This window comes from Quercus lobata, chromosome 6, assembly GCF_001633185.2.
Source record: "Quercus lobata isolate SW786 chromosome 6, ValleyOak3.0 Primary Assembly, whole genome shotgun sequence".
NCBI lineage: Eukaryota > Viridiplantae > Streptophyta > Magnoliopsida > Fagales > Fagaceae > Quercus > Quercus lobata.
In genome coordinates this window covers 2,492,758-2,563,798 of record NC_044909.1, presented here as the reverse complement: position 1 = coordinate 2,563,798, position 71,041 = coordinate 2,492,758, and the positions used below count along the sequence as shown (strand labels likewise).

General features: G+C 36.0%; 5 protein-coding genes across 11 annotated transcripts; 4 read left to right on the top strand and 1 right to left on the bottom strand.

Annotated features, from left to right (window-relative positions):
* The first annotated feature begins 22,625 nt into the window (after positions 1-22,625).
* On the top strand, positions 22,626-27,498 carry LOC115950392 (40S ribosomal protein S24-1-like). The gene is made up of 6 exons (XM_031067597.1): positions 22,626-22,790; positions 22,918-22,996; positions 23,267-23,308; positions 25,047-25,217; positions 27,057-27,143; positions 27,250-27,498. The coding sequence occupies exons 2-6, from the start codon at positions 22,922-22,924 to the stop codon at positions 27,286-27,288; spliced, it is 414 nt and encodes a 137-aa protein (XP_030923457.1). The 5' UTR covers positions 22,626-22,790; positions 22,918-22,921; the 3' UTR covers positions 27,289-27,498.
* Positions 27,499-38,400: 10,902 nt separating this feature from the next.
* Positions 38,401-50,872, top strand: LOC115995077. 3 transcript variants are annotated; one of them, XM_031119500.1, is made up of 9 exons: positions 38,401-41,058; positions 42,077-42,209; positions 42,325-42,413; positions 43,166-43,404; positions 45,456-45,542; positions 47,445-47,544; positions 47,693-47,906; positions 47,998-49,152; positions 49,573-50,872. In XM_031119500.1, exons 1-9 carry the CDS (start codon positions 38,788-38,790, stop codon positions 49,593-49,595), a joined length of 4,311 nt encoding a protein of 1,436 aa, XP_030975360.1. In that variant the 5' UTR covers positions 38,401-38,787; the 3' UTR covers positions 49,596-50,872. The 3 variants fall into 3 exon arrangements, with proteins under 3 accessions (XP_030975360.1, XP_030975359.1, XP_030975358.1); XM_031119499.1 differs by having other exon boundaries at positions 49,304-50,872; XM_031119498.1 differs by having other exon boundaries at positions 38,635-41,058; positions 47,998-50,872.
* A 1,660-nt stretch (positions 50,873-52,532) lies between these two features.
* LOC115994836 (imidazoleglycerol-phosphate dehydratase 1, chloroplastic) lies at positions 52,533-57,468 on the top strand. The gene is made up of 8 exons (XM_031119116.1): positions 52,533-52,830; positions 52,946-53,070; positions 53,718-53,822; positions 54,211-54,303; positions 54,571-54,645; positions 54,823-54,885; positions 55,453-55,562; positions 57,058-57,468. The coding sequence occupies exons 1-8, from the start codon at positions 52,605-52,607 to the stop codon at positions 57,083-57,085; spliced, it is 825 nt and encodes a 274-aa protein (XP_030974976.1). The 5' UTR covers positions 52,533-52,604; the 3' UTR covers positions 57,086-57,468.
* Positions 57,469-57,962: 494 nt separating this feature from the next.
* On the bottom strand, positions 57,963-60,503 carry LOC115994837 (photosystem II D1 precursor processing protein PSB27-H2, chloroplastic). Of its 5 annotated transcripts, none has more exons than XM_031119119.1 (5): positions 60,403-60,470; positions 59,696-59,766; positions 59,458-59,625; positions 58,490-58,902; positions 57,980-58,388 (listed from the first exon to the last, which is right to left on the bottom strand). In XM_031119119.1, exons 3-5 carry the CDS (start codon positions 59,537-59,539, stop codon positions 58,251-58,253), a joined length of 633 nt encoding a protein of 210 aa, XP_030974979.1. In that variant the 5' UTR covers positions 59,540-59,625; positions 59,696-59,766; positions 60,403-60,470; the 3' UTR covers positions 57,980-58,250. The 5 variants fall into 5 exon arrangements, with proteins under 5 accessions (XP_030974977.1, XP_030974979.1, XP_030974978.1 ...); XM_031119118.1 differs by having other exon boundaries at positions 59,725-59,766; XM_031119117.1 differs by lacking the exon at positions 59,696-59,766 and having other exon boundaries at positions 57,963-58,388; positions 60,403-60,503.
* A 1,502-nt stretch (positions 60,504-62,005) lies between these two features.
* LOC115949619 (40S ribosomal protein S18-like) lies at positions 62,006-64,364 on the top strand. Its single transcript, XM_031066895.1, has 4 exons — positions 62,006-62,128; positions 62,249-62,409; positions 63,154-63,342; positions 64,023-64,364. Exons 1-4 carry the CDS (start codon positions 62,126-62,128, stop codon positions 64,126-64,128), a joined length of 459 nt encoding a protein of 152 aa, XP_030922755.1. The 5' UTR covers positions 62,006-62,125; the 3' UTR covers positions 64,129-64,364.
* The last annotated feature ends 6,677 nt before the right edge of the window (positions 64,365-71,041 follow it).

The window sequence follows — 71,041 nt, the reverse complement described above, 5'->3', positions numbered from 1 at the left end:
GTAAAGACGAATGAACTAGGACATGTCTTTCTCGGAAGAAGATGCTAGGGGAGTGAAGCAGCCTCATGACGACCCCTTGGTCATAATGCTCACGATAGAAGGATTCAATACCAAGAGAATCCTCGTGGACAATGGCAACTCCGTAGACAACATCTACCTTCCCGCTTTTCAACAATTGAAGTTAGATCCAGGAAGGCTGCGTCCATTTGACTCCCCCCTCATCATCTTTAGTGGAGACAGAGTATATCCCAAGGGCATAGTAACACTGGCGATAACAGTGGGGACCTCCCCAAGGCAATTGACCCGTCAATTAGACTTCTTGGTGGTAAACTGCCTCTCATCTTACAATGTGATTATCGAGAGGCCCACACTCAACTGTTGGAAACCACGTCCACCTATTGCCTAAAGGTAAAGTTTCCAACGGAGAACGGTGTTGGCGAGGTAAAAGGAGATCAAGTCCTAGCCAGGGAATGCTACCAAGCCGTGTTAGTTGCAAAAGAGAACCATACATGGATGATCAAGGAGAAGGAAGAAGATAAAGTGGAAGCCCTGAAAACAGTGGAGCTGGTCGAAGGAGAGATAGCAAAGACAACCAGAATAGGGACAACCCTAAGTCCTGAGATGAGGACTAGACTTAAGGATGGCAATAAAAGTCCGACCCGCAGATACCCGGTCCGACCTGACCCTAATGGGTCGGATTTTACCCGACCCAATAAATAATAGGGTCGGGTCTGGGTCTTTTAAAAAAAAAAACCCGAAACGGGTCCGGGTCGGGTTCGGGTTTTTGTTATTCCCGACCCGTTTAAGTATAAAATTACCAAAAAACCCCTTATATATATAAACTAAAAAAACCCTACTTCCTCTCATATTCCACACTCAGCCGTTCCACTCTCCATCCATTTCCCTCACAGCCTCAGTCTCCTCTCCCTTTCTCACTCTCTTCTTCCTCTCACTCACGGACTCAACCTCAAAGCTCTAACCTCTGTCACCACCACGATCTCACCGTCGGCCTCAAGCTCTGTCATCGTCAGTCTCAAGCTCCGTCACCCCCGGTCTCAAGATCGTCACAAGTTTGTTTCTCTCTTTCTTTGTCTTCTCTGAGCTCCGATCTGTCTTCTCCAAGTGTAGCTCAGCCAAGATCTGCCACCACCAAGATCTCTTTTTTTTTTTTTTTTTTTGGTTCATTACTTGGTGCCTGAAAGGGGTATTATCGTGTATATTCATTTGTGGGATTTATTTTGTAGATTTTTGAACTTGATGTAATGGTCCCGGATTTGGATTTGGGGGATTTATTTTGTCTATATTTGAACTTGTGGCAAATCTTGTTGTAAGGAAGAAATTTTTTTTTATGTATTTGGGTTATGTATATAGGATTTATGTATGGGTTTGTGATTTTTATGTATTATTTCTTGTGATTTCTGTATTTGGGGTTGTGTTTTGAAAGGGAAAATGAGAAATCTAAAAGTAAATTATTGTAGATTTATGTGAAATTTGAAATCTAAAATTATTGTAGAAATCTAAAATAATTATTATAAATTAAATTAGTGTAGAATCTGAGATTTATTAAATTAATTACAGATTTTTTTTTTTTTTTTTAAATTTGGCCACGGTTTAGGCCATTAGGACTTAGTATGGGCCCTAAAGTGGTCGGGGCCCAACGGGCCGGGTTTGGAGCCTAGGAAAAAAATCCGTTTATTAACCGGGCCAGGTTTGGGTAACAGATAAAGATCCGCGGGTCGAGTCTGGGTATAAAGAAACCCGGCCCGAACCCGACCCGTTGCCATCCCTAACGAGACTCATCCAGTTCCTTAAAGAGAACCCAGACGTCTTCACATGGAGTCACGAAGACATGCCAGGTATATCCCCAAAAGTCATCCAACATAAGTTGAATGTGGACCCGGAGAAGAAGCCCGTCCAGCAAAGACGACGAGTCTTCGATCCAAAACGGAACTAAGCAATTACGGACGAGGTTAACAAGTTGTTATCGCCAGGCTTTATTCAGGAAGTTTACTATTCAGAGTGACTCGCCAATGTCATCCTTGTGAAGAAAGCGAATGGGAAATGAAGAATGTGGGCGGACTTTATGGACCTGAACAAAACCTGCCCAAAAGATAGTTTCTCTCTGCCGAGGATAGACTAGCTGGTGGATTCTGCAATAGGGCATAAGTTACTGACGTTCATGGGTGCCTTCTCTAGATATAACCAGATAAAAATGGTTGAAAGGGATGAGGAGAAAATAGCCTTCATCACGAGTCAAGGGCTCTATTGCTATAAGGTAATATCTTTCAGATTGAAAAATATAGGAGCGACCTGCCAGAGGTTAGTGAACAAAATGTTCAACAAGCAGATCGAGAGGAATATGGAGGTATATGTGGATGACATGCTCGTTAAAAGTAAAGAAGAGCTTGCTCATTTGGACAACCTGAATGAGACAGTTGCCACCCTCAAACAATACCAGATGAAGTTGAACCCTAGCAAGTGTGCCTTTGGTGTGGCCCTATGGAAGTTCTTGAGATTCATGGTGTCCCAAAGGGGGATAGAAGCAAACCCAGAGAAGGTGCAAGCCATACTCAATATGGCATCGCCAAAGACCGTCAAAGAAGTCCAGAAACTCACGGGAAGGATTGCAGCACTCAACAGATTCGTCTTTAAAACGACGGACAAATGCTTGCCCTTCTTCAAGACATTGAAGCAGGCTTTCACCTAGACTGACGAATGCAAGACAGCGTTTCAAGAACTCAAGCGTTACCTGAGCAATCCACCCCTTTTTAGTCCGTCCAAGGAAGGGGAAAACTTATATTTGTATCTAGCAGTATCAGCCACGACCGTGAGCGCAACCTTGAATCGAGAAGAGGACAAGAAACAGCTCCCAGTTTACTACGTCAATCAAGCTTTTCAAGATGCAGAAGCCAAGTACCCAAGGATTAAGAAGATTGCATTTGCGTTAATAGTAGCTTTGCACAAACTGCGACCATACTTTCAAGCGAACCCCATCCTAGTAATGACGGATCAACCAATCAAGAAGTCCATGAACAAGCCTGAAGCAGCAGGGAGAATAGTCCAATGAGCAATCGAGCTTAGCCAGTTCATCATCGAGTACCACCCCAAGACAGCCATTAAGGCACAAGTTATGGCGGACTTCATCATCGAGTTCACTCTTCCAGACAAGGACAACATCACCAACAAGACAGAATGGTAGACAATACAGACCGATGGTTCGTCAGCCCAAATGAGGGGGGGAGTAGGGATCGTTATAACCACTCCAAACGAAGAAGTGCTTAAATACGAAGTTCAACTGAAATTCCTGGCCACCAATAATGAGGCCGAGTACGAAGGAATATTGATAGGGCTGAAAGTCGGGAAAGCACTTGGAGCTAAAAACCTGCTCATCCAGAGTGATTCTAAGCTGGTAATAGGGCGGATAAAGGAGGAATATGAAGCAAATGAGGAAGGAATGCAGAAATACCTCAGGCTGACGAAGCATCTAACCCAAGAGTTTGATAGGGTAGAATTTCTACAGATCCCCAAAAGCCAAAACATGGTAGCAGACGAAGTCGCAAAGCTAGCATCGTCAGAAAAAAGATCGACAATCATAGGCTTGGAGATGGAAGTCCAGAAACGCCTCAGCATCGAAGAAATCCCCACATTTGCAATCCAGAGCAGAAATAGCTGGATGACACCAATCATATTCTTTCTCCTTGATAGACACCTTCCATAAGATGTCGAGGAGGCCAGAAAGGTCAGGAAAAGAGCAGCCAGATTCATGATCCTAAATGACGCATTATACAAGAGAGGCTTTTCTATGCCCTACCTAAAGTGCGTGGATGAAGAAGAAGCCAAGCATATTCTAGAAAAGATCCATGAAGGGATTTGCAGAGACCATGGAGGCCCCAAATCCCTAGTAAGTAAAGTTGTCAAAAAGGGTTACTTCTGGCCTACTATGCAGGTAGACGCAAGGGAGCTCGTAAAGAAGTGTGACAAGCACCAGAGGTTTGGTAATGTCCAACGCCTTCTAGCCGAGAGATTGACAACAATAGCCTCCCCTTGGCCCTTTGCACAATCGGGAATCGACATCGTTGGCCCATTGCCTCAAGGTAAAGGACAGGTAAAGTTCCTACTAATCGCTATTGATTATTTTGCAAAATGGGTTGAAGCAGAGGCATTAGCAACCATCATTAAAGCAATAATCCAAGGCTTCGTGTGGAAGAACATAATCTGCAGGTTTGGGATTCCACAGACGATCATATCAGATAATGGGCGACAGTTTGACAGCCAAGGCTTCAGGGATTTCTGTTCAAGTCTAGGGATCAAGAACCAATTCTCATCCCCGAGGCATCCACAAGCAAACGGACAGACGGAGGTGACCAATCGCACGTTACTCAAGATCATCAAAGCCAGGTTGGACGATGCAAAGGGGGCCAGGCCAAAAGAATTACCCAATGTCTTGTGGGCTTATAGGACTACGGCAAGAACCCCAACAGGAGAAACCCCCTTCAGACTCACTTATGGCACCGAGGCAGTAATCCCGGTCGAGGTGGGAATAACCAACATCAGGCGAGAGATGTTCCACAAGGAGAGTAACGACGATTAGCTAAGAATCAACCTAGACTGTCTAGACGAGGTCAGAGAAAAAGTTTCTAACAAGATGACAAAGTAGCAGCAAAAGATGGTTGAGTATTACAACAAGAGGGTGAAGCTCAGACGACTTGACATAGGAGACCTTGTCCAGCGCAAAGTCACCCTAGCGACCAAAAACCCTACCCAAGGGAAACTCAGCCCCACATGGGAAGGACCCTACCGAGTCTTCTATTACTCCAGGCAAGATAGTTATCACTTGGAGACCATAGATGGACAGAGGCTTCCACGACCATGGAACAGTGAGCACTTGAAGAAGTACCACCAATAGATGTAACAGGCAATTGTATTCATTCTCGAAAGCAATAAAAGAACTATTCAGCCAATGTTTTAATACGAACGAACCCAGCAACTTAAAAGTCAAGAAAAAAAATTGCTAAGTAACAAGATTCCGCTTAGACGGATGTAAGTTATTAACAAAGCCAAAAGATGACAAAATCCCTTAAGAGGGTATAAGTCATAAAAAGAAAAAAATTAGTTAAGTAACAAGATTCCGCTTAGACGAATGTAAGTTACTGACGAAGCCAAAAGATGACAAAATCCCTTAAGAGGGTATAAGTCATAAAAAGAAGAAAAAAAAAGGCTAAGTAATAAGATTCTGCTTAGACGGATGTAAGTTACTGACGAAACCAAAAAAATGACAAAATCCCTTAAGAGGGTATAAGTCATAAAAAGAAAAAAAATGGTCAGTAACAAGATTCCGCTTAAATGGATGTAACTTACTGACGAAGCCAAAAAAATGACAAAATCCCTTAAGAGGGTATAAGTCATAAAAAAAAAAAATGGTCAGTAACAAGATTCCGCCTATACGGATGTAAATTACTGACGAATCCAAAGAAGGACAAAATCCCTTCAGAGGGTGTAAGTCATTAAACAGAAAAATGACTAAGTAACAAGAGTCCACCTAGACGGATGTAAGTTACTGACGAATCAAATGAATGACAAAATTCCTTAAGACGGTGTAAGTCACAAAAAGGAAAATTGGCCTAAGTAACAAGTCATTGATGAGGCTAACAAACTACAAAATCCCTTAAAAGGATGCAAGTCGCAGGAAATTGGCAAAGTGTCAAAATCCAGCCAAACAAAAAGAAAACACTAACGAGACCCCTTAAAGGCCACAACATAAAATTTAGCTAAGTATGAGGTACTGGCGTTGGCAGAGAACACACAGAAACAGGAATGCAGGCAAGTAAGTATGCAGTTATGAATATAATTAAAGGCCCAAAAACATTGGGCAATTACCATTGCTCTCACATTAAAGCTAAAAACCCATAAACGCTGGGTTAAAAACATTGTTCTTAAATTAGAAATATTGTTCTGAAAATAGAATCTAAAAGTCCAAAACACATTGGGTAACAAAAAATACAAAAGAAAAGCAAATAGACATGAGGCAAAGTTAGGCAACAGCAACATCGTCACCATCTGAAGGAGGCATAGAAGTATCCCCGAGAGCAACTTCAGTGGGAGCAGTGGATTGAGAAGCCTCGTCTGTCGCAATCTCCTAGTTGACCACCTCCATGTCAAGATTCTCGAGGTCTACTCCTGAAGGATGTTTGACCAGGTACTGACGAAGGAGCTCGAAGCCCTTGTCGTACCAACTGAAGAGCACAGTGTTGTACTCCTCAGTTTGCTGGAAAGCCTCGACAACCTTGGCAGCAATGGTCTTCAGCTTTTCTTTGGCAACCAAGAGTTGTTTGTCCTTCTCCTTCGTAGCGTTGGCCTCGTCCATAGCAGTAATTAAGTCTCTTTTCAGCTTGGAATTTTCTGCCTCCAGAGCCTTCACCCTGGATACTGTCGAAGTTATTTTTGCTTCTTGAGCGAGGTACTCAGAAGTGATGTGAAGACTCTCCCCTAGCACCAGAAAAGTGAAGCCCAACATTAATGACGACAAAAAAAAAGGGGGCAAAATCACACAAGTACAATACCTGGACGATCTTGTCAATATGACGACCCACTAGGGGTGTGCAAAAAACCCACCGACTTGCCAAACCCGACCCAAACCAACCTGAGCCAGCAGGTTGGGTCAGTTTTTAAGATTTGGTGGGTTGGGTTGGGTTACAAAAAAAAAAAAAAAAATTATAGCAGGTCGGGTTGGGTTTGGGTCATAAAATTACAAACCTGTCAAACCCGACATGACCCGACCCACTCATATTTAATATATATATATATAATATATTTTATATTTAATAATTTTTTTTTAAATCAATTGTAGGGCACTTATATATATATATATATATATTTTGAATATATATTATATATTTAATAATTTTAAAAAAAAAACAGATGTAGAGCAGCATTTTATCAGTTCCTCCTACTAATACTAATTTAATATATATATATATATATATAATATTATATAATTAATAAATTTTTTTAAATAACTAGTTCTTCCTATCCTATATAAAAGTCAATTAGTTAACACAAATCCTAATAAATTACTATTATTGTTTAATCATTAGTGTTGTGCCTTTAAGGAGTTACATTGATACAAATCTTTAGGTTTTTTTAATATATTAATATTTATATTTTTTTCTACTCAATTTAATAATAATAATAATAATAAAAATTTGTCAAACCCATGGGTTCAACTCGATCCATGTGGGTTGGGTTGGGTTGGACTTATGTGATGGGTTGGGTTGGCTTGAATTTTTTTTGACCCACCATGATGGGTTGGATTAAAAAATCCCCTCAACTCGACCCATGCACACCCCTACGACCCACAATCTTGTTAGAAGGCACCCCTATGAAGGTTCTCAGCTCCTCAGCAGAAAAGGACTCTTGCGCCCTCAACAATGCCAGGCTAGCATTGTCAAAGACAGAGGACGACTTAGAGTCGGCCTTGTCCTTTAATTTGTCTTCCACCCGAGGCCTTTTCCAAATGTGAGTGATTTCCTCTATCGAGGTAGCCAGTGAGGCCGTCCTCGAGGGCTTAGTGACTGGCGCAGGAGGGGTGAAGGAGACACCCTTCTCCACGGCCCGCACTGTCTTCTTCCTGATGCTGGAGAGGGGCTCGTTCCTTTTACCCCTCATATTCGCATACATACCCTGATTGAATTTAGTCGTCATTCTTGCAAGAGGGAAACACCTGTAAAAAGTTTTAAAAAAAGAGGTTATACAAGAGAATCAACACGGGCGAGACTGGCACTTACTTTTTTTTTTTTCCTCAATTTTGATGTTACACAGGACGAAGGCAAACGGTTCTAGACCAAAGCAATAGAAAGCAAGAGTCCACAGTTGACTAGATCATCCCAATCCTCGATCGTCCTCGCGCATTTAATTGCCTTCTCAACATGCTCCTTGTACCTACTTTTAAGCTTGGGCCGTCTCTTAACTACGCAAGACAATGAGCAAAAGAGTCATTGACGATAAAAATAAACACAACGAAAATCAATTGATGAGAAGAAATAATGAACCACCTAAGTTTGGGGCTCTCCACCGGTAGAGCAACCTTGGGAGATCACCCAAAACCTCGTCGGAGGAAGTCTCAAAGTTGTCCCCGAACACAAAAAAGAATTGGGACTTCCAGTACCTGAAGGACGAAGGTAGACCTCTGACAATCCTAGTCCTCCTCTCCCAGGGCACCAACTCATAATACCCGTGCTCCTTGGACTCCTTCAAACAGTATAAGTAGACGAGCTCATCTACTTTAATCATGTCTCCATTTGTAGCGACCAGCCATATCCTTATACAGCTGACCACTATCTTCCATGAATTGGGCATAAGTTGCCCGGGAGCAATACCGAAGCGATCTAATAGCTCCATAAGAAATGGATGGACAGGGAACCTCAACCCACACAGGAAGGAAGTGTCGTAAAAGTATACCTCCCCAGGAAAGAAGTGGCAAGCCCGTTCCTCCTTACTGGGTAGACGAACCCTAACCCTATCCAGGAACTGGAACCTTTCCCTAAACCTAGCAAATGTATTGCCATCCAGACCATACACCTCCTCGACGACGTGAAAAGCCCTAATCTCTCGAGGGGAAGAGACGTCGGTATCGTCCTCCACTGGGTTGTCGCTGGAAGACAACCCAGTCTAGAGTTCACTGGATCTTACCTTAGACATTTTCTCTCTCCCTCCTACTAAACCCTCAAACCAATTGATCGATTGGCTAGGCACTGGGAATAACTCTCCCAATGCAACACTTAAGCTACTACCCTCAAAAACGAAATCCCTAACCAAAGGAAGAAAATCACGAGAAGTACCTAAGGAAGCCCCTAAGCGAGCAAAAAAGAAGGAAATCAAGGGGCAAGCTACCCTAATCTCAGAACCACTGACCATGAAAACCAAAAAACAGAAGGAAAAGGATGGATCCTAAAAGCCGCAAAGAAACCAGAAACAACCACACAAAAAAAAAAAAATCAGAAATTTATGATGTACTGTGAAGAAAAAGGAAATTGAAGGGAGAGGAAAAGAGAAACGTACCTTAAAAGAAAGTGAACACAGCCCAATCGCAGAATGTAGATGGTTCGAAGAAAGTCACCGGTGCAAGGTTAGGAAAAAATCACAAGAGTAAGGTGGAGAAGGAGAAGCACAGAGCAATGATTAGGAGATTGGGAAAAGTGAAGGGGGAGTGAAAAGAAGGGAAGTTTAAAAAACCAAAGGCACAGAAACTGAAAATCAGCGAGAAACCCAAGGGTCACACAATTGAAGCATGCCACGTGGCCATGACACGTGTGGCGCCACCACCACGCATTAAATATGGAGTGAAACCCCAAGAGTCATGCACTGCTCAAAATCTTTTCATCTTTTATGATCGTCATGACACATCACGACGACCATAGAACCCGGGGGGCAACTTATGGGACTGACGAACTAAACTTCCCTGGACGACCTCATCAAGACCGACGAGGTCGTCCCGCCAGATGAATTAACCAACTATCTCTGACGATATAGACACATCATTGACGAAGGTGAAGAAGCCATTCAATGCAATCAATAAATACCTCATACGGTTACAAGACCAGCTAATAGACCGTTGGAAGCCCATCAAAGCCCACATTACTGAAGCATGAAGCATGGACGCACTTGCAATGACTGACCACTTTGCACTTCATCAAAACTTAAGCTTATTTTTTAATCTAATAAATTCATCTTACTCACTATTCTTTGCTTCTGAATTTGCGTGCAGGATATTATACCAAGGAAAGTTTACTATAAAGAAGCAAAACAATTGACACTTATTTAAGTTCTTGGTTCTCTTATGTAAGTGTTTTTTTTTTTTTTTTTAATATTCTAAATTTTTGAACTCTTTTGTGTATGTTTTAATTTTGGGTTTTGGTTATTATATTTAATTTGTGAGTATATTGGTTTTTTAAATTAGACTATCACTAGGAAAAAAAAATTTATTAAGGAATTATTTTGAATATTATTGTTTGTGTAAGTTAGAGCATATATTAAATATAACTCAAATAGGAATGATCAAACTCACACCGCATCTTGTATTAAGAAATTAACACACGGCACACAGATAGCTTTAAAATATAGAAATAGATAAACACTTCTAAAAAATTGTAAAAGTATCTCTTCAACATAATCCACACAGTAGACACATAAAGATTCAGTTTAGAGGTATGCCAACCCATTAATTTGATGACTCAACCTAATCTTTTTTGGGTTGATTTTTTTTGTGTATTAACAAGTAAGGTTAGGCCTTCTTCTTCTTCTTATTATTATTATTGTTTTTTCTGAAGTTTGGGTTGACAATATTTTCAACTTAGGTAACCTAATCCAATCCACATTATTGATAATTTAATAAATGTGTGTTCTTTAGATTTTAAATCTTAGGTCAAATTTGTTAGTTTAATTTGTTTCGGTGTTTTAATAAAGTTGGAATGTTTGTATTAGTCCTAAGTCCTAACAAATGGCCTCAAACCAATTCCTACAGGCTAGGGTTTGTGGGAGGGTTTCTCAACTTGAGTTAACTGAATTGAGTTGAAAAAATAACTTAAGTTCAACCCAATCCAACCTGACTCATGTATAAACTCAATCATAATTTACTACCTTTGAAAATTGAAATAGAATAATTTTGTCATTCTTGAAGAAGAAACATTAACCCGTCCCCTACCTCACTTATCCATAGAGTGCCTAAGAAGAATAAAATCACTTTTCAAGACCTTAGGGAAATTGCAGAACAATTAAACAAACATAACCCCAAGAAATCAATACATATACTAGTATAATTTTCATGTAATGCACAACTTGATAAAAATTCATATGTAATCTAAAAAATGTTAAATAATTAAAACTAAATTATTAAATTAATAGTAATAATAAATTATAAAATATGTAAATAATTTAAATAATATTACTTTAAGAATTTCTTTGTTTCTCCCAAAAAAAAAAAAAAACTTTTAATGAAGTTAAGCTTGTAAATGTGCCAAGTTGATCCTAAAATTAAAATTTCAGGCTTGTTTATTGAATTTAATTTGAATATAAGCAGAGTTTAAGCTCGTTATCAAATAATATTACATATTCAAGTTTAGACTATTTAGTTCATTTTATTTTCAAACAAGGTTGACCTTATTTTCGATCTACTTGATTAGCTTATTATTTTCTCATATTTAGTAAAATTATGACTAAACTTTTATCCATTAAAAAATCTATGAATTTTTACTATGAATGGACGATTTATATTATCAATAAAGTACAAATTAGAATTTGATATCATATAAATCTATTTACAAACTTATACAATCCAATTTTAAGTATATATAAATATATTTTTAGATAAATATGCGTATAAAAATATAATGTTTATATGTAGTTAACTAAAGCCTCATGTTCACAAACTTGTTTTAAAACACTTTTTTTTTTCTTTCCGTTTGAGCTTGACTTGTTAATTAAACAAAAATGAACATAAAACAAACTTCTTTTATGGCTCTAAATGAAAGGCAAAGAAAAGTAAAAGAAGAATAAACACAAAAAATATAACCTTTCAAACTCCACCCATATCTTTTTATTGAGTGTCAATTTTGAAAATTTAATCGTGAGATTGTATGTTCTTATTATATCTTTCATGCTTGCAAAATTTCAAGAAAATCAAAGGTCAATAACTATATCATAAATCAAATGTTTAAATTTCAAATTTTTATGGTTTAAAATTAAGCATAAAAAATATGTGGGGCCCAAATGATTTATGGGCCAGGCCCATCTCCTCGGGGAGAATCTGAAGGCCCAAGCCGAGGAGGGCTATGGCCCAAGCTCGACAAGATAGCCTTTGGATACTGCCGAGGACAGCTCAGTCCTCGGCCGACCCAAAGTCCCCCCTGAAAGAAGGGTAAAAACGGTATAGGACTGAAACTAGGAAGAAAGATCTAAAATATCCAGGGAAAGCTGCCCTTACTGCCATTCAATGCTCTGAACCTGACAGAGCCGCATTCTTTGGCTTTTACAACCACCCCCAACGACTTTGAATATGGGCTGATGGGACAAGTATCAATCTTGGAAAGGTTGACCCTATACGTGGACGAAGGACAATGAACGCAGGCGAATATAAAAGGAAAAACAAGTAACCTAAAGAGGGGGTTGGGAAAAATGGCCAAAAACCAAAGCCTCTCAGCCCACCTCCAAGAGAAAGACTCCAGGGGTGAAGGAAAACTTAAACTTGGACGAACACCGCGAAAAACCCACCGCCTGCCAACCAAGGCCTAGCCTTCCAAACCCACGCTCTACAAATGATATTGTTAGGGGCCTTTTTACGTGTGAACCCGACACTGTTACGGTCCGCCACGAATCGCGTCCTTACAAAATATATTTATTAATCGAATAGTAAATAACATCTGATTTTGAACGAAATTTTACATGTGTGTTAAGAACATAAAAAATATAGAATTCAATAGTTAAGTTTTCAAAATTCACATTCAATTAAAAGATATGCGAGGAATTTGAAGGATTTCGAAGGATTTCCTCCAAACTCCAACAAACACAACTTCTGTCTTATTTTATTTTATTATAAAACTAGTATAATGCCCGTGCGATGCACGGCTTAATAAAAAAAAATATAAATTTTAAAATATATTTTTTTATAATATAATATAATTTAATAACAAACAAAATAGTAAATTTTAAAAATTATGGCAAGTTTTAAATTTTTAGAACCGCTTTGTTGTAAAATTTTAATTTGTTTATATATATATATGGCACTTAAAAATCTTTCCATTATACTTGCTAACACGTGGAGTAGTAGAAGTGCTAACCATATATAAATTTCTTGCTTATATAACCAAAAACAAATTACAAAAATAAAGTATCTAGATTGCAATGTAAATGTAAATTTTACCTATAAGAACAAAAAAAAAAATTATTTTTAAAAAATCTATAAAAAAAATAATGTTAATTAGATGATATATATTATCTAAATTAATTTTTTGTATGTTATATATTATCCCTTAATTTAAGAAATGTAAGGACGCGATTCGTGGCGGACCGTAACAGTGTCGGGTTCGCACGTAAAAAGGCCCCTAACAATATCATTTGTAGAGCGTGGGTTTGGAAGGCTAGGCCTTGGTTGACAGGCGGTGGGTTTTTCGCGGTGTTCGTCCAAGTTTAAGTTTTCCTTCACCCCTGGAGTCTTTCTCCTGGAGGTGGGCTGGGAGGCTCTGGTTTTTGGCCATTTTTCCCAACCCCCTCTTTAGGTTACTTGTTTTTCCTTTTATATTCGCCTGCGTTCATTGTCTTTCGTCCACGTATAGGGTCAACCTTTCCAAGATTGATACTTGTCCCATCAGCCCATATTCAAAGTCATTGGGGGTGGTTGTAAAAGCCAAAGAATGCGGCTCTGTCAGGTTCAGAGCATTGAATGGCAGTAAGGGCAGCTTTCCCTGGATATTTTAGATCTTTCTTCCTAGTTTCAGTCCTATACCGTTTTTACCCTTCTTTCAGGGGGGACTTTGGGTCGACCGAGGACTGAGCTGTCCTCGGCGGTATCCAAAGGCTATCTTGTCGAGCTTGGGCCATAGCCCTCCTCGACTTGGGCCTTCGGATTCTCCCCGAGGAGATGGGCCTGGCCCATAAATCATTTGGGCCCCACAAGAAATATATCCTAACAAATAAAAAAAAATAATGTTAATATAATTTTATTTAATGATAAGAATGAATTAGAGTCCTAGTAGTATACTATTCATTTTTAGTTCTTTAAAAGTCTAAAAATTTAATAAAATTTCTGCAATTTGGTGAAATCACGTGACGCAACCACGGCGTCTAAGCCTAATTTTTATTATATATAATACTAGTCGCTAACCCGTGCGATACACGGAAAAGCTATTGTATATGAATTTAAACTATTCTTTTTCTCTTCCTCATTAATTGTTGATATGAAACATTAAATTACATAATGAAAAATAGAAATTAAACTTAAGTTTAAATTAAAATGAAGAATCAAATCTTTAACATCATCAGTTATCCATTAAATGTATGAAACACAGATTTAAAGAACTACTCAATCAATATTTCAAATAAATTAAAAGGCAACTTTAAAGTGTTCTTTGTATCTTCTTCCGTTGTTGCTTTGTAGAAGTCACTAAATATGCCCTTTTGTTTTCCTTGATTACATATGTTGGTGTGAGTTGTACATAACTTTGAACATAAACTTTTTGAAACTTTGTAAAATCACCATCTTGTTCACTTGATAATTTGTTGTTACATTCATTTGAAGTATAACTAATGTAAGCCTGGCAATAGAACAAATTGAGAAATGTATTACAATGTATAGAAGTTAAAAAATTAAATTTGTAATTTTGCTATATTAAATAATACGTACTTTTGTCATTTTATCAAGCTGAATTGCTTTGTCAATTTCTTCAAAAGATTCAAAAACTTTCTTGACGGTGAAGAATTCCCATCCATACTTGAGATTATAGTTATTTAGTTGTATTTGGAAAACAAATTCTTTTCCATTTAATTAATGAATATCAATCAACTCATAATTTTATAATTAAATTTTGTAAAAGCATGTCTATAGTACATAAAGCAATGTTAAGGACATAATATTATCATTCAAGGTTTTCTTTTTTCTTACCTTATTATCAGAGTCCCACATAATTTTTGTTATTTCACTAATGGTTCTTTTGTAGACAACATATCCTTCGTTAATGTAATTTCCTTCTGTGGGTATCCACCAAGCATAATGGCAATATTGACATCTTTACACACTTCAACAACGTTTGTGGTAGCAACCACACCTATTGAACCATATTCATGACATAAGTGAAGAAACCTAAGGGAAGAGAATAATTCTACATCCTAGAATTAGCTCTCAAGATAAGGGACATACCTTTCTGAAGAGGAAAGGCAACATCAGTCATTTCCATTCTTATCCCATTCAAGGATTCAACTGCCTGATCAATATCAAGCAAGTGCAGAATCACAGCTTGTGTTACTATTATAATCTTTCTAATATATGGTTAAACTTTCTTCATGTCGCCGTTCGTTTATTTAAGCAATTGTCGAACCATGCAAACTCCTTTTTATTTTTTATTTTTGTTTTGCTTAATTTATTTTCTTCTTTAATTTGAATCATGAGTGTGCTATTTGCTAAACAATAATTATACTAATGGATATAATTGGAAAAAGCTTGTAAAGGTTACCATGAACTCCGACAGTCCACCTCAATTTGTAATTGATAGGCCACCCATATCAAGTCCCTTTTATTCATCTCTGGGGTTGAATCAAAACCATTGGCAAGCAGCCCCACACTCTTAAGGTGGTTAAGTGCTGATTCCTAGAAGGACATGAGTCTGGAAATTAAGTTAAACATTTCAGTTGGTACAATATTGAGTTTTGATGACATACATATCAAACTAAGATTCAATAGTCAGAACCTGCAAATGATTCACTAAGGCTACTATGGAAACCTTTCCATCAAGGTCTAACTTGTATGATCTAATCATGCTCAGAATTGGGACCATAGGCACCTGAAACACCGACTTGTATTGATCATCCACACATTTGAACTTATATAAATTGAATAATTTCTCACAGCCCCATCAACTTTCTTTACTACTCTTCTAGTCCACAGCAATAGCAGCCCAGCAGAGGCCCCTAAAGCTCCAAAGTGACACCAGTTCACAGACTAATAATCAATATGGTAAATCATTGTTACAATAGTGCAGCCAAAAACAAAAAAACATTTGTATAATACTATCAACTATTACCGAAACTATCTAAATGTTGTTTTCTACCATATAAACCTATCTCACCATCAATGCCAATAAAACTTTCTAAACGCTTTGATTCCTTTGAAGTTATTAAGGGTAACAAACTCTAATCTTAATGCACAAACCCACCATGAAATAAATCATTAAAAAAATCAAACTTACTTCTCAAAGGGAATCATATCAAAATCTCACCATCAATACTAATCCCAATATCAAGCATATGACATTGAGAAAATAAGGCCAACAAAACATCTCACCCTGATTAAATCAACAACACAACATCACATTCCCTACTTATCTTCCTCCTTACCACTCTCCATGTATTATGACTTCTAGAACAACAGCAAAAAATCACTTAGGAATTTTATCAAACAGCTTGTGTACCTGTAAGAGAAACAACACTTAATGAAAGTGGACATCAATGAGAATGATCTTTTACTCTACTTTAAAATAAAATAGTAGGACAATAGTCATGAATCATTGCAAAACTTGCAAAAGACTCCATAAAAGAGAGAATTTTAAAAAGAAAAGAGAGTACCATGTTGCAGCAACACCAGCTTCAATATAACCAAGGGTTGTTTTTTCTCTCTCAAGGCCTGCACAAGCTCCATTGTGCATAAAAATTGAAAACATGGAATGAGATTTTTGTAGATACCTATGTATTTTTGATACCACATAAATAGGTAAGTTTGGTTATGAAGTTAAAAGGATATGTTTCACCTTCTATTTACAATATGGCTCAAAACTCCTTTGTGCCTAAAAATTGAAAACATGGAATGAGGTTTTTGTAGGTACCTATGTATTTTTTATACCACATGAACAGGTAAGTTTGGTTATGAAGTTAAAATATTTCAGGTACATACTCCAAATTAAAAGGATATATTTCACCTTCTATTTACAATATGGCTCAAAGCTCCTTTGTGCCTAAAAATTGAAAACATGGAATGAGGTTTTTGTAGGTACCTTTGTATTTTTGTTACCACATAAACAGGTAAGTTTTGTTATTAAATCAACAACACAGCATCACATTCCCTACTTATCTTCCTCCTTACCACTCTCCATGTATTATGACTTCTAGAACAACAAAAAAAAATCACATAGGAATTTTATCAAACAGCTTGTGTACGTGTAAGAGAAACAACACATAATGAAAGTGAACACCAATGAGAATGATCTTTAACTTTAGCTATCTTCTGCCTTTTACATGGATTTAGATATATATTATTGCCTACACAACAAAGCAAAAAACCCAACCCTGATCTAAATATGCTTAATTTCTGTATTCTTTCTAATTAATATATAAAGAAAAAACAAAACAGAGATAAAAGAAACAAAAAACCTAACCCTAATTTGAATATGCTTAATTACAAATTTGCTAATAAATTAAACTTACCTTGGGACAGTGACAATAGTTTAGAGAAATCATCGCTTTCACTTTGGCTCCTCCTCGACTTCGAGAAAGGCAACCTCAGCCCCAGCCCCAGCCCCAGCCCCTTCTTCGCACCAACGTACTATGGCAAAGAAAAAACAAAATAGAGATCAAAGAAACAAAAAAAACCCAACCCTGATCTGAATATGCTTAATTACAAATTTGCTAATAAATTAAACTTACCTTGGGACTGTGACAATGGTTCAGAGAAATCATCACTTTCACTTTGGCTCCTCCTCGGCTTCGAGAAAGATAGCCTGAGCCCCAGCCCCAGCCCCTTCTTTGCACCAACGGACTGTGGCAAAGGTTCACAACAATCATTGCCCATTCTGCTCCTCCTTGGCTTATGTTGGATCGGATTTCGGTGTTACGTCTCGATCCTGACCATTCTCGGAATATATTGAGCCAATCCAATCAATATATTTGAAAATGTTGTAGTAGGAATGCCATAGCCCATAGAGGTTAGAGATTTAGAGTGAGAGATGGAGTGCTTCTGCATTAGGTCTCTTTCTGCATTATCGTTAGGATTTTTTTTTTTCATAAATGGAAGAGATTTCATGCGTGAGGTTAAGGATTTAGGGGAAGGTTAGAGATTTAAAGAGAGACAGAGTTCTTCTGCATTGGGAGGGGAGTCGGGAGATATATAGAATAGTCAGGGCTAATTCTCTTTAAAAAAAAAATTAACTTAAATAAATAAAATAAAAAGAATTAAAAAAAAATAGTGGTGATGTGGAAAATTGTGGAAATTTCAAAAGTTTCGGTTATATATATATATATATAAATATATATATACTAGTATTATGCCGCGATGCACGGCTTAATAGAAAAATTATATATAAATTAAATTTTTTTTATACTATAATATAATTTAATAACAAAAAAAAAATAGTAATTTTTAAAAATTATGGCAAGTTTTAAATTTTTAGAAGTTCTTTGTAGTAAAATTTTAATTTGTTTATATATATATATATATGGCACTAAAAATCTTTCTATTATACTTGCTAACATGTGGAGTAGTAGAAGTGTTAACCATAAATAAATTTCTAGCATATATAACCAAAAACAAATTCCATAAATTACAAAAATAAAGTATCTAGATTGCAATGTAAATGTAAATTTTTGTCATAAGTGAGGAAATAATTAGCACAATCAATTAAGAACACCAAATCAAAAAGTAATATCAATAATTAAGATGAATTGCATTATCTAAATTTTTTTAATAAAAATCATAGAATTTAAGTAATAATATTGAACTATGTTAATAGAAAAAATAGAAACACAATAAAATAAAATAAAAAAGATAGCTCTTCTCACATAAATCTCCTAATTTCATATTGTAGATGAGTTCCATCCCAAATAGATTTGGTGATAAAATTTCTTGCATATATGACTGAACTAAATATTCCATAAATTACAAAAAAATAAAATAAAAATAAGTATCTAGACCTTCTAGGGTACTGCACTCAAAATAATTTCAAAAATAGATAAATAAAGGTACATAAAGAGAAATATATATATATATATATTGTATTGCAATATAAATGTAAAAGTTTACATATGAATTACCCGTGTCTAGCCATTTTGATACTGACATTCATGTCTAGCCATTTTGATATTGCCCTTAGTGAGGAAATAATCTGCACAATCAATTAAAAACACCAAATTAAAAAAAAATATCAATAATTAAAATGAATTGCATTATCTAAAATACTTTATAAAAATAATAGAATTTAAACAATAATTGAATCACGTCAATAGAAAAATAGAAACACAATGAATAAAAAATAAAAAGAAGATAGCTAAATGAATAGAGATGAATAAATTAGAGTAAACAAATACATATAGAAGAAGAGATGAAGAGAGAAAAAAAAATTGTATGGTTCTATGAGTTATTTTATATATATATATGTCCACAAAAAAAAAAAAAAAAAAAACCATCAATATGTATCGTAACAAAAGTTAAGAAAATCCCTAGAACCATATTCGAGCACAACAAATTAAATTATAAACAAACATTATTGTAGCTTTTAGATTGAGGAAGATAGAAATTTACCTTGTAAATAAGGAAAAAACTGAAGAGGGGGATAGACTGCAGCATGTCGTGTATATAGAATGAAAGTGTGAAATTGATATCATTCCCTTGTAGCAATGGAATTGATTTACGTATCATGATATCAAAATCCAATAATTGATCTACTTTAAATAGTGCTATATTCACATGTACTTGTAAGAGAAGTAGAGTTCCAGTTAAACTTTATTATATAAAATCCCATTAGGAAGATGATATTTGATTATATTTAATTATTTAATTATTTAATTATATTTTTCTTTTTTAATTGTTTTTATCTAAATATTTATAAAAATAAAAAATAAACAAAAAAAAAGAGAAAAGAAGAATAACATGTTGAGAAATCGTAGAAATCAAAAAATGGGAAAAAAAGAAGAATAATTTTTTTTTTTTTTTTTAAAAAAAGAAGAAGACAAACCGTAGAAATCAAAAATTAGGGAAAAAAAAAAGATTTTTTTTTTTTAATGGATGAGAAGAAGTTAAGTTGATATTAAATTATTAAGTTTTTGTGTCTATCAAACTTTATCCAAAGAAGTGATTTCAAATTAAAATTTTTTATCAACTTAGAAATCATAGGAAAAAAAAAAAGATAAGAACAAAATTTTGGAGTGGCTCAAGTAGAATAAAGAATCCAATCCTATCTAATTGTGTTATAAGTAATGATTATCACATATTAATTAGCATACAACTAAATTTTGGATATGATACATACGTACAAAGTGTACACATTGTTAAGTGTATAACAATTTGTTTTTTCCGCACTATATGGTATACTTTTTCTCGTTCTGTAGAAAATGTTTAGCATATTTAAATCACATCATATACTATATAATAAAAGTTGGGCTTAAACGCTGTGGTTGCACCAAGTGTCTTCACCAAATTGCAGAAATTTTATTGAATTTTTAAAGAACTAAAAAAGAATAGTATACTATTAGGACTCTAATTCATTCTTATCATTAAATAAAATTAGATTAACATTATTTTTTTTCTTTGTTAGGATATATTTCTTAAATTAAGGGATAATATTTAACATACAAAAATTAAATTTAGATATTATTTTTTTATTTGTTAGGATATATTTCTTAAATTAGGGGATAATATTTAACATACAAAAATTTAATTTAGATAATATTTATCATCTAAATTTTCAAAATTTTAATATTATTAAATTAATATTATTTTATCAAAATATCAAGATACAAAACTTAATTATTAAGGGATAAGCATAATCCAAATTCTTTAAGAGATGATTAATATAAATCTATCCCAAGAAATAGTATATATCTCCAACAATTTGATAATCTCTATCTATTCCAAAAAAACAGTATATATCTCCATTAATTTGATAATTTCTACGTTAATGACACACAGATATATATATATATATATATATATATCAAAATTCCTTAGAATTAATAGATTCATTTTAACAATTTTCTTATTTGATTTTTATGTTACATCAAATTCTCAAGATGTTCTACACGTGTATTCTTGAATTATCAACTTTAATTTTAATTTATAATATTATCAAGATTATATTAATTTTATATTTATCAATTGTTTAGTACTTTTTTTTTTAAAATAATTATCAATTTAAAATTCAATTTGGAATTATCAATTTAATTTAGTTTTAGGAAGAAATCCTACCCTTTATTTTAGTGAGATAATTATTTATACTTGATAATTTTTCTTTTATCTTTATTGAATCTATTAAATATATAATTATTTATACATTATTTTATAAGCTTTTTCATAAAACCATGCAACACACGGGACATAAATATATACATATTTTTTGGATAAATATGACAAATCAAGTAATGAAAGAAAGTAGTATTTGATTTACAATTATAATAGTTGTGATTATCTAAAATGTTATCAACAAAGCCTAAAATCAATAGAATAGAATTACCTAAGGATAGAATTTAAATAAAAAAGAGAGATAAAAAAACGTAAAAGAAAAAGAAGATCGAATTTGCATTTTTTTTCCTACGTTTCTTTAAAAAATATAAAAGGAAAAAAAGATAGAACTTGCATTTTTTTTCCTACGTTTTTATTTTATTTTATTTTTTTTATGGATAAATTTGCATCTTATGTCATCTTTTTCCTAATAATAAAGTAAAAAAAAAAAAAATTTATTTGAGTTTCACCTAAAATAATTCTTTTTGTTCATATCATCTTCTTCACAACCTAAAATTCTCACTATTTATACACACAATTTTTTGGTGTTTCAATATTTCTACTACATACTTACAATTATTTGCTATATTCTTCCTTTCTCCTCTCTGCCCTACCTACAACCTTGCAGATAATTTTTTTTTTCTTTCATCAAATTGAATAGATTTTGTGTATTTGTTGTCTTTTTATTATATATAATATGATTTTATCAACACTGTGTATTTGTTACTGTGGGTCCGAGAGGTTTGCAATCCGGCCCAAACTCTATCTGGGCCCAGGGCCTGTGCCGAGGAGGTTTCTTGCCGAAGACGAATGGTCAGTGGCTGAGGTAGCAAGGCGAACGGCAGAGAACTTACCCTGTCCTCGGCATTCCAGAGTTTCGATGGAAAGATCAACACCATGGTGTAGGCAATCCCCAAACAGCCCCCCCAAGGGGATGTGAACGGAATGGGGCCCATAGGGAAGCGGGGTGTGAAATTGGACCAAGGAAAATGCGTCCCCTCTTCAGTAAATGCACCTGCCGACACCCAGAGCTGATTAATGAGAAAAGACGTTTGGACGGTGTAAACTTCGATCCACGCAACTAATAGAAAGTTAGATGGGACGGTTGATGGGATGGATACAGAAGTAAGCTCCTGCCTGACCTACAAGTGGAGGGTCAGGATCAACCAAGACGGACTATATAATAAAAAGGAAGGTGCACCAACAGGGGGGCTGGGAAAAAATGGCAAAAAACGAGAGCCTCCCAGCCCACCTCCAGGAGAAGTACTCTAGGGGTGACGATCGTTTAACCTTGTATGAACGCCATGAAAAACCCATCGCCTATCGATCAAGGCCTAGCCTTTCAAACCCACGCTCTACAAATGATATTGTTAGGGCCGTTTTACGTGCGAACCCGACACTGTTACGGTCCGCCACGAATCGTGAACCTACAATCATATTTATCCAAAAAAATTGTATATATCTATTCTTAAAATCTAAAAATTTATTAAAATTTCTGCAATTTGGTGAACCCACGTGGCGCAATTACAGCGTCTAAGCCCAACTTTTATTATATATAATATAATATAATATGATATTGATTATATGATATGACATAATATGATTTATTTGGTACTAAACCGGATTTAGACAACCCCAGACCCAAAATGGATTGTAACTCCACCAGCAACCAAACAGACTGAAAAGGTATATCATTCACTCTTAAACCCTAATATCACCCTCTCTCGCGCACACAGCCAATTTGCTCCGTCTCAGACTCGAAACGCATCGGCGCCAAAGAGAGACCAAAGTGAAAACCTGAAACACAACCTCTCTCACATTCAAAGTACGTTTGTTTCTCAATCTCTTCCTCAATCATTACTATGTAAGATCTATACGTATATATATGAAACATGTGTGAATGCTTAAATGTGAATTATCGGATTTTGTTTTGTTTTGTTTGTGTTTCGCAGGACAATGGCGGACACCAAGGCAGTGACGATTCGGACGAGGAAGTTCATGACCAATAGGCTTCTGTCCAGGAAGCAATTCGTGAGTTCTATTCTACACACTGCCTTTTTTTTTTTTTTTTTTTTAAATCTTGATTTGTATATGGGTTTCCATGTTGATCTGTTTGGTTTCCGAGAAACTGTATTAAAAGAAAATGAGAAGTTCATATTTGCGTTTTTGGAGTTACTATTTTTTATTTTTTTTTTTTTTTTTTTTTTTTTTTTTTTTTTTTTTTTTTTTGCCAAGTCATAAGTATTTGTGTGAGAAAATTTAATTACAGATACAATTGCATTTCTTTGTGATTTCACACAGGTCATTGATGTTTTGCACCCTGGTAGGCCTAATGTTTCAAAGGTATGATGGTTTTTTTTTTTTGACAATGGATTTGTATGTATGTTTTGTTGTTTTATTTTATGCTCCGTTTGTTTCGATGAAAACCTGTGTAAAGATAGTTTCTATGTTTTTCAGTGTTCAGTAGTATAAAAAAAAGATGAGTAAAAGGAAAATTATATGTGGTCAACATAAAAAATATGACCTATTTTTAGAGATTGTTTTTCATTAATTTTTTTTTGGAAAAGAACTCTCTATCATAGCAATCTAAATAAGGGAAGTTAGGAGGTTGTTTTTCAACTTATTTAAAGTTGCTACTAAACATTGGAAAATGAGATAGTTTTACGCTCTGTTTGTTTCAACAATAACGTTTTCTAAAAAATAGTTTATTTTCTAGAAAGCATTTTCTGGAAAACTATCTTATTTTCCTGTGTTTGGTAACAACCTTGAAAATGGGCTTGAGAACGTTTTTTTGGTGTTTGGTATCCACAAGTTTTAAAACATTTCTTGTATAATTTAAAACATGTATAATATGTGTATTGTGTAAACTCACCTAATGTAATCAATATAAATAAATAATAATAAAAAACCAATAATGAATTTGATTTTCAAACTAAAATTTTGACAACGGATACAATCAAAATTCGCTGTCCAATATTCATGATCTCAAATGCTCATCTTGTTCATGTATATGAACAGTATTTTTGATAAGTAACGTAAGAAATTTTATTTAAAAAAAAAAAACCAAGTACACTGGAAGTGTACAATAGTGGCACAAATCAAGAGAAAAATAACCATTATACCCATAAGTTCCATTTTAAATAGTTCAATGCCACATATGCCAAATAGTTTTTCTGGCAAACAAATCCAGTACAAATAGTTTGATAAATACCAAAAAAATTTATAGAACTGTTGACGGGTCTATGAGGAGGAAAAAAAAAACCTTATTTAAGAACAGCGTTATAGAGGGGAGAAGAAATAGGGAGAAAAAAAGAGAAGAAAGACAAATAGAGAGAGAAATCTGTGGGAAGAGAAGAGGCCATTGGGGGTGATAGTGAGGGTGTGAGAAGAGAGAAAAAAACAAAGGGAAGAGAAGAAATGAGAGATTTTATTGTGAGAAAGGCTGAATGAGTAAAAGAAAATATTGTTTCCTAAGTAAGAAGAAGATAATATTTATAGGAGTTATATGCCACATGAGAGAAAGATTGTTTTCCAAATATTTTTTTTGGAAAACAACCTATAGAAAATAAGCCTGATTTTTATAAGAGTTTTCCGTTGACTAAAGATTATTTTACATTGACCAAGTTTTTTTTATGTTACCAAACACTGGAAAACGTGGAAAACTATCTTTATAGAAGGCTTTCCAGCAAAACAAACAAAGCGTTATAAAAAATTTTTCTTAAAAAATGACTCATTTCTAGAAAATATCATTGCTGAAACAAACAGAGCGTAGTTAAAATGTACACGGCTGGTCCAAAAACCCATGATTGATTAATTTGATTTCAGACCCTGAAGTTTAAGTTGATCCTGTTCGATTTTAGAATGATGATGTGATAGCTTTTAGTTTGGTCACATTGTATGAAGGACTAAAAAATTAATCATTTTAAACTTCAAGGGCTAAAATCATTCATGCTCTAAACTTTAGGGACCTTTTTTATTATTTTTTTTAAATTTTTTAATTTTTTAATGTATTGCTATTTTTGCCACCAACTTGTACTTACTCGTGTACTTACTCGTGTTTGACCTCTTAATTGTTATGAAGGCTGAGCTGAAAGAGAAATTGTCAAAGATGTATGAGGTGAAAGACTCAAATTCCATTTTTGTATTCAAGTTCCGTACACATTTTGGAGGAGGGAAGTCAACTGGGTTTGGGCTGATTTATGATTCAGTTGAGAATGCAAAGAAGTATGAGCCCAAGTACAGGCTTATCAGGGTAATCTCATCCTTCTTCCTGGCTTTTGCATGTAGTGACTAATGAGTGTAATATGTCTTGCTGGGGTTGTTAATGATACATATGGGGATTCTCCTGTTTCAATTTTTAAATGGTCCATATTAATGATACTAGATGAATATGACAGCTCAAAATTGATTATAATGTTTTTGACATCAACCTCAGTTGATTGATAGCAAGAATGACGTGAGCTAGTTTAAGAAGAATTGGAGTTATGCACATTGGAGAGAATCTTGTTGTGTTGATGAGGTGGTATAATAATATAATGTAATTTGGAGGTTCTGGGGATGTATTTGAAGGGTGTAGCGAGGGATTCATGGCCAAGTGTAACTGGCACAAAATACAACGACAAGACATGATATCAATACAATGATGGCTTTGTGGATGCACATGGTGCCATAGGTGGTATTTATCGATGAGAGCATTGGGCAGTAAAGATGCAAGATTAATGTTGTTCAGAATAAAATAAAAAGGTGAGGCCAATGGGCTTGGCTCAAACGGTGCCTCCTCTCCTTCTAGGAATGAGTTGAGTCATGGTCATGGGTTCAAGACCTAATGGGCATGTGTGTAACTTACCAATAAGAAATGAATTTGGGTGAGGTTCTGTGAATTAGATATTGATGTATGAGTGAACTCTTGGGTAAAGGGATTTGACTTGAAACAATTTTCTTCTTGTGAACCCATGGATTCAATGTGTTCACTGTTCATGCTCTATGCAACATCTGCCTGGGTTGCTAGTCCATGTGCATGACCTAATGGGTGGTCAGGCTTTAATGACTGTCACACATGGGTTACTGTTGCACTCATTTTCATTATGTTCAAATCCTCTTATGCCATTTATTTTTAATGGAGGTTCTCTTATGATGCTTTGGTCTTGACAAATATGTCCAAATCCTCTTGCATATTATGCCTAGTCAGTCATCCATGTTTTCCTTTAATATTTAGCTCATTATTCATGTGCAATTGTAAAACCAGGTAAGTCATGTACTGTGTTCCTTAATAATTAACTGTTAACTCGAAACTTCCTCCCCTACTGTGCTGTGAGAAGAGTTTCTGTTAGATAATGAGATCTTCTTAATTATTCAAGAACCTTTCTGGTGAGAAGATGTAGAGGTCATCTACAATGTATTAGGCAAATCCCTATTTTTTTTTCCAATTAAATTATATTGCATATCAAAAAAGAAAAAAAATGTAGAAGACATCTTCAATTCTTGATTATAATTTCTGTTAATAGAGAATTTTATCAAACCCAAATGCTGGAACTAGCACTTCAATATTGTAAGCAGTGCAGGCCTTTTGCCCTTTTAAGAAGTGTGGTTGAAAGGATGTTGTGGGCTCAGATATTTATTTAGGAAGAGCATAATCTTATGCGTTTTGACTCACATTGTATATTTTGTTACTCAGATAAGTTTCTTAGTTGCATTTTTATGATCAATAAGATGTTGGTGGGTTAAAGAGAAGCAAGCAATCTGTTGTGTGTGAGTAAGCATGTTTAATTAAGTATATCAATTCTCTTACAATTGTCTGCCAGATTCAAATGTTGCAGACTTGTGTGTCAGTTTTTTGTGGTCAGGTGTACAAACAATTTTGATTGGTACATTTTTTGAATCAAATCTTCGGACCATGGATTGTTATATGTTGTACATTCTTGATCACTGTATGTCTACTTGAAAGAAAATCAACATAACTTTGGATTTTAAACATAAAATTTTATTAATAATGTTTCTCTTTTGGGTGTTCTCTGCTTCCCTCCCATACTCGCTGAAAGCTCAGTTGCCAACTGTGCAGTGCTGATTCTGTTATTATTACTTGTGATGGCAGAATGGACTGGATACCAAGGTAGAAAAGTCAAGGAAGCAGATGAAGGAAAGGAAAAACAGGGCAAAGAAGATCCGAGGTGTAAAGAAGGTAATGAATCCACTTTTGAAATATAATTACATTTTAAACTCTTTCCATCTCTTTTGGTTTAGACTTTGCCGCCATCTCCAATTGTTGCTATGTATGATACGTGCAGACTAAGGCTAGTGATGCTGCCAAGGCCAAGAAGAAGTGAGGTTATTAAGATTGTGTGCCATTTCGTCAGTAATACCATAGAGCTGGATCGCCAGAGGATGTGTCTTCTATTTCTTTTATTAGCTATAATCTTAAGCTTTTGACTTTATTTTTGAGGTGTAATGTGCTCTGATTGTGGGACTGCTAAACCTGTTTATTTAGCACGTGAGAGATCGTTAAATCAATTGGAATGAAGTTTACATTTTGTTAACATCTACATTTATTTTTTTCAGCTAGAAAAAAAAATGAAGAAAAAGAAACTTCTGCCGTGTGACACATGAGCATGAATTGCCTTGATTCACCAGAAGTTCATTCTAAGAGAAAAAACTCTAAAGAGAAAAAAAATCCAAAAAGTTGAGTGGTGAACCTTGGCTTGATATTAGTAGCCTAGGAATATACCTTCATCGCTCCGAGAGTCAAAACTTTCCCACATTCTCTCTATCCTTGAGGATGAAACAAGTACTTCTAAAGATTCTGAAATAATAAATTTTTATAGCAGGATATTTTTCTTTACAAGTTTTCCTCTTAATTTGGGAGGATGTGTTTTTGTGGAGCTAGGTGGAAAATCTCTAGCCATCCCTCTTTGCACACACCAAACAAAGGAAAACTGAAAACTTCAACTTCTTTTTTGGGGGTTTTTCTATTATTCTTTTTCCATCATTCAAGTTTTCCTTCCAACCAAACATATCACTAATGGCACAATAAATTTCACTATTTGTTTTTCACACTAATTGATATGACAAGTTATAATTATTGAATCATTATTTTCACATACACCTACTATTAATATTATTTTTATTATATATTAATTAAGAAAAATATTAAATCGTAAGGTGTTTGTTGCAGGGGCTGGGATTCCTGCTTCGGACCTGTCATTCCATTCAGGCCTTACTTGTCTAACTTTTTTCTTTCCTCAGGAAAATTACACCATCCTCCCTTGAAATATAAGGAAATGACAATGAACCTCAGTTTTGAAAATATGATAGTCCCCTCCTTGAGGTTTGTGATAAACATATCAAATACAATGAAATACTTATTATACGTCTTTGAGTTACTGAATTAAGCGTTCATAATTTTTGGTAAATTGAGTGTTTAGGTAAGGGCAAAATATAGACTTCATTTATAAGCCAAGCACAAAATAGGAATATTATCACTTAACCAAGGGCAAGTTAGTCCACAAAATTAGGGTAACTCCAGCGCAAAATAGGGATTTCATCATATTTCTTTAGGGAGGTGATTGTCTATACAGATAAATGTCAAGATATTTATTAAAAAAAAGTTTAAGAATAATAGATTTTCTCATATCACAATGGCACAAGAAAGAGCTCTACAAGACACAAATATGACAAACATGGCCTCCCCCATAAATTTTTATCAAAAAGAAAAAAAAATTCATAAACGTTTTTATAACAGTTTCTTGAGACCACTCAGACGCTCTTTTTCATTTAATTAAATTTGCTAGATATGCACCGACGACAGCAATTTCCTCTAAGTGCTTAGTAGATTTGGCAATGGGATTGGTCTTGCCATAGTCCTGGAACAGGGAATCGCAATGCTTGTAGTTTATCTGGGTGGCATTGATGAAGCTCGTCAGGAGAGGGTATTTACGGGCCTCGAGGCTAGCCAAGGCGTCTTTGGTGTAGGTAATGGCATCTGTGGGGGCCGGTCAGTCACTAAAGTTGTTAAAGTCAAGTTAATTGGGCCTGTGGCCCATTCAGGGAGGCAAACCTGTCCGAGGAGGCCCATATCAGATTGAAGGGGTAACTAAACGAAGGGAAGAGGGAATATCACGAAAGGTGAGTTCAGTATTCGTCCGAGGACGTTCAGGACGCCACTGGTTACAAACATCCCTCAGAGCTACGTCACCACTCAAGGTGGGATAAAGGGCCAAGGGTGAGAGAGAGAGAAGGCAAACAAATATCTATGGCAACAGTTGCCTCCGCATTAATTGCCTCTCAACCAACTCTCTGGCCGCATTAATGTGGAAGTGATGCCTGAACAGTGATGAAGCAGCCTTACAACTACTAGAAAGAGGTTCCAGAAGAGGTTAGATGGGACAGAAAGAGATCCCCTGAACCCAACCTACACGTGTGTGGTGAATATGAAATAAAGAGGGCGGTATATAACATGAAAGGAGGGGCATGCAAAAGGGGATCGAGAGATAGAGAGAAACAGAGAGAAGACTGAGGAAGAAAAGAATTGTATTGATTTCAAAGAAAAACCGATTGTTATAGCGGCCCTGATCCATCTATAAACGTGAGATTGAATCTTTTTACTTCTAGAGAGGTTAATCTAGTTCTTAAACACCCACGCCCTACAAATTATATTGTTTGGGCCCTTAACGTACGAACTCAATATCGTTTTGGGGTCGCTACAAATTGAGTCCTTACAATCGGCGCCGTCTATGGGGAGAGCTTGTATTAACTTAAAAGACTTCTGGTGCAACGTTTATGATGGAGGAAGCAGGTCCACATCATTACGCGGCGGGACCACATCAGGAGGATGCCGACCCGCACCAGGCAGAGTCAAGGGGCTCCCAGCTGTTAACAAAGTAATAGTCAATAGGCTTAAGAAGAGGCTGGATGACGCAAAAGGAAAGTGGGCAGAAGAATTGCCACATGTTCTCTGGACATATCGAACAACACCTCGACGTTCAATGGGGGAAACTCCCTGTTCCATGACCTATGGGGCCGAAGCCGTCATCCCCCTGGAAACTGGATTCCCAACATTAAGGACCAGTACATTCTCTTCGGACAATAATGATGCGATGTTGGAGAAAAGCTTGGACCTGATTGAAGAGCGAAGGGAGAGCGCAATGGTTAAACTAGCTTATTACCAGCATAAACTCAAGCAAGGCTATGATAGTAATGTGAAGCTGAGGCCGTTAGCCGTAGGAGATCTGGTGCTGAGAAAAGTCCTAGGAACCACCAAGAATCCAAATTAGGGAAAATTGGGACCTAATTGGGAATGACCTTATCGAATCACTTCCGTAGCCGGAATAGGAGCTTATTATTTGGAAGACCTAAATGAAAAAGCTGTACTTCATCCTTGGAATGTAAATAATCTCAAAAGGTATTATTATTAATAAAAGTAGTTCAATTCGAGTTTTTCTTTTAACTTATGTTAACCATACACCTAGTGTTCCTGCATCCTGTGATATACACTGAAATGTTAACCAAAAACTAAGTTATGTCAGGTCTTCGGATTACAAACTTAGTGGAAATTAACGTCCTATGATATGTACTGAAATGTTAACAGAAACTAAGTTATGTCAGGTCTTCGGATCACAAACTTAGTGGAAATTAACGTCCTATGATATGTACTGAAATGTTAAACAGAAACTAAGTTATGTCAGGTCTTTGGATCACTAACTTAGTGGAAATTAACGTCCTATGATGTGTATTGAAGTGTTGAACAGAAACTAAGTTGTGTCAGGTCTTCAGACCACAAACTTAGTGGAAATTAACATACTATGATGTGTATTGAAGTGTTGAACAGAAACTAAGTTGTGTCAGGTCCTCGGATCACAAACTTAGTGGAAATTAACGCCCTATAACATTTATTGAAGTATTAAAGAGGAATTTATGAACGTCATTTAATGTACAATCGAGGTACTGAAGGCATAATTTCATTCAGTTTTTGAACTTTTATAAAAAGCTGCAATTGATTGGAAAGAATACTTGCGTATCTAAAACGTCTCCCTAAGACCCCGTTGTATTAATGCTTATTATCTATTTTTAATTGCCAATTGACGATGTTTATAAGTAGAATTGCCCCATGCAAACAAAAGATAGTTGAAATGAGCCCATCCAAATTACAGTAACACGGTGAACAAGTACAAGATTAACATAAAGCAGCAAGAGCGGTAAGAAAATAAACATGAGAGTCCTTACTAAATTTCTAATTAGACTACAAAACAATTCCTACTTTTTCAATCTGAATTGGATCTTCGGGGCTTGGCTAGCAGATTTGTCTGCCTCCGAAGTAGTGATTTTCTCTTTATCCTTAGAAATGCCCCCAGTTGGCAAGACTGTGGAAGCCAAGTCCTGTTGAAAAGTTTAGGAGGTCGTCTCTGCCTCCGAAGCAGTTGCTGTCTTGTCTGAGGAAGCTCCTGGAGGGGTAATTCCCCCTTTGGCTGATTCTGGCTAGCCAGAGAGAGGAAAATTGTGAGGCAAAACCTCCTCATTGGGGTTAACGACTAGAGGAGGAGCTTCAGCTTAATGGGGTAGAAGAGCTGAGGGATGGATCGTCTCAGGATAGAATACGTTCTCTGGCTTACGTAACTCAGATGAAGCCTCTACCCCAGCACGGTTAAAGGCCTCATCTTAAGTTTTTGCGCAGTAGATACGGCACACCGCCGGAACCTCGGCTTTCAAAGCCTCCTCAATCTCAACTATACCAACCTCATAGCCTCTCTGCTCAGCTTCATTCATTGCCCGTTCGGCCTCGGTTTTTGCTTTCTCGGCTTCCTCCTTGGACTTTTTAGCTCGCTCCCTTAGCTTTTGGGTTTCCTCCGAATGCTTCTTAAGAACTAGGACTTCTTCTTAAGCCTTCTTCAGTTCGACATTCGCCTCACACAGGCGGTTCCCCTGGTCCTCAGCCTGCTTTTGATAGCCTTCTAATGCCGACTCGGCACTCTTGCGAGCTTGCTCTTTAGCATGTAATTTTTTCCTTACATCGGCCAAGTCCTGTTCAAATTTGGACAAGGTCTGTATAGCCGTTGTCCGTCTTTTCCTTTCATCGTCTAACTGATCGGGGCAGATGTTGAGCATCTCATCCAGCTAGAAAGTATTTTGGATAATCTGTAGAAAAGAGGTTAACACTATAGTTAGTGAAAAGTACATATTGGTGAGTAATGATCGTAGAAGGAAAGAGACAAAAAGTCAACTCCTTACCATGCCCAAATATCTTTTATTGTCGACGATGAGTTCATTCTTCCTCATATTCTTTATTTTGGCCATATCTTTTGGGAGCAGTAAGGCTTCCTCTATGGCCGAGGCTACATGACACCCTATGCCGCCATTGAAGTCCCTTATGGATGCATCATCTTGTAGGGGCTCCCCACCGTGCATAGGTACTAGCAACCATGCTTGTGGTTCAGAAAGTTGGGAATCAGATCTCTCTTGACCCCACGTAGCTTGGTGTCTGGTTTTTTGCTGCTTTGCAGCTCGTTGGGCATCCTCCTCGCGAGTAGGACGGAACTTGCCAATGTCAGCCACCTCCTTGCCCTTTTGTTCCCTGCGCCATTTTAACTCGGCAGCGTCAGGATGGGCTGGCTGAGGAGGTTGACAAGGAGGTTGGCAAGGAACAGGAGGAGGAGACCTAGCGGGAAGAGATGGAGCCTGAGATTGTGTTGATTTTGCAGGCGCACTCTTTCCCAGCTGACTTTCTATCAACTCCAGCAAGCTTCTTTGGGGTTTTCTCTATATCCCCATCTCATTAGGATCTTCCCCGGAGTTTATGGATTGATCAAAAATCCCAAAGTCGTTCGAGGATTCAAAGACCTCTACAACTTCTTCCTCGTCTTTTTCCTCTTCCTTTCTCCCTTCTACTTCCTCTTCTCGGGGGGTAAGTTGGGATGAAGAGGCTCCCGCCGAGACTTTGGCCACGAAAAGAGGCCTGGTACGGGATGTATATTAGGGAAGTGGAATACCTTCTGGGACTATAAACCCTGGATAGGCAACACTGATACGGTGAAGCCGAGGATCGTGGACTCTAATAACGTACTTCGGCGCCTGGAAAGCGGATGATAGGGGGGTATAACCGAGGATTAAATGTGCTGCCCGGAGCTAGTCGTCAGCTTTGTTCACATATATCTCAGCTTTCAATACCTTATCCAAGCTCGCCTTATTGACTAACCTAAGGTTGGGCTTGGTGTAACATCTATCTGCAAAACCATTGAATTGGAGCAAAGCGTTGTTAGAGGTAGGAATCATGAGACAAAAAAAAAAAAAACTTATACATAAACCAAATGTTATGAATCTCTGACTATACTCCCACCTAGTACTCCTTCCACCGTGGGGCATGGCAGACCATTATGCCATTCCCCGGAGAAGATAAGAAAATCCTCCTTTAGGTTCTTGTTTGAAGTGGGAAGGTACTGAATTAGCCTCACCTCAGGATATCTCGACCTAAGATAATACCACTGCCCTTTCAGGTGGTGGAGATTGTATACCCAATTCACATCATGGTGGGTCAGTTTTAGGTCCATCCTCTCGTTCAAAGCATCTATGCTTCCCAGAACTCTAAACATATTTGGGGCGCACTGGGTAGGGGATAACCTAAAGAAACTAAGGTAGCTCCTAGTAATACTACCCATGGGAATGGTCATCCCGCCTTCTATGAAGGCAATCATGGGAATAATCACTTCCCCTGTTTACCTAGCGTCGACCCATTCCCCTTGGGCTGCATATCTCATACCCACCGTGGAGGGAATCCCATACTTAGAGCGGAATTTTCTAATACCTTCCTCGGACTCAATTAGACACCGAAATGGACTCTTCTTTTTCCCCATTTTTCTAAAGGATTTAGTAGAGAACTTAACGAGTTTAAGATAAAAGTAGTAAAGATTTTGAGAAGACTTACAGGTTTAAAGGAGGGACCTCGGACAAGAGGTGATTATTTGTAGGTGCCAGGAAAATGATAAAATAGGAAAAAGGCAGGTTCAGTGTATGAGCTCTAGAGCTGTGTGGTCACCAAAGGTAAGAAAGAGAATTGATTTGAGAACGCCTTTATAGTCGTGTAGAAATTATGAGCGGTCAAATTCCCGCTCATGAAACGAGATAGGCCCTCCACCGTTTGATTTGCATCTCACCGTCAAACGTGGGAGATAAGGGTGTCACCAAAATTTAATGCTGCCAGAATCGGGATACTGAAGTGTCAGAAGCATGCCTCCAAACATGACTGGGTATGGGCTTATGACGTCAAAATCCATCTTTTCTCCCGAGGAGTCGAAAAGCAAGATTTTGAGGGGCTATTGTGGGGGCCGGTCAGTCACTAAAGTTGTTAAAATCAAGTAAATTGGGCCTGTGGCCTATCCGGGGAGGCAAACCTATCCGTGGAGGCCTATATCAGATTGAAGGGGTAATCAAACGAAGGGAAGAGGGAATATCACGAAAGGTGAGTTTAGTATTCGTCCGAGGACAAAACCCTTTTTTGCAATACGAATCCGAGGACGTTCAGGACGCCATCTGGTTACAAACATACCTCAGAGCTACGTCACCACTCAAGGTGGGATAAAAGGCCAAGGGTGAGAGAGAGAGAAGGCAAACAAATATCTATGGCAACAGCTGCCTCTGCATTAATTGCCTCTCAACCAACTCTCTGGTCGCATTAATGTGGAAGTGATGCCTGAACAGTGATGAAGCAGCCTTACAGTTACTAGAAAGAGGTTCTAGAAGGGGTTAGATGGGACAAAAAGAGATCCCCTGAACCCAACCTACACGTGTGTGGTGAAGATGGAATAAAGAGGCGGTATATAACATGAAAGGAGGGGCATGCAGAAGGGGATCAGGAGATAGAGAGAAACAGAGAGGAGACTGAGGAAGAAAAATTAGAAAGAAAAGAATTGTATTGATTTCAAAGAAAAACCGATTGTTATAGCGGCCCTGATCCATCTATAAACGTGAGATTGAATCTTTTTACTTCTAGAGAGATTGAATCTTTTTACTTCTAGAGAGGTTAATCTAGTTCTTAAACACCCACACTCTACAAATTATATTGTTTGGGCCCTTAACGTACGAACCCAATATTGTTTTGGGGTCGCTACAAATTGAGTCTTTACAGCATCGTCAAAATCTTTAATGCAATAATCAATTTCAAGGGACTTGGCTTGCCTTTGAGCCACCACCTTTGCAACTTTGGTCTCGGAAATCAATTTGTGACAGGCTGCAACCCAATATATTGTTTGGGCCACCTTTGAGCCACCACCTTACGCTCTACAAATTATATTGTTTGGGCCCTTAACGTACAAACCCAATATTGTTTTGGGGTCGCTACAAATTGAGTCCTTACAGCATCGTCAAAATCTTTAATGCAATAATCAATTTCAAGGGACTTGGCTTGCCTTTGAGCCACCACCTTTGCAACTTTGGTCTCGGAAATCAATTTGTGACAGGCTGCAACCGAGGCATCACGAGGGTCAGTCCGAGTATAAACAATTGAATAACAGACTTGCTTATTAGGAGAATTGTCGCATAGGCCAGCGACATGAGCGTGGCTAGTGAAGAGGATGACGACTGTCGCTAAAAAGACATAAGAGAAAAAGGTGTAGTCCTTGATGATGGTTGAGAAGTGATTTATACAATTTTCATAAGGCTATTTATAGAAGAGAAATGCTATATCAATATTTTCTACAGAGAAGTGTTTGACTAAAAACCACCTTAATAGTTTTATTTTTTATGAATTGAGAGGAAAAGAGGGGTTGGTTTGTGAGGTTTACCTTGATTAGAGCAAAAATTTTGGGTGTTTTTTTTTTTTTTTTTTTTTTTTTTTTTTTTTTTAAGGAACAAATTGAAGTAACAAGTTGGACATATTTTGGTTCAAATAATTACTCAACATCAGTGTGGTTATCAATACAGGTTAGCTATCTATAGTGGAATTTAAAATTGGAGGGGATAAGGATTTTGAACTTTGAAGGGCCTTTTTAAGATTTTACCATCGCAGATCAATTTATTTATTTATTTATTTTTATGGAACAATGACAAATTTTGAACAATATGGGCAATTCCAATTTTCTGTCCCACTTTTTTTGGTTTCATTTTATACTTCGTTAATCACTATTTGTTATGTATTCATTTAACTTTCCTCATAAAATAACCAAATTTAAAAAAGAAAAAAGAATAATCAACCACATGGCAAGTTCTGATTAGTGGAACACAAAAATTGCCACAGAGAATTTTTGTTCCACTTATCTATCATGCACCCAACTAGATTATATGAAGAAAATAACAAAAATTGAAAATATATAGGACACTACAAAAATATTAAATTGTAACATCTACATCTTCTTGGTTTAGGAGTTTAAACCACTTTAAGGAAGCGTAAACTCCCTTGTCCCCGCACGAGCTCATTTCCTTCTCTTATTAGAAAGCTTATGATAATTGCTAAAGCTTTTTGTTGTTATTAGTTTTGATAGGTGATATTGCATCAATTTTATATTTAATTACACGTAAATATGTGAGTTTAAAGACCTGACATTGCATATGCAGTAGGAGTGCTTAGTAGATTTACTAGCAAACCTAGTAAAGATTATTGGCTAGCTATTGAGTGAGTCATGAAATTCACAAAAAAAGAAAAAAGAAAAAAAAAGTATAAAGGCAATGCATTTTCAATGTCTCTCTTTAGAATTTTAATTCCATGTGAAGTTCTATTGCATACTTTATTGTCAATGAGTTCTGGAGAAAGTTGCCCTTGCTTGTGCTTGGAATAAGTTTGCTTTGGTTGACATTGCTTGTTACAGATAAGCAATTTTCACTTTTTGTTTGCGTTGGTTTGGAAGCAATTCATAAGAGGCTACGCTGTCGATGTCAAGAGGTGCAAGTGGTTGTTGGAACTTGGAGTTTCGCAGAAATCGTTCATCTAATTACAGATCAGATTGTCAAAAAAGTCTTTATGGTTGGAAGTTTGAATTTCACATGATGTATTTCATTGACCTCCATCTCACATAAGCACGTTTCTATTAAACAGTTGCAGCTTTAAATGGTATTGATACTAACAACTATCCATTTTTCAAAAGAAAAAAGAAAAATGCACACCAACTATGCTACATTTCTATCTCTTCTATTTCAATTGGGTAACAGGAAACAAACTAATGTATAAGAATAAGATTAAGAATCAATCCTTTTACTGATGCCAAAGCTAATACAAAATTCTCGTCCAGTAACCAACAAGGTGCACCAATTTAAAAACGATGCCATTGCCTTTTCTTCTTTTTCTCCTGTTTCTTTGTAATGTCAGGGGATAAATTTCTGTTTAAGTTTTGAGAGATTAAAAGTGTATTTTGCAATCACAATTTTTCTTAATTTTTTTTATAAATGTTTATTTTAAATTCAAAACATAATTTTTTAACGGTTTTTACAAACAGACTATACAACTTTACAACTTGTTAAGAGTGGAAAACTGTAATTAGAACAATATCATGGAATTCCAGGGGACCCACTTTGATTTCAATCACAGTAAAAATCATTTAAAAAGTTGTGAAAATTTTGGTGTTTTTTAAATTTATTGGTCAATTTTTTTAGCTCTAATAACTGAACCCAATCGAAGATGTATTAGCTCATGATATGATATCATATGTTTGATTGGATCATACGTCATATCATATTTTACATATGTGTTGTGTGTGTGTTTTTGGATGATCATAAATACGCGCAGTTACACGACACGCTTTCATTCACAAATTACAAATGTTCATTGTTCAAATACAAGCCAACCAAAACGACGGTCGTCACATGAATGATGAAGCCACTAGATTAGTAATCCTCAGTCAAACCTGAACCGGTTAAAAACATGAGAAGAGTGAAAAAAAACAGCCAAAAAAACCTCCGTGTTGAACTGTGTGAAAGCGCCAAAAATAAATAAAACAACCTAGTTTTTACCAAAACAGTCAAAAGGCCCAACCAAAAGAAGAACCTGAGCTTATTATGGGAAACAACACAAGCCCAGTCCAAAATCCAAGTCAGATACTATTGTCTGAACCTGATCTCCCTCTCTCTTCACGCGCCATTTTTCCGCGCGTGAATTTCCAATTATATTCCTCGTTATTACCTAACTATATAAAATCAAAAATCAATACGCAGATACATTCCAAACTGTTAAAACAAAAACAGCTACCAACCTCGTTTTCACCCTCCAGGATCTTGCCACGTGGCAATCCAACACATCAAGACACTGTTTATCATACGTGGCACGATCACAACCGTTGATCAAAATCCAGCCCAGCATCGAATTCCCAGATTTGGAGGGAAAACTGGGAAAAATTAGAAAAAAGAAAAAGAAAATTTGATCAAAACGTAAAGAGGAAAATATTGAAACTAAAAATTAAAAAATTAAAAAAATAAAAAAAATTATATAAACAAAGCACAAATAGTTTTAGTTTTCATAAAGTACCAAACCAAACCCGTAATCTCTCTCTCTCTAACTCTCTCTCTCTCTCACACATACACAGTCTCTCTCTCTCTCTCTCTCTCTCTCTTTGATCGATTTTTTTCGCCGGAAATTTGTGTCGCCGATCGGACCTACCGCATCGCCGGTGAAGGAATCGTGGAAACTTCCGGCGAGGTAAGATTTCTTGAAAATTTGAAATCTTCCTTTGCCGTTTTCACAGTACGGTGACCTTTTTTTTTTTGATTTACGTGAAGCATTTTGGTTCAGATCTGGTTGTTTTTTGGTACTTGAGAGAGAATTAGGGTTTTCCTTTGTGTTTAATCGAGAGTTTTTGGATGGATTTGACCGTTAATTTGGGGATTTAGGGGTTTTTTTTGTGTAGATTTTGATGTAGATGGAAGAGGGGTTGAGATCTGGTGGCCCTTCGGGGCTAGTGGTGAAGAATAGGAACTCTTCGGGTTGTTTAATCGTTAGGAAAAAGAGTGGGGATGGGGTGGGAGGAGTGGCTGGTTCTTCGAGTTCTCGAAAGGTTTACGAGCGGAGAAAGGAGAAGAAGAGGTCTAGGTTGGTTTTGAGTGATTCGGGGTCGAGTGACGAGCTTTTGCCCACGCCTCGGAGAAGGGTTGCCCCTGAAACTATTAGGGTTTGCAATGGTTTATCTGCCTATGATAAGGGTATTGGAGAGGGGAGTGGAGTTATTCGAAAGAGGGATAGGTTGGATCATGTTAGGCATTATGAGGATGGTATGATTGGTAGGAATGGCTTTGATGAGAGCGAAAGGAAGAGGAATAAGATGGATGTGTTTGAGTTTGATGAGTATGATGGGCTTGATGGGGAAAGGATGCGTAGGAAACGTTTCGATGGTAGTGGAATTGAAGTTGGAGGAAGGAGGTATTTTGGATCAATGGATAAGCCTCGAGGTGGGATGGAGAGGGAATATGAAACCGGGCCGAGTAGACATGGTTATGACAAGAGAAAAAATTTATATTTTGACCGGACAGGTGGCTTGAATTTGGGAGATAATGTGGATAATGGTAGGTTTAAGATGAGTAGAGATGGAGCTCAGCTACCTCAATCATTTTTAAGGGAGAAGTTCGGGGGTCATTCAGATGAGCCGATTAGAGTTCAGGGCAAAAATGGTGTTTTGAAGGTGATGGTAAACAAGAAGAAGAAATTGGGTAGTGGGCCTTTGGAAAATTTTGATCCCCGCAAAGCTGAGGAAAGTAGAAAGAGTTTGAAAACTCCAGATGTTGCTAAAAGGAATATAGTAATTCATTCTTCATCATACCCACCTGAGACAAAACTTATTGAGAAACCAGGTTTATATGTCCGGCCAGAAAAAAGTCAGCTGGCTTTGCAGAAATCTCTATCAAGTAAGAATATCAAGGGTGTCAAATGGGATTCAGAGGACAGTGATACGTCATTAAAGCTAAGATTGAAGAATGTGGAGGCTCATGATTCTATGAAGAAGGTAAGTTGCAAAGAAGAAAATACTCCTATGAAAATAGTAAGTTCCAAAGAAGAAAAGACTCCTCCTTGTGAGAAGCTCCCACCAACTGCAATTAAAGAAGGAAAAGTTAGGCGTGGTAGTGGCACAGAAAAGCAAAAACTGCGTGAACGGATTAGAGGGATGCTTCTGGAAGCTGGCTGGACAATAGATTATAGGCCTAGGAGGAACAGAGACTATCTAGATGCTGTGTACATTAATCCCTCAGGAACAGCGTACTGGTCAATCATCAAGGCCTATGATGCACTTCAAAAGCAATTGAAAGACGAGGATGATGAGGCCAAAGCCAGTGGGGACGTTGCTTCATTTGCTCCTATAGCAGATGATGTGCTCAGCCAATTAACCAGGAAAACTCGAAAGAAAATTGAGAAGGAACTGAAAAAGAAGCGAAGAGATTACAGTGATAGTGAGAATGAAGCAGAACCTGCTGTGAGAAGATCTGCGAGTACCAAGCATGATTTGGATAGCATGGACAGTGCTAGCCATGAAGAGAAACTAAGCTCCTTCATAAAGCAGGGTGGTAAGTCAATGAAGGGTAGAATGAATGAAAATGGTTCTGCCAGTGTAAACTCAAAAAGTCAAAATTCTACTCATGATAGCATTGAAAAAGCATCCTCTGGATCCAATTCCCGTATCCTACATGGAAGAAAGAGTAGAAAACTTGGCAGATGTACTTTGTTGGTTCGTAGTTCTAAGAAGGGGCAAAATTCAGAAACTGATGGTTTCATTCCATATACTGGAAAACGGACACTACTTTCCTGGCTGATTGACTCTAAAACTGTGGAGTTAAGCCAAAAAGTGCAGTATATGAACCGTCGGCGGACTCGAGTAATGCTGGAGGGTTGGATTACACGAGATGGCATTCATTGTGGCTGCTGTAGTAAAATCCTCACTGTTTCGAAGTTTGAGATTCACGCAGGGAGCAAATTGCGTCAGCCATTTCAACACATATATCTGGATTCTGGGATTTCTCTTCTGCAGTGCCAGATTGACGCATGGAATAGCCAGGAAGAGTCTGAACGCATTGGTTTCCACTCTATAGACATAGATGGAGATGATCCAAATGATGACACTTGTGGCATCTGTGCAGATGGTGGGGATTTGATCTGTTGTGATGGTTGTCCATCAACATTTCATCAGAGTTGCTTGGACATACAGGTGTGTACTTGATATCATTGCACTTGCACAATGCCTTGTGCTTCTCTACATGGTAGTACTTGTATTAATAACAATGATGTCCTTTTAATTTTTTTTCTAGATTTTCCATGATATTCTTCTGTTGGTCATTTGTAATGTTTTTAATTACATATTTATTAAATTAAGGTCTATATTGGAAGAAGAGGATTTAGAGACTTCAAAGATTTCTTTTAATGTTGAGATTTGACAAGTGCAAAAGCTGTTGAATCAAATTATGGCATCTTTGTTGTGTGATGTGTTCGTCTGGGGTACATCGTTGAGGGAAGTGAGATTTATTTATTTTAGAAGAAGAGAAGTGAGATATAGGTTGTGTTAGTTTTAGGATTTTGCAGATGGGGGGAAGGCATGGAGGGGGTTGGGAATATCATCTCATCTATTACTCTTTTAGTGTTAATACTTGAGGGGCACTTGTCCACTGAAGATATTGAATCACTGAATAGTGTGAGTCTTTGTTGTGGTGAACTGTTATGGCTAACACTTTTGCCTAAAGTGAGCTATGGCTTTTGGTACTTTTAGTTGTTTGTATGGATGGATGGATGGAGGGAGGGATGGAGAGTTGGTACTCTAATGCAAGACTCATATGCTAAGTTTGTCCTGGTAGTATTTTTTCTCTATGAAGGAAAATGCAGCTAATAGCTTAACCTGGCTTGCTTGTATGGTTGACTACTTGCAGTATAGTTGTATGATATAATGAAAAAAATAATTTTTTGATCAGTAATATAACGAAAAAATATAAAACCTAATATACAATGTTGGCTGTTTGATGATCTAAACAAAACCTCAGGACTTTTGGGATTAAGATTCTATGTTGGATTTATTTTCCTCACAGCTTACCCATATAACCTCAAGTCTTTAAATTTTTGGATGATGGTGCATGTTTTGTGGGTTGTTGTTAGCTTTGGGCAGTCAAAGTACTGCTTTACCTTCATTGTTTCCTCCTTTGCTACTTGAGTCACTCATATCTTTCTTCTTGTTACAGACACTTCCACCTGGTGATTGGCACTGTCCAAATTGTACATGCAAATTTTGTGGGTTAGTCAGTGTGGGTGTTGCTGAAGGAGATGATTCTACTGCCTCTGCACTACTCAAGTGTAGTTTGTGTGAGAAAAAATGTAAGCTAGTCATCTTTTGCTTCCTCTCTTTGAAGCCTTTTCAATGGATTATATGCTTTTGTTTTATCAAAATACAGATAATATTTTTGTTGAAATTTAAATTTCTCTTTTGCAGATCATGAATTATGCATGCCTGAGACGGATGCTATTCCTGTTGATTCCAATAATCTAGTCCCTTCCTTTTGTGGGCAAAAATGTAAAGAGGTATCTCTTTTTCATGCTAATTCATTTAAATATCTTAAATTTTTTAATAGTAATACTTTTTAATAGGGGGAAAAAATAGTATAGTTTTAAAAGTATCTGTTAAATTGTTTAGTTGGTGGTGCAAAGCACTTTTGAGGCGATTTTGTACCTAATGAGTTATTAGGATATGGAAATTACTACTATTTCTTTTATTTTTGACAAAAGATTAGTTAATGCCATGGCTAGTTACCTTTCCCATCCGAAATCTAGTGTCAATGACATATTACAACCTGCATACATTTATTGATACTTTTCCTTGTGATCTTATATGATACATGGGTGCATTTTTAATGGACCTTTTGCTGATCTTGTGTGCAAATTGCGTTACCCTATTCTTGACATAATGTGGCTTCACCCATCAATCTTTATTGTTTTTGCATTATTTCTGAGGTTTTAGATCTAATGACATCGAGTATGGTAATTTGTGTGTATTCTCAATTCTGTCCCTTCCAACATTCAAATATCTAGAATTTTCTCTGTAATTTTTTAGACTTTAGGCTACTTTATTTATTTTTTCATGAAGTACTTTCAATGCATTAAAATTATTCTTACCTATAAAAAAAAATCTAGAATTTTCTCTTTTCGATATTTCACAAATATAGCAGTTTTTTGTTTGGTTTCCTTGTATGTCTCGCTAGTTATAGTTTTATATATATCTCTCATTTTACGACATGTATGGCACTGTCTTGAATTGTATTCTGTTGCTTCTACAGATCTTTGAGCATTTGCAGAAGTATCTTGGAGTCAAACATGAACTGGAAGCAGGCTTTTCTTGGTCTCTTATTCATAGAATGGATGAAGACTCAGACACATCTCTTCGAGGGCTTCCTCACAGGGTGGAAGGCAATTCAAAGCTAGCTGTTGCACTGACTGTTATGGATGAATGCTTTTTGCCAGTTGTTGACAGGAGGAGTGGGGTTAATTTGATACATAATGTTCTTTATAATTGTGGGTAAGTTCTAAATTTTATACTTAAGCTGAAACAATATTGCTTTGGCCAACAGTTGACAGACCATGTGATCTTCATGAATAGTTCTAACTGTGGCTTTCGTATTTCATGTCATAAGCTTTTTAGTTTTTGCTGAGCTGTGTGTTAAATGACTGCTATTGTTGCTTAGATTGGTTTCTGAGATTTTCTTTCCTCCCTTACCCCCTTCTTTTACTGATTCTTAACTGGCTTAATGTATGTTTATTACGTTCATTTAAGCAGGTTCTATGTTTCTCTCGTTGTTAATGAATTTTGACATTTTAATATTCTTTTATTTCTTTACCTATGATTCTAACTAGATTATTTTGTATATAGTGGCACGTACAGTTGTATGCATTCGTAGACATGGATAAATGATATATAATAATCTTCATTTTTGAATGAACAATCACTTTTATATGCATAAATATGATTTTATTGAATTTGAATGAGCTTATAATAATTTTAGGCTCAAGGTATGTCTTTGGAGATCGGTCATCTGAATTTGGATTTTTTTAAACTTTATAAATTTTCTGTATTATCATGCTGAAATTTTTTTATCATTGAAAAGTTGACCTTTTATTCACTACTTTTTTTTGAGAAAGTTTTATTCACTACTTAGATGGGGTATAATGTACATACTTTTAGTCAGAAATAGAATGAGTCACATTTGATGTGGATGTGGTGTTGGAAATCTGAACTTCTCTAATTGGAGATGTGGAATCCGGAAATATGGTTTTGTGTTTGTGTAGAGCCATTATTTAAATATATGTTTGTTTAACCGTATACATATGATGAACAGTTAAAAGTAAAACAAGGAATCTCTATATTCTATGGTGATATAAAGTTGTACTGTTGTGTTTAGTGACATGAGTGGATATAGGTTTCATGTTAACATGCCTTTGTTGAACGAAATGTTGATAGGGGGAAGTGTCCTATATGTTAATTAGAGAAAAATCCTACAATAAATTAACCTGTCTTAAAAAATAATAATAATAAATTATGGTAATGCACTCTGGCTCAATATATGCGTGTGTGTGTATTATACTGAAATTTTCCCCCTACATCTACATTTCCTCAAACTGAAAACAGTAGTACATTTTCTTTTTTTGATAAGTAATTTCATTAAAAGCCAAAATAGAGTTGCCCAAGTACACGGGCAGTATACAGGAGGCAACTCAAAAACAAGAACAGAAATCAGCAGTACATTGTTTCTTGAAAAGGATGTAGGAAAGGCACAACACAGATTAGAATGATCCTTTAGCATGCCCACCATCAGTCTGTTATGATGCTTAGACCTGATAATGCAGTATTTTGCAAACAAAGCGTACTCTGTCCAGGCTAGTAAAGAGGAATTGAGGAAAGACCGTGCCACTCAAAAGATGAAGCTTGAAGGTCAGGACTCATTTAGTGTCAAAATTGGGAAGATATATTATAAATGTGTTAACTTATTGATTGGGATTGGTGTTAGCGTTGAAGTAGCTGAATAGCAAAATAAGCTTTAGTAAAGAAAGGAATCACCCTCAAATTGTGCCCACCTAAATTTTATGGGACTTTAATTTAAGGTTAACTTGTAGCAAACTTATGTGTGATCGAAAGTTCAATTTGATTGGAAAAGATTGTTGTGATGACACAATTATTTAATGTGATACTGTGCTTTAGCAAGCTCAATGGTATAAATATGCCATAGGATACTGGTTCACTTTTTAAGTTTTTGAGCTTTTTTGGTCCACTTTATTTTGTCTTAATTACTTTTTCTAAATCCTTTACTAAGCTGTTTGATGTGTAATTGGTTCTAAACACTGAACCTATTTGGTATATATAATGTGGTTTCTAAGTAAATATTTTATTGTGTGTGCACACATGACTGCTCAGTTTAATGGAATAAGTTATTCACTTTTCTAGAGTACTTAGGCATAATAAAAGCTGTTACTTATTTTACTGACCATCTATATTATATTCTTTGTGAAACATATGTTGTACCATTTGTCTGAAGGTAATTAGTTTCCCATTTTTCTTTTCTTTTTCTACTCCAGATCAAACTTCAATCGAATAAACTATAGTGGCTTCTACACTGCTATTTTGGAGAGGGGTGATGAAATAATCTGTGCAGCATCTATCAGGTACCATACCCCAAACTTTCATCAGTCACTATTATGTTCCTACTTTGCACTTTATTATTTTTTAGCATGAACATAGGAAAATTAATAGAAAAGAGGAAGGTTTTGTAGTGGCAATGATGTGCTACAGAACAGAATTTGTTCGCCCCTTGCCTTCTGGGTGCCTGGGCGAGGACAAGGATATGGTTTATTATTCCATGCATTTATACAGGATCTAAGTTGAATTAGTAACAATATCCAAACTACTTGATGCTTGGACAAAGTCATTGTGTTTTGGAAAATCATGTGGGACGTGCTTAAGGGAAGCACGCTCTTCCTCCTCTTATCAGAAGGGAGCTCTTCAATTGTATTGGTCTTCTTGTGAATGCCTATGTCCAAGAGATTTTCTGTTAAACTGGTCTAGCTGAAGTATTAGGTCCATCACTACTTTTCGTTCCTCTTTTTCTAAGTGAAGCTTTCTTGGGTCAGTGGTTTTACATGTTGGTGTTGTTACATGCATATTTTTAAAACTAGACCAGATAAAGAACCGCTTCTGGTCCCGTTTCCAGCTGAGCAGGTTGGTCCAGTCCGGTTTTTATAACTAAGATTTCCCCCCTCAAAAGTTTCGTAAAGCTAAAAATCAGTTCTGGTTCCTAGCTTTGACTGGCTCTTGAGCAGATTTCTCATGTTAATTATCCCAATTCCCTATGATGTATGTATAAGCCTTTTTAATAGGGTCTCAAGCATAGCTATTAATTATGTACTGTACCAGCCGGAATATGTCTGACCGGTTACCAAACCAGTGTGCATAAACCCCATGAAATGTAATGCTATAAATTTCAGGCTGTTAGCGTCTTCCTCTTCCAGCCATTGCAGATAATTTTGGATCTTTGGGCCAGTTCCTACCTTTCCAACCGATTTTAAAACTGGACAATTGTTTTATTTATTTATTTTTTTTTAAATTTCTCGTAATCTCAGTGGCCATGGAGGGCATGGGCTGAAGGTAGGCTTTGGCAACCTGCTTCATGATCAGTTGTACATTGAGCTCTTGTACTTAGCTTTGGTGGTGGAGGCAGCATTCAGAAAATACCCATCGTTTCTAACACTTAATTAGCCTTAAGGTCTCTATTATTGGAAACACGGTTCTATTAGAATAATAATACAAAAAAAACAAGGCCCATCAAAATCAATTTGCAAAATAGGCTTCACATGCAATTAGATTCATATACAATCAAGATTTTTTTTCATCTTCCACAGTTCCACTGCCCAAATATGTAAACTGCAAACTGAAACAACACTTTCAATGAAATAACCTCTACCCAAGAAGAAAGACTAAGATTGAAGAAGATTTCAAATCAAAGCAGCGAGGGAGGAGTGATATCAATTTAGCCCATTTGGAAGTGCTTTGTGATTGAGAGAGAGAGGAGAGAAGTGTGAGATATACAACAAATGGCTTTCATGTTTATCTCTTGGTCCTTATTTTCTTCTTTTTGCTGTCAGGTGTCTAGCGCCGCGCCCCCCCCCCCCCCCTCTTTTTTCATTTAGCTATTTTGAGATCAGTCCTGAAGTTCTTTAAAATTATAGAAAGTTTTTTGGTTAGATACACCAATGCTGACTGGTACTGAAATATTTTTTCTCTTGATTTAACCGAAATAGCCTTTGGCATGGTATTTATAACTTTGGTCTTGAGTATTTTGCCTAAATATTAAATCAAGGAATCCATTTTATGATAATTCTAAAAAACTTGCTCTCTTCTTTTATGCCTTTAGTGGGCCTGTGTGTGTATATATCATTATGTTTTACTGCCGAGTTAAAGTTCTGGTGTGAGAGAGGAATTCCCGTTTGGTGGGTTTTGAGATCCATATGGTTTCTGCTTGTGTATGTGGAATGCAATACTTACCATCTCAGTGTCTTCTGCCTGGTTAGGTTCCATGGGACTAAGTTAGCAGAGATGCCATTTATTGGAACTCGCCACATATATAGGCGTCAAGGGATGTGCCGTCGGCTTTTTGGCGCTATTGAATCAGTAAGCTACAAGAACTACTATTTCATTGGGGATTTCACTAGCATGGAATAGAGATTCAAAATTTTGCATCTCTTTATTTATTTATTTTTTAACGTGCTTGCTTTTCGTTTATGTCATTTACTTCATCCTGCTTTTGTCCTATTTGAAGGCTCTGTGCTCTCTCAAGGTTGAGAAACTGATTATTCCTGCAATTGCTGAACTCATGCATACATGGACTATGGTTTTTGGCTTCACTCCTCTTGAGGAATCTCTCAGGAAAGAAATGAGATCAATGAATATGTTGGTATTCCCTGGTACAGATATGTTACAGAAGCTGCTACTTGAGCAAGATAACATGGAGGGGAACATGACAGGCAGCACAGGTACTGGTTGTGGTGTTTGTTGTCTATCTCTTTGCTATATAGTTATGGCGTGTCAGTTAAGTTTTTATATATATACATTTCTTTCCTATAGGTGCAAAGCAGATGGAGTGCAAAATCAAGCTTTCTACTAAGCCTGAGGCGGAAAATAAATCTGATGTGGATTCCTTAGCTGGGCATGATTCTAATGGGTGTAACAGCAATGGTTCGGATCTTGCTAAGGAGATAGCTGATGAAGTTGCAGCTGCAGATGATAAATCTGATAAGGACTCCTCTGTTGGGCATGATCCTCATGCATGTGATGATACTGGTTTGCATGATGCTAATGAGTTAACTGATGAAGTTGTGGCTACAGATAATAAATGTGATATGAATTCCTCAGCAGATCTACATGGGTATGGTGATACTGGTCTGCAAGGTGGTGATGAACTAATGAATGAAGCTGCAGATGCTGACAATAAATCTGATATGGATTCATCAGCTGGGCGTGACCCTCAGGGGTGTGATAATTCTGGTTTGCGTGGTGCTAATGATTCTGTGGATAATAAATCTGGGATGGATTCTGCATCTGGGCATGATTTTCAAGGAGGTGGTGATGCTGGTTTGCCCAGTGCCAATGAGACAGCTGATAATTTTGAAACTGCAGATTCGAGTTCTTTAGATGCTCTTAAACTTAAGATTCCAGCTTTGACCGAGCAGACTGTGTGTTCTGGCTCTCTTTCTGGAGACAAGTTAGCAGAGTCTGTTTCTAAGAAGAAACCTGACCCTCCCCCTAGTGTGAGCTGTGATGCAATAGAGATGGGAAATAAACCATTGTTGGATTTTCCTGTCAAAGATAATATGCAGTCTTCTGTCCAATGTCCGCTTGTGCCCTTAAATGATACTCTGGTGATGAGTAGTTCATTAGATGCTTCTGATGAAGTTAAAATTCCTGTTTCAGTTGAGGGGACTGCATGTTCTGACTCTCATGCGGAGGACAAGTTAGCTCAGTTGGCATCTGGCAGGAAATGTATGTCATCATCTGATATTAGTCATGATGTACTTGAGCTGGAAAACAAACCAGCAATGGATTTTCCTGTTGAAGATCATGCCCAGTCTCTGGAAGTGAGTGATATGGATGGGGTACATGAAGTAAATGACATTGACTGTCTTGAGCCTGTTCCTTCTTCAGGAGAAATTTTTGCAGAGAACACCACCAAGGAGATCAATGAAAAGCAAGATGTCTCTGATTCTACACAAAATGGTTCTGGTGAGTGTTCCTTGCAATTTAAATATGATTCAAATATTCAAATTGTGTGTGAGACAGAGGGCACATTACATGCATCTGATTCTGATGACAAGTCTGAGACTGCTGCACGTGAAAGAAAGACTGAATCCAGTTCTGTTTGAAATCATTGCAGCATCAATACTGAGTACTCCACTCTACTAATTATATCTCTCAATGGGAGAATGCCTCATTTTTAGAAGATTTTAAGGCTCTGGAGCTAGTGTCTTATCTCCTGATTCAGATAGTGTGAATAAAATCTAATGAGTCCCAAGGGAAATTCATTTTGCCTCTGGCTTAATTTATGAGTGTAATGTTAAGGTTCTAGATTAACTTTTGTGCATGTCAAGATTAAAGTTTCTCTCAGAAGGTTTTGAAGTCTGCCTTTTGATTTGGGTGATGTAGTGTCATGTGCTCGTCAATGGTGAAGTTGCTGCTTTAGAGACAACACTCGGAAGTTGGAGGTGATCTTTGTAATGTTCTGGGCAGGTCACCTACCCATGCTTTTTCACGGTGTATATATCTGAATCTGCCGCGGACAAGTCGGGAGTTTCTCTTCAAGCCCTTTATCATTGTAGCGGTTTGCATTTTATCAAAGTCATTTCATCACATGATATAGGTGGTTGTACATGATTTATTGTAGATCATCTCAACTACCTTTCCTAGTGCGCATAATACAGGTCAGCCACAACCTGCTTGCCCAAATTGATTTTGATAGGCTTCTTTATGAGAGCGATAAAATATGATGCTGTTTGATGGTACTTAAAAAATCTCTCTGAGTTCCTGAGCTGAGATGGAACTTGTTTTAGAAGTTCTATTTGGGACGAGTGTCATGATCTGAAATGAAAAAGGGTACTGCTACTGGAAAGTTCTTCAAGGCACGTACGTAACAAGGATGGCCTAAGCAATGTTAAAAATATTCTTTAGATATGTAGATTTAGTGGACATTAATAATCATATTTCTTTGTATGACCTTTCCCTTTTCCTTTTCCTCCGAGCTCAGCAGATTTTGATTTGTTTGCTCTTGTTACTGTTATGTAATCAGGGCAACGTTTGATATTTATTAGGATTTTATGCTATCTCAAACTCTGAGCATTTTGTGAATTAGAAGTTAAATTGGAGCTCCTTTGACTTGCCGAGACAAAAGCAGCTGTTGATTCTCAAAAGAATAAAAAAAATATATATATATATAACATAGAAAAGAAAACTTGGTCATGGGATCCACTACCAAGTTCAAGAGACGTGCAAGCATGTTTTGTCCAATAGCCTTACATTTCTATATTTTATGCTTGATGAAAATGGGTTGAGTCAATCATTGCAGCTTCTGGAACGAAGATAAAAGCAGGTCTATGTTATGGTCTTATGGATGCAACTTGGTTACTTCTCTGAGATGCAGAGAGAGGCAATGGGGATGTACACAGGTGTTATCCCTTACCTTTGGGGTGTGGTACGTCACGTAAAGCGTAGGTGGGGATTTCAAAGGCTTCAGGTGGTGGGAAACCCAGATGTTCCTAACAGGTTGCAAATTGGGGACAATTCTGTGACTACTACTAGGAAGTGAAGGAATGTCTTGCTCTGGCGTAGAAAGATTAAGATGTAACGTAAATTATTTGCGACTTTGGTGTGTACTTATGTGTTTGTCAAATTCCCAGTTGTTTTTATAGATGTAGCCCCTGATAGAAATTCATTTGGCTGTGGTCTTTCCTACAAGAATTCTTCTTATTTCTTCTTCTCTTTTCCCTATAGCTAAAATAATGAGTGATCATTTTCCATCACAGCTCAATTATCATCTCTATACTAAGTTTTGCATGCAAGTGAACAAAATCTTTAGAAGGCTGTTTTTTCAATCATCCTGAAAATAACCCAAGGCATATTTTTCAATCATCCTGAATTGATCGATGCTATATGATCTATATTCTATAGCACTTTGAGATAAAGAGAGGAAACTGAACACGCCTTCCACCCAAATTATCTTCGGTAAATTAAGCAAAAAAGTAGCACATAGTTGACCACGAGCCTCTTGGCCTAAGTGTATTCCCAACTCTTCAAATATGGGGGAAGAGCTCGGGTTCCATCTCGGGACCTTGTATCCCTTACACTTCACTGTAGCATAATAAAACACTATGAAAATAAATGTTATTTGTACCTATAATCAGTTGGTTACTATCTTCTTCCTATATTATATGAGAGTTTATAAATTATTATGCATAAATCTATCCAGCACTCTTCATAAAATGTTGAAGATTAAGTGACAAATAAAAATATTAGTGTTGATAAATGGGTTTGGAGTACCTGATTTAATTCATTCACAACCACGAAATTCCCAACCCAACCAAAGGACTCAGATTTATTCATTCATGAATCACAATAACAAGTGTTATTTGGTATCTAATGTATCCGCTACATGTATTATCTCTCATATTTTGTGTATATTGTAGGTGGATAAAATTCACACAATATGAAAGGGGTGTTACATGTAACAAATACACAATATAATTTTTCTATCCATCCTAATTTGTACTCACCCACACATAACTACAGGCAGAGAACAGAAATATCATACGAATTGGTAGTTACATATATCGAATACTTGTTAAGGAGTCCGAATCTTAAATTTTTTACAACGTGCTGCAGTGCCGTTCTAAAATTTATTATTATTATTTTATTCCATCAGTCCCATCCCATTTTTCCCTCATAATCAGTCTCTTCCCTATCCTCTCTACTGCTCTGCCTCTTTCTCTTCCCTATCTTCTCGCCTCTCTCTACTGCTTTGGCACGCCGCCGATCTCAGCCACTGTTTGAACTGGTCTGAAGCCACACAGCCGATCTGAAGCTACACTGTTGAACTGAAGCACCACCGATCTCTGCCTCTCTTACCAGCTTGTTTTGATTTTAATCCAGTTGTTGCTTGTTCTTTTTCAGATTTTTTTTTTTGGGTTGATCTGATATTTGTGGGTTGCGGCGGTTGTGGGCTGCAATGTGCTGAGTTTGGTGGTTGTGGTGCTCGATGGTGGTTTTTTTTTACGAAAAGGGTCGGGGGGTGACCAACGAGTAATCCTACTGGTGTGACCATAGTAACACCAATACCCCTTTGAAGCTGGACGAGAAACACTAGTAATCATTGAGCTAAGATTTACTAAAAGAATTGGGTTTTGGCTGTAGTTCTTAAAATCTAGGCCCATTTGACTATAAATTTTTACTATCGTTATTTAAATATTGTGAAAATAGATATGGACTAAAAAGTGTCGCGGAAATACAACAGTTGGTTAAACACTAATACCAAACACTCCTTAGTATTTCATCAACGGCAGACCGTTTATCCTCAATCCTTAAAAAAACACAAAAAACAAGAGAAGACACACGACAGTTGAGTCCACCTTGTACGACATTTTATTTTATTTGACAAAAACACAGAATACCAAGTGGCCACTCTGAACATGGAGCTAGCCGCAACTCATCGTCTTCTTCTTCTTCATCAAAACCCACTGCTCAAACCTAGGGTTAGGGTTTCTCACAGACCTTTCACTCTCACTTCAAACTCAATCTCACCGGTTCATCACCGCCAGCAACTGAGAATGAACATGTCGAAACCCATTTCATGCTCTGCTTCAGCTGATGACAACGGCTCCACCACGACCGCAACCACTTCTCCAATCGGCGCTGGTAAGGGGAAAAAAAAATCTGATCAGATTATATATATATATATATATTTTTTGTATTGGTTTTGATTTTGAGGCTTAAATTGAGAAATTCTTATTTAGTGATTGTTATGTCACAGTGGCTCGGATTGGAGAGGTGAAGAGGGTGACGAAAGAGACGAATGTGTCAGTGAAAATAAACTTGGATGGTACAGGTGTTGCTGAAAATAATACTGGGATTCCCTTCCTTGATCATATGTTGGATGTTAGTCTTTTTCAGCTTTTGTGATTATCATTTCTTGATTCTTAGTTCTGTTTCTCAATTTGGGTTTTTAGCTGTTTTTATTATCAGGGTTGTAAATTTCCAAGTTCAGATTTTTGAAAACCTTAGTGATAACATAATTCCCTCCATTTGTTTTAGCTAGATGTGAGACGTGTGTCATTTATTTGATTGTTTGTGGTTTACATAAGTTTTTTAAGACCGTCGATTTTTTTAAATGCTGCCAAACATGTCTTACATCCAGGACTGGATTTGAATGGGTGGGGATACTTTCCAATGTTAGGTATAGTTATGCGCTAATGTTATACCTTAACTTCCTAATTAAATTCAACAATGTGGTTGTGTTGGCCAATAAGTGACATGCTTGAATTTAATTGTCGTTGAAAAATATGACACTATTTTTCATTGCTAAGGTACCGTACCTAAGTTTTGCGCATATGGAAAATGGAGCAGATAACTTTATGAATATGTAGCTGGACTTCATTTTGTGGCAGTTAATGGATTCTAATATTGGGGGAAGGGTGGGTGGGTTTATTAAAGATTTATTCATTTGTTGTTGTGGTTTTATTGTGTAAGATTTTGAGTCTGATGTGCTGCTGTTTGTTAATTGTATTTATTTGTTTTTATGTTAGCAACTTGCTTCGCATGGGCTGTTTGATGTGCATGTTAAGGCCACTGGTGATATCCACATTGACGACCATCACACAAATGAAGATGTTGCTCTTGCCATTGGAACGGTATTTGAAAAACGTTACATCATATGTTTTTGTTATTCCTATGGCTTTTCTAGTGTGATGCTGAATTCCTAGCAGTCCTTCTCCTTTGTATGTATATATTTTAGTGGTATTTAAAGTAAACTATTTATGTATTTGATGGGATTCAAATAAGTTTACTTGTTTCACTAATTTGAGTCATTTAGCTAGTTTTACATCTAGCCTGATATCTCTTTGAATTAGTTTTGATTATATATACTTATGCTTACTTGAGAATGTAACATATAACATGGTGGATTAATTTAATTTAGGATACGTCCAAAGGCTATTGCTTCAACTGCTTCATATTTGGATCCACCTGCTGATATCTCTATGTATGTGTTATAATAAGTTAGTTTTGCTTGGCCTGCAGGCTTGTTTGCAGGCACTTGGTGATAGGAAAGGAATAAATCGGTTTGGTGACTTCTCAGCTCCTCTTGATGAAGCACTAATACATGTTGCACTGGTGTGTTCAACTTTTGATTGTTTCATATGAAGTAAACATGTAATATGTTTTAAGTGTCAAAAGATTGACTGATGTTATGATTGATCTTTATGTTTGTCCTTGGGGGTTGAGCTTATAGTGCTGATTTCCAAGTAATGATTAAATTTTACACCAGATTATAGTATCAACTCTATCTCTAGTTTCCAGTGTCCTCTCTAACCATGCTAATTTATTTATATTCTCTGGGAATCTAAAATAGTGGCTTATTTTGAGGACATTGTTTTTCAGGATTTATCTGGCCGACCGTATTTAGGTTATGATTTGCAAATACCTACTCAGAGAGTTGGAACATATGACACTCAGGTAGAACTCCTATTTTTTTACTCCTACAATTAAGAAATTTGATGTCACCAATTGTTATTCATCTCTAGCACAGTGGTGGAACTTCCTACTGAGATATTGACATAATGTGACATGTTTGCACCTTTGGAAATTCTGCAATCTTATATAGTTTAGCTATTGCGTGAATTTTATTTGTAGTTGGTGGAGCACTTTTTCCAATCGCTGGTGAATACTTCTGGCATGACACTCCACATCCGGCAGGTAATAATACTGGGAGCTTCTTAACCTTGTCATGGTTGATATAAATCTACTGGTTTTTTTTTCCAACATAGTTTACCAAAATAATGCCATCTTCGTGCTCTTTGTATTGGGGTCAACTGTGTATACTTCCAATTATTTTTTATGCAATTGAATATGAAAATAGTTTTTTTTTTTTTTTGGGAGGATTTTCATGCACTTTCTTTAAATTCCTATATTCTATGATTTTTTTAGTTGTGTCCATGATTTCTATTTAGAATAAACTGAAATTGTTTTTTTTTTTTTTTTCAAAATTTCTGAAGTACCTTTTTAAAAAGAAAAAGAAAAATTCAGAAGTAACATATTATTAAAAAATAGAAAAGGGCAAAGCCCAAGTGCATAGGAAGTATGAAACGACACTCCACCCAGAAAAATAATTAAATAAATGGCAAAAAGATAAAAATCAAATGAAAAAAAATTAACTCCTAAATTATGGAACATCTAAAATTTCTAAAGAAATTAGCGACATTTATATTTTTCACTCAAGAGTTAAGTTTCTAATAGAATATTTTGATTTTGGTTGAGCACCAGCTTGCTGGAAGAAACTCTCACCACATAATTGAAGCAACTTTCAAAGCTTTTGCAAGAGCTCTTCGACAAGCAACAGAATCTGACCCTCGCCGTGGTGGGACTGTTCCAAGGTTTGTTATTTTCCTGTTTAATTTAAATTTACATCATAATTGCCATTGGTCTTTGGACCCAGTAACATCTTCTCCCCCTAAAACAAATGATGGAGAAAAGTCATGAATTCAATCCATCTCTGTTCCCTGTAATTTCTGCAAGGTTTGATTTTTTTTTAATTGAAGCTATGGAGATGACAAATGGTTCTAATTGTAGAATAGAACTACTCTTGTTTTACTTGAATTATTTTATATATTTCTTGATGTTAGAGCTAACCACTTGCTTTGAAATCATTTCCTTGGTCCATTTCATCTTTGGCTGTTACTTTTTAAGCTGGGTTCTGTAGAATTTCTGACCTTTTAGTATCTATGTATAAGAGATTCTTTGAGGTTTTGTTGCAGCAACTTGTTCAGGATAGGGTGGTCCTTGAATCTTTTTCTATGGTCATGTTTTCTGCCAATTGCATGGTACAAGTATAAGGAATTTTCTCACATGATTTACAATACTCACACTCACTGTTTATTCTCTCTCTCTCATTTTTTCCTTGTGCTAGTAGACAGTCCTTTTGCTCATTTATTTTATACACTTAAAAACTTTTTATCCGGACTCACGAAAGAAATTTCACTGTACTCTAAATATTTTAAAATTATTTAGTTAATTCTACTCTTAAGACTAAGTGAAACTTTATTACCAAAGTTCCAAGAAGTTTAAATTACTATTTTGATTAAAATTCTGTTACTAAAAGTTTGGGGAAAAAAGTTTAAAAGAAATTTCATTATTTACTTTACACTATTTTAATCATCTACCAATACATGAGCCAAAAGAATGTTTTCACTTATGTTCCTCCGCCTTTAATGAAAGGCAACTGATGGGGACTTGCCAACTAATCAAGCTCTTCCCTAAGCTGATGCCAATTTTTTTTCAAGATTTTCTTGATGAGCATGTTGCACAATGAAATAGGTCTAATCTCCTCAAAGACCACTGGGTTATCCACCTAAGGGATCAACTCAAGGAAAGTTGAGTTGGTCTATTTTAACAGCTTTCCACCGTGAAAGAAGTTTGATACAACTCTGTACTCATCATGTTTGATGATTCCCCAACAGACCTGAAAAGTGGTCATTAAATCCACCCAAATCCGGGGCTTTATCTGAATTTCATTCTACAACTCTGCCCAACCTTCTCAATTTCATCTACCCTGACCTATTGAATTAATCCTAGATACTGATTCTGAGTAAGGAGCCTCTCAATCTGAAATTCCTGTTTACATTGCATGATCTGATCCATCCCAATATGTTTTGGAAATGAGAAACTAGTAGATTCAAAAAAATGCTGTTATGTTACTGTTTTATTTTATTTTTGCTTTTCATGTGAATTTTAATTAACCCATGCATCACATGGGCTTAATATTAGTATGTGCTTGCTTCTGTGTGACAAATTCTTTGGAAACTAATACATTAAAAAAAAAAGTGTCTTGTGAAACAAAATCTAAATACGTGTTGTATTTGATTGTTGCAGTTCAAAAGGTGTGCTGTCCCGTTCTTGATGCTAGAGGTAGATAATGCTGGGCTTAAGGTGGTTTAAGTTAAACCTATATCCTCATTTTCCTCAAGCATGCTTTGGGGATAATCAGGTTGATGATCCCACATGTATGGTATTGTTGATTATCAGTCGAAGCTTCACCATGTTGAAACAAAGCAAAATACAAATCTGGATGCTACCACTGGAGGGATGGGTGTCCAACAGAGAAACTATAAGGATTAGTTGCTTGTATGAATTGTGCTGGACCTCACAGTCTATTGATCATCAATAAATCACTCAGTTTTAAATTTCCATGCTTTGACTTATCCATTTTTTTTAAGATCTGTCAATCAATGAACTAATTGCAGATTTATCCATGTGCAATCAAATAAGGTTGGTTTAGTGCTCCATTGTGTCAAGTTTTGTGTAGCATTTTTTAGCTGAGTACATTTCATTTTTCACAATATCTAGAGAACTTATAACTTTTATAAGATCATTTCAGGATTTTTATGACTAACCTGCCGGTTTTGTAGTTAATAGGTAATTTGGTGATGTTTGTACAGCCTTGAATGTTGGATGTGGTATTTGGCATGAGTTTGTTTCTTATCCGTGTTGGTTGTCCCTCTGGGACCATGGGCTTGATTAATTTATCACCCTATTGGGTATGACGACCCATTGAGTGACTATGGAAATTTTCTTTATCTGCTGCAAATCAAAGCCTGGGAGTCCTTGAGGCTAACTTAGCAGCAAGAGCTTACAGGTTTATTGGAATTTGGAATTAGTCACCTTTGAAGATATGCTTGGGTTAAATATAAAGTTTGAGGGCACCGTTCCCTTATAGAGGTCACCATTTAACCCTTATTCTGGTGACCAAGAAGAGTAAGTAACAAAGACTTCAGCTATCCTTCTCAATCTAACATTCTTGAACTCTTCCTTTCCTTCCATGGTCATTATGTCTACAATTACATGTTTTTGCTGCTTCCAAAGAACATATTGAAAAACAAAGAAAATTTGTAAGAGTGCCTGGCAGGCAGCACATACAAATTTTGTCGAAGTACCAAGTATAGCAAATAAGTATAATTTTGCTTGAACAGATAAATACACAAAAACTATTAAAAGTAGAATTCTGGATACCCTTCAGTTCTTGTTTACTACATATTCATCTGGCCAAAAAAAAAAAGGCTCATGTCTTACAAGGACCCCTCAGCTGCATTCAGGTCATCTAATATCTCGGACTTAACCTCTTCTGGCAAAGCAGCAGATGGGCCGGCCTTCGAGTAGAAGCTGGCTAATGATCTAATAGCTTTCTCTAGCACAACATATGATTCCTACAAGTGAAGCACCAAATTGTGTATTCATTAGTTATCATCTAACAAAAACATGACAAATCCTTACGCTTTCTAAGTCTTCAAAGTTTAGTCAAAAGTACCTCTTGAACCACAGTTTGTTGTCCTCTCCAATTGCTCAAATACTCTCGAATTGACTCCTTTGCTGCATCTGCCGTGCGTCTAAACTTAGCAATATCTTTTGGGTCTTCCTTTAAGGAGTCACGCAGTGTCTTCACAAACTCTCTCGCTGACTTCAAGTAAGCCTTTGGCAACAGTTTACCAGACTTAGTTTTCTCATTGGGATCAAATAGTGATGTGATGGCCCCTATAACTCCTGTATCCTCTTCCTCTTGGCCATTTGACTTTTCTTCAGCCCAAACAACCGGTGGTGTCAAGCCATAGTTGAAGGTCAGTGTGGTGACCAATGACACACCAGTGCACACTATAATATGCCGGCGACTTGATGCAGTTTCTTGAGAGGATAGCACAACATGACACCTTGGTTGCAGTTTATCTGTTTTGTTTCAGAAAACAGCAAAGACAGAAAAGCAACATAATGAGGAACAAACGACTAAATTAGGACAGAACCTTATGAAATTCTTGTTCTAAATATGTAAATGTAGTATAATTGGTTGGGACCATGCCTCCTGAAGCAAAGGCCACTAGTTTGAATCTTCCCTTCCCAATTGGGGGCAACACTCACTTATCCAAAAAAATTGACAGATTGGCGAATATGTAATGCAGGAATATATGGTTTGTAAGTGAAGAAATGGTGCAAGCGACATTGTAAGAGATGGAATCTGGAACCATCTTCTTCTACAACATTCATACTCGTACCTTTAACGAAGAAGAGCTGACATGGGTTATGCTGTCACAAAATCGTTGGGAAGAATAAAATCTAAAGTTGAAAAATGCAGGATCCAATAACAATTACAAATTTTCTTCTCAACTTTCACCTAAAATACTTTCAACTTAGGAAAAATCCCTGAGCTCACTTCATCCTGGACCCTATCCATGCTACTAACCAAAGGAAATTAAAGAGAAAAGACATAGATATCATGTCACTTACACTCATTGTCAGGTTTCAATATGTTCTTAATTCTTTTGGACAGTACAGAGGGGCAAGTCTTTGGTGCAAGAAAAACTTCCATCCTTGTTTAATAATAAAAACTCGCATTCTACAGAACAGCAGCAATGGCCTTGAATCATGCTCTACCCCATGTTTACACCAATTCACCTTCACAACATCTAAATAAGTTACAAACAATGTTTCTCATAAACTTAAATTTCAAAAAACAATAACCAACCCTTTCTTTCTTAGTGCCCTGCAGCTTACTTTTCAGCTTATTGAATATGTTGTCATTTGAAAAAGTTGTACCTAAGAAAAAAGGGAGGACTAAATATTCATTTGAATGATTTTATTTTCATCCGCTTATTTTTTTTATTGTATAAAATATAATTGTACAGAGGGAAAAAATGAGGCTTTAAAAAGTTGGGCGAGGCTTGCATCTAATGTATTGGAGCATTGGCCGCAACATGGACACGACACATCAAAATTGGCATATGTTAGTCCCATATCCCATTCACTACTCTAGTGCACTGGATAGACCAGAGCACTAGAGGTAAGCCTAACCTTAAAAAGCTGTACCTAAGGAATAAACAAATAAGCAGATGGATAAATAAACTCATCTAAACGAGCTCATAGCTAAAATTTGAATAGGTGCAGTTTCAAACAGTTGTACACTGTTTAATCTACATTTTTCAATGACATATGCAAAAACAAATACACTTATATGCATATATCAAAGAAAGAAAAATGGTGAGTGCTGCTTATATTGATGCTTTTACAGAATTAAAACACATACAAATAACAACTTTAAGTTCCTTAACAACATAGTCCCCAAAACCAAAATAGTTCAACTATTTATTAGCAAAAAGCACTCTGCATATATCTAAATAGAAATATTAAGAGGTAAAATTAAGTGGGTATTTGAGAAAATACACCATTGCTCACCTGGTGTGTGCTGCTTAACCACACGAAGGCTTTATCTTTGCAATCTCTGCCTTTTGGCTTTCTTTCTGAGTTTCTGGCGCTGAAAAGCTTTTATCCAGAGGGATACAGGAAGTACTTCAGGAAAAAGATTAAGGGCCCAATAGTCATTCTCCGCCACACTAAATTACAGGAATACCTCTAAAAATTTTGTATACATGGACCGGGTTGCATTGGATTTGATTTCAACCCAACCCAACCTCTTTAGTCTTTACTCTTTAGGTGAAATCTCTAACCCAATCCTGTTTATTGGGTACAGATCATTTTGTCAAGTCTACCAAATAATTTGGGCTTTTTTTTTTTTAACCAATAAATTGGGGTTTTCAATCAATTATTTACGTCCATTTTACAATTGTGTATTGTGTTTAATAATTTAAATTTTACCAAAACTAATAAATCTTAAAATACAAAAGAGGGAGAGCAAGAGAGGTTTGGGTTGGTGGGTGAGGGAGAGTGATTTGCAAAGGAATGAACAAGAGAAAGGAAGAAAGAAAGAAAGAAAAAAAAAAAGAAACATAAAGATTACTGTGCACTATATCTGAAAAACCATAATTTTTTACTTTGACTCCACCAATAGAGGCTTAATTTTGTAGTTGGTGGTGCTAAAAATAGTAATATGACTTTTTAGCATCACCAATAATAATGCTCTTAGATTAAGAAATCTCCCTAGCCCAATCCAAGTTATTGGGTAGATAAATAAATTGGGTTTTTTTAAAATAAAAAAAAAAAAACAAAAACAAAAACCAATAAACCAGATTTTCAATCAATAATTTAAGTCATTTTACAATTTAATAATTTATACAGTTGTGTTTAATATTTTAATCTTACCAAAATTAAAGTCTCAAAATACAAAATAAATCAAATTAACAAATTCTCATATCCAAGACAAATAAACCTAAAATTATAAAATACATATATTTTTAATATTGTTTTTTAGAAACATATATTTTTAATACTTCAAATAGTGACTTTAGTCAGAATTTTTTTATTAAATTTTTTTTCCAATTAGAATATGACCTAAATTGCTAAGAGTCTGGTAGTATTTATATTAGTACTTCTTAGTTTTTTTGTTAGAAATGTTCATGTTCAGTATTTAAATCTCTTCTTGTAATTGTAAAATTATCATTAAAAAAAAACAAAAAAAGTTTAACCTAACTTAAATTTCTAAATAAATTACTATCCAACCCAATTTATTAGGTCAAGTTCATCAGATTGGTGGATAGAATACACACCCTATTTTATCTCTATAAAGGGGAAAAAAAGTATGTTTTGAACCATATAATTAAAAAAATTATAAATAAACCTTATACGGTTTTAAAAACAACAAATTAAATCCTACAATTTCAAAAATAATAGATCAAACCCTCATACTTATAAAAGTAACAAAATAAACCCGAGCTTATTGAGAATTTGAGAATTTGAGATTCATTCATATATATATGTTGAAGTTTCAATTTTTTTATTTATTTAAAATTTGAGGTTTTAATGGGTTTAAAATGAAGTTTTTAAAAAAAAAATAGAAAAAGAACACTTTATAATAGCCCTCTTTCATCTAGGGTTTTGTCTCCGAAGACCTTTAAATACCATCTTTACAAACCCCACTCTTCTCTCTCGCTCCTCCGCTCTCTCATTTTCCAAACCCTCTGAAACAGAGAGAGCTCAGAGAACAAAAACCCTAATCCTAACCATGGTAAGTAAAACTCAAATCAACTCGCTCTGATTCACAAGCCTCTCTTATTCTTCTTCAATTTCCATTACCTGTTATGCTATTTTTTGTTCTTAATTTTTTTTTTTTTTTTGAAATGCGCAGTCTCTTGTAGCGAACGAGGATTTCCAACACATATTGCGTGTTCTGAACACCAACGTTGATGGAAAACAAAAGATCATGTTCGCTCTCACTTCCATCAAAGGTATTGGTCGCCGTTTCGCCAATCTCGTTTGCAAGAAAGCTGACGTCGACATGAACAAACGGTACCGTTTCTTTCTTCTTCTTCTTTTTTATAATATTTATTTCCTTCTTGTTGATGTGTGTGAATACTATTTCGGTTTTGAATGATTAGGAATTTGGGTTTTTTTTTTATATTATAAATTTAGGGTATTTGGTTGTTGGGTTATGTATTAAAGGTGTGTGTTTCTGTGAAATTTAGCATGGAAAAGTCATTGTAGAATTTGAGCTATTGGGAAGAGGGATTTTGGGTTTTTATTAGCTCTTAGAGAGAGCTAAGGATTTGTCAATTAAATAGAAGAAATGAGAAATTACATAACATTATTCACTTCCCATAAAGCCTATTTCCTACAGCAATGCAAAACGGGCACTCACTTGAATGAATTTTTTATTATCATACACCATACTCCAAATCCTAGTTCCCCCTCATGCGTTATTCTGTAAGTGATACAATTGTATTTTGGAACTCGCTCGAGTCAATGAATAGGCTGGGCCTTGTTGTGATGGCAATTCCCTTCCAATGAGAGAGACGTGTCGCAGGAAATCATGTATAGAACCAATGGGTAAGGATATGCCTATGCGCCGGGTACGGCCTTTTTTAGCCAATGAGCTTCGGGTTGAATTACACTTGCTCCCCCATTAGGGAATGGGTGGGGGTGAGATTGTGGGTTTAAGAAATGTAGCCATTTAAAAAGGGTGTTTTGGAACTTGTCTGTTATGTAGTTTATGTGCTTGTTGCTTGTTAAATTTGGTTTTATGGTTTGCGACAGAGCTGGTGAGTTGACAGCCGCTGAGCTGGATAACCTGATGGTGATTGTGGCAAACCCTCGCCAGTTCAAGATACCTGATTGGTTTCTGAACAGGAAGAAGGATTACAAGGATGGTAAATATTCTCAGGTTGTCTCCAATGCTTTGGACATGAAACTAAGGGATGATCTTGAGCGTTTGAAGAAGATCAGGTATACTCTTATTTCTTTTCTTTCTTTTCCAACTTTACATAATCTGTTACCCATCATGTTGTTGTGAGCTTTGTCTTCCTTAAGATTGAAAGTTTGTCTCAATTTTTATGTTGAATTAGCCAATGAGTTCTAGATCATCTGGTACCTCATCCCCTTATAAATTCTCTGTGGATGGTGAGGTCATTGGTTCAAGACCCACAGCATTTGTAATGTTCCAACGGATATATATGTATATATATATATAATGTTTTCTGCACGAGTCAAATCTCCTTGGCCAGGTTGTAAATTGGATGGATGAGCTCTAAGTCAGTTATTATTGAATACCAGTACTCAAATTAGTTAATGACGACTCTGCCTGTTCAGCTACCCTTCTCCTTGTTTTCACTCTTCTTCTTCTTTTTATGAGGTTACTTATGAGTGTTTAGCCTCCTCGAAGCTTTTGATATAATGAAGCATTTATAAGCATGTAAACTTGTTTGACATTGTGTATGGCATTAGTTTTAATAATTAGTTCCCATAGCAACTGCAAATTAATTTTTACACTAGAAACTGCTGCCGTAACTGATGAAATTTACCATCTGATTTGTGTTTTGGCATGCCTTGTACATTGTATGGCCATGTATTTTCATCTCTTCACAAATATTTCTTTCTGACTGGTAAACAATAACTTTTGTTCCTAGGAACCACCGTGGTCTGCGACACTACTGGGGTCTCCGAGTGCGTGGACAGCACACTAAGACAACTGGTCGCCGTGGAAAGACTGTTGGTGTCTCAAAGAAGCGTTGAGTTTGTTTCTCCCTTTTTGGGATGTTTGCGAATTTTGTTTGGCCTTTTAGAATATCTTGGGTTTAGTATTGTACTTTTCTTTTTGGCAGACTCGTGCAGTATCATTTAGCTGTCTTTATGTGTTCTTTAGACTGATTGATCTTGTTTGAGAGATTTTGGTATGTGTGATGGTATTAATTATTCATAATTTCATATAATAGTTAAAGTTGACAATGCATTTTGCATTTTACCTATTCATTCTTCCTGATTAATGGTTTGTTGACTAGTGTACAAGCCCCAATGCTGGTACTTTAGCCTTTAGGTACTGTGGCCAGTAGTTTGAATATGCATGCAGTATGTACAGCAGCAGATGAGGCGTGGCATATGTTTACTGATGCCTGGGATTTTTCACATTTGTGCAACATTGATGATTGTATAATGAGAATTGCCATTGCTATATGCTAGGATTTATTCAGCCTTGGTGATAAAATGGCAGCTATTTTGTATTGTGGAGGGAGGAATAAAGAACAGTGTGAAGGTGGTCGCTGATATCCCCCAAGAAAAAAAATTGACTACTCATTTTTAGTAGACTTTTCTGTTCTTAGTAATACTTTTCTCTCTTTTTCCCATATATTTAGAACTAATCTAGTACTAACTTATAAAAATATTGGAAATGCAACAATCTATCCTCAAAAACTTTTATGTGAACTGGTTAGCTGATGAATCATGTAGTGATTAGTGCCCCGAGTCTGATGACAATTTGAAATTTCAGCATATCCTCAAATTCGGGAAGGTTTCTAAGAGATTAGTTTGGGCTGCATAAATTATCCTCCGAACTTTGCTATTATTATCCTCAAGTTTTGATTTATCCTCAAGTTTTGATTTAGGGTACGTTTAGTACACTGAATGTGAATTACGACAGGAATTGTAATCTTTATTATTAGGAATAAAATGTGTTGTAATGTAATAACTAAATCTATTCATTAGTTTGGTTGTAAGTTATAACATTAGAATAAAACTTAACATTTATTTTAGGAAATTTCTTACTCATACAATTATATTTTTTTAAAAATTGTTATTTTTAAATTTAAGAGAGATACGTGTTATTTTTTATGATTTTTTATTTTTATAATTATTAGATGTATATGAAAAGTTTGTTTACTTGGAAATATATTAAGTTTTAAAATTATTGCACTTACTAAGAAATAGCTAATACAACCTTTTAAAGAGGAATAGTTATTCCTCATTTTGGAAAATAGCTATTCATAAGGAATAATTATTTTTTGTAATAAAAATATAACCAAACTAAAGAATAACTAAACCATAAGAATAGCTATTACATTACAACGTTTATTACAGTTTACCAAACATGCCCTTAGCATTGTTTAAATTAACCCAAATTAAGTCAACTTAGGCAGCGTTTGGTTCAATGTAAATCGAATTTCGAGTGTAAAATAAATGTAGGGGAAAGTGAATTCCTATAAGGAAAATGAAATCCGAGTGTTTGGTTCTACAATGGATAATAGTCCAGAAAAGGATTTCTGGTGTTTGGAAACATTTTGAAAATGCTATTTTCCTATAAATTTTTCACATTTTCTCAACTTCCAAACAGATTTTATAACAGAAAAATTCAAAATAAACACTTAACACAACCAAATATCAAAATAAAAACATCTTTAATTCACAAATTCGGTGAAAGGAGGAAGAAAGAGTGAGAGACTGGGGGAAAGAGAGATAGATCGGGAAAGAGAGGATCAAAGGCAGCGGCGACCAGATCGGGTGGGTTTGGGGGTGGAGTGGAGTGGGCTAGTGGTTGGTGGCGGCCAAATCGACGATCGGTGGTGGCAGCCAAATTGGCCAGTGCATTGGAGAGCCTGGTAGACCACGGCTTGCAGTCGGTTGTCAAGATTGAAGCTTAACCTGTACTCGTTGGTGCATGGTTAGTGATCAGCGGGGGAGAAGAAGAGTTGAGGTAAAAAAAAAAAAAAAAAGCTTGGCCGGTGCGTGATTTGGGCAGTAAGGCGGCATGATTTGGGTGGTGGGGGTGGCACGATCTAGGCTGGCCGAAACTTGGTTGGGTGGCCACCTGTGCTCTCTCTTCTAGCTCACTCTCTCTACTCTCTCTCTCTTCTTGCTTTTTCTCTCTCTCTCTCTTTAGGTGTCTGTGAGTCCAGAAATCATTTAAAGGTAAAACAGAAGCGTAAATGATTTTCCGAGTGAAATGGCTTATTTTACGATCAAAGTTTAAGATTTTCCGGAAAACTTTATTTTACATGTGCACCCAAACACGCTGCTGGGTATAAAATATTTTCCGGAAATCATTTACACCCAAAACAAACACAGCCTTAGCTGATAATCAATAATTGGTTTCCTGTTAATTAACCAACTAACTCAATAGATTCCAACTAACTCAATAGGTACCAGTTAATGAAGTCATTTAAAGTCACCAAATAGATAATAAAAAAAAGAAAGAGCAATAATAGAGATTTAGGAGTGAAAATGGGTTAATTAAAATAATACTCGTTGGTCTTTACTTAGAATTATGTTATCATTCAATGTACATTCGCAAACATTTACCATATGATTTAGACCATTTAAGTTTGATATTATCGACCAAAGTAGTCCAAGTAGTGAATATTGCTACTTTGTCTTCACATTCCCTCCCAGAGGTTCAGCCAAGTCATTCCACATATCTCTAAAATCCCTGAGATCCAAATAAATATGTTACATGATCCAAATAAATATGTTACATGGAAAAAACAGGAGAATGGGTGAGAATATATAAGCAGCATTTACACAAAATAAGCTCAATCCCTCGTGTTGGCAAATTGCTACATTAATTGTGTGTCTTTAAGAATCAAACAAAATCTCATGGGTTATAATACTAAATCATTTTTTTTTTTTTTTAAATCAAATCTACTCAGATTGGAAAGGTGGAATCATACTCATATGATGCCCATTAGAACACAAGATCTGTTTAAACCAAACATTACTACAAAGCCTAGCCAAAAAATCAAAGCAAAACAAGGTATCGATTTCTTTTTTTGATAAGTAATTTGTTTGATTCTTAAATACATGCTTTGAGTTAAAGTTACTCATTTTTTAACAGAATATCACTTTTTATTTTTTATATAACAGAAATTTTAATTCTTAAGAGAAAAATATTCCATTTGCTTTGTCTTAGGTTCAAATCATGATGTTAGATTTACTAAAATGATGTAATTGAGTTTTGAAAACAAAGTATCAATTTCTGCAAGAATATTTTCCCACAGCAGAGAGGTTATAGTGTTGCAACTTTTATCAGGGATAGAGAAGCATATGAGTGGTCTACTATGAGAATTTTTAAAAATAAATACATAAACTACAACAAAAGAAGACATACCTAAATTCCTTAGCCATCTCCCCAATTGTCATAGACTTAGATGACCCTCCTCTAATGTGAATTACGTGTTCAATTCTACGTAGCCTGTTCCAAAAATGTTGCCATTAGCATGTAATAGTAAGGACCTTTTATTGATTTTTCACATTTACCAAGGTAACAGAAATCAGCACCATATGGAAGCAAAGTTTTGATAATAAAAGTCAGAAACATGAAGATCGATGACCTAAGAAACAAAAGTATATGCTAATTCCATATATGATGCTAGGAATGGCAACGGGTCGGGTTTGGGGCGGGTTTCTTTATGCTTGAACCCGTCCCGCAGGTCCATACCCAACACCCGAACCTAACCCGTTTAATAAACAAATTTTTTTTATGCCCGCTCAAACTCACCCCGTCGGATTTGGGCCCAATTGTGGCCCAATAAAAAAGGATTAAATTGAAGCCTATACCACGGCCCAAACAAGAAAAAAAAATCATTTTTGCCCAGATTCAAGCTCACAAAGAGTGGCTCAAATGCCAAATCATAGGACCATTACAACCTATTAATCATAAATCAATAAATCACCTGTTAATTATAAATCTATAAATCAATAAATCATAGCTAAAATCACCTGCTAAACATAAAAATAAAATAAATCCAACAAGTCCAAGAGATAAGTCCAAGAAGTTAATCCAACAAGTCCAAGAAATTAAAAGGCTACAAAATAAATCCCATAAGTTTAGGATAATTACAAACCAACAAGTTAATCCAACAAGTCCAAGAAATTAAAAAGCTACTAAATTAATACAACAAGTTTAATCCTCTACAGCTGTGACACAACTCCCATCCTCTTCATCAAGCTCCTCATCATCAAGAATTTATTGCAGTGTACAATCTCCTGGTATAGTTGAAGAACCTACGACAACAATGAATTAAAAAATGGAATAAACTTCATCAAATTATAACTAGCAAATATAAAAATACAATTTTGATTTCATTTTATAAATACAAATTATACAATTGTTAACCTTTGATTTCACTCCATAACAATTTTGAGCACACAGCATTGCCTCTATAATCTTGGGATGAAGCCGACTACGGTGTGGACTTAACAGTCTCCCACTAGTACTAAAGGCAGATTCTGAAGTAACAATTGTGACAGGAATGACTATAAAATATCCCTTACAATCCTTCATAAAGTAGGATACTTGAGACCATTACTTTCCCACCATGCAAAATATCGAAGTCCTCATTCATTTTCAACACTCTTTCATTAATGAAATGATCAAATTCCATTCTAGCATTCCAATGTTTCTTTGAAGTACTTGAACTATTATTGACAAACAAATCAAAAAATGAAAATGCCCCACTCAACCAATGTTTAATTTGTGCCACATCATTTGAAGTACTTGCAGGCATTTGAGAACTTCCTTCATTATCTACAGGGAACTCATCTACATCTCTATATTCATTAAGCAATTCATAATAAAGATTCTTAATTTTTTCAATCTCCAAATCAGAATTATTACCATAAATGTTAGGATAATAAAACTCCAATAACTTCATCTTATATCTTGGATCGAAGATGGCAGCAACAACCATAACAACATTAACATTAGCCTAATAAGAATTAAATTTAGCAATCATGCTTTTTGCCATCCTACTTATCATCTCATTTGAAGACAAACGTCATTCATTCAATGCTATTTTCAATTCACACACCAAAGTAAAATACATATTAATTGTGGGGTACTTATGAATAGAGAATAACTCAGTCACACTATAAAACAATTTCAACCTCCCACAAATATTTTTGGCTACCTCCCAATCATAATCATGTGGCAAACAAGTATAAGATGCTTCATGTTTAGCCAAATGAGAGAAATCATCTTTATAAATTAATGCAGTAGAAAGCATTAAGTAAGATGAATTCTAACGTGTCTTACAATCTAAGACTAACTCTTTGGTGCATTGAACAATTAATTGACGTGCATTTTCATCAAATTTTTGCCTCATTTTTGGTGATGCAATCCAATAAATTACACTATCACGAATCTTTTCAATACCATCACCAATAAGAGACAACTCATCTTGAACAATCAAATTCAAAATATGTTCAACACACCTTATATACAACAGATACCCACTCAAAATAAGAGAATTAGTATCAAACTTGTTCAAGAGAAATCTTATCATGACATCATTAGTACTACAATTATCAATAGATATTGTGGACAACTTCCTATTAATATTCCACTCTAAAAGACAATCAACAAGGACATCAGCAAGAACATCAGCAAGAACATCTTTCATGTGTGGAGAAGGAACATAAACAAACCTAGAAAAATAATATGAATAATTATAACATAACTCAATAAACACTATGATCAATGACATATGGTATGATTTATATGGTTTAATAAATTTAACATTCATTGATCAAAGAATTACCTTAAAATCTGACTTTGCAACATTCAAGTGTGATCGATAAAGTGAGCAGTAATGACCATGAACTCTCTCTTTTTGTTACTCTTATTATGATTTATTAGTTAATTTTCAATAATTTGCCTTTTATTCTACTTAGATATGAACATTTTTTTTTCCTTAGATCTTAACTTTTTGAAAACTTTATTTCATGATTTGGTTGTTAATTTTTAAAATTAATCAATAATTTTCCTTTTATTCTCCTTAAATCTAAACTTAAGTTAGTTTTTTAAAATTTATTAAAAAAAAAAATCTATGAAGGTTGAATTAATTTTTGTACCTAATATTTTTTTCCCTTTGACATGAATAATATCTTGAATCTAATAATTTTTTAATTCTTGTTTTACTCGTTAAGGTCCTCATCACCCTAACAATTTTATCTCTCGAATGTAATAAATTTTTTTCTTTATTTGAAAATTAAGCATTTTTAGTTTTTTTTTTTTTTTTTTATAAATAATTTATAAAACTTGTTGAGGGCCTAGGCCTAGCTCTGGCCCTAATATCGGGCTTGGCAGGGCTATGCCTTTACCAAACTCACTCATGTTCATGCTAATGCTCATTCCTCTCATCATGAATCTCCCACTCTTACTGACCCAGAACTCTCTCAAGAAACTCTCTCACAAATCTCTCTCAGCTCTCATGGAGGGGGTTAGGGTTATGGCGAAGAGGATGCTGGTTTGGAGGAGATACCTTAGGATTAAGGTTAGTTTAGAGATGGAGAGATTGGATGCTTGTCTCTTGAAGAGGCAAAAGATCAAGCTTTTGAGAGCCTTTTTTCACAAGGCATTGGCGAAAATTTTTACCCATCAAAATGGGAACTATTTATTAGGTTCAACAAGAGTCTTCCTTGCCTTTGATGCTAGATTTTCTTTAGACGCTTCATCGAGAGAAGTGATGGAGAAGCTGATAATTACGGAAAATCAAGTTTCCATTTGCACATTACAGTGGTATATAGGACGATGGACACCCCCCTTCCAATGTGGTATCATTATATTGGACTACCGCATTCTATTGGACAGAGGACACTTGCCCCCCTACTTTAGAATGAGGGTGTTGTTCTTCTTTTTTTCTTTTCTTTTTTTGGTGTG

Excerpts from the sequence above, each read along its gene's own strand:
- LOC115949619 (XM_031066895.1), top strand. Across the intron at positions 62,410-63,153 it reads GACGTCGACATGAACAAACG|AGCTGGTGAGTTGACAGCCG; the intron begins GTACCGTTTCTT and ends GGTTTGCGACAG. Across the intron at positions 63,343-64,022 it reads GAGCGTTTGAAGAAGATCAG|GAACCACCGTGGTCTGCGAC; the intron begins GTATACTCTTAT and ends TTTTGTTCCTAG.
- LOC115995077 (XM_031119498.1), top strand. The coding sequence starts at position 38,788 with ATGGAAGAGGGGTTGAGATCTGGTGGCCCTTCGGGGCTAGTGGTGAAG. Across the intron at positions 43,405-45,455 it reads AATGTTCTTTATAATTGTGG|ATCAAACTTCAATCGAATAA; the intron begins GTAAGTTCTAAA and ends TTTCTACTCCAG. Across the intron at positions 45,543-47,444 it reads ATCTGTGCAGCATCTATCAG|GTTCCATGGGACTAAGTTAG; the intron begins GTACCATACCCC and ends CTGCCTGGTTAG.
- LOC115994836 (XM_031119116.1), top strand. The coding sequence starts at position 52,605 with ATGGAGCTAGCCGCAACTCATCGTCTTCTTCTTCTTCATCAAAACCCA. Across the intron at positions 53,071-53,717 it reads TCCTTGATCATATGTTGGAT|CAACTTGCTTCGCATGGGCT; the intron begins GTTAGTCTTTTT and ends TTTTTATGTTAG. Across the intron at positions 54,304-54,570 it reads CACTAATACATGTTGCACTG|GATTTATCTGGCCGACCGTA; the intron begins GTGTGTTCAACT and ends ATTGTTTTTCAG.
- LOC115994837 (XM_031119117.1), bottom strand. The coding sequence starts at position 59,539 with ATGGAAGTTTTTCTTGCACCAAAGACTTGCCCCTCTGTACTGTCCAAA. Across the intron at positions 58,903-59,457 it reads ATTGAAACCTGACAATGAGT|ATAAACTGCAACCAAGGTGT; the intron begins GTAAGTGACATG and ends GAAACAAAACAG. Across the intron at positions 58,389-58,489 it reads AACAAACTGTGGTTCAAGAG|GAATCATATGTTGTGCTAGA; the intron begins GTACTTTTGACT and ends CTTCACTTGTAG.
- LOC115950392 (XM_031067597.1), top strand. The coding sequence starts at position 22,922 with ATGGCGGACACCAAGGCAGTGACGATTCGGACGAGGAAGTTCATGACC. Across the intron at positions 25,218-27,056 it reads CCAAGTACAGGCTTATCAGG|AATGGACTGGATACCAAGGT; the intron begins GTAATCTCATCC and ends TTGTGATGGCAG. Across the intron at positions 27,144-27,249 it reads AGATCCGAGGTGTAAAGAAG|ACTAAGGCTAGTGATGCTGC; the intron begins GTAATGAATCCA and ends TGATACGTGCAG.